The 72,089-nt window shown below is 35.6% G+C and overlaps 5 protein-coding genes across 5 annotated transcripts; 3 read left to right on the top strand and 2 right to left on the bottom strand.

The window, feature by feature from the left end:
- The first annotated feature begins 8,671 nt into the window (after positions 1-8,671).
- Positions 8,672-9,585, top strand: LOC141668887 (mitochondrial import inner membrane translocase subunit TIM23-2-like). Its single transcript, XM_074475934.1, has one exon. The coding sequence runs from the start codon at positions 8,874-8,876 to the stop codon at positions 9,417-9,419; it is 546 nt and encodes a 181-aa protein (XP_074332035.1). The 5' UTR covers positions 8,672-8,873; the 3' UTR covers positions 9,420-9,585.
- A 696-nt stretch (positions 9,586-10,281) lies between these two features.
- Positions 10,282-17,740, bottom strand: LOC141667735 (multisubstrate pseudouridine synthase 7-like). Its single transcript, XM_074474342.1, has 11 exons — positions 17,601-17,740; positions 17,315-17,417; positions 16,522-16,595; positions 15,832-15,896; positions 15,477-15,670; positions 14,050-14,117; positions 13,884-13,944; positions 12,098-12,135; positions 11,821-11,889; positions 11,402-11,726; positions 10,282-10,650 (listed from the first exon to the last, which is right to left on the bottom strand). Exons 1-11 carry the CDS (start codon positions 17,723-17,725, stop codon positions 10,624-10,626), a joined length of 1,149 nt encoding a protein of 382 aa, XP_074330443.1. The 5' UTR covers positions 17,726-17,740; the 3' UTR covers positions 10,282-10,623.
- Positions 17,741-19,769: 2,029 nt separating this feature from the next.
- LOC141665505 (uncharacterized) lies at positions 19,770-22,137 on the top strand. Its single transcript, XM_074471491.1, has 3 exons — positions 19,770-19,773; positions 21,088-21,470; positions 21,552-22,137. The coding sequence occupies exons 1-3, from the start codon at positions 19,770-19,772 to the stop codon at positions 22,101-22,103; spliced, it is 939 nt and encodes a 312-aa protein (XP_074327592.1). The 3' UTR covers positions 22,104-22,137.
- Positions 22,138-24,391: 2,254 nt separating this feature from the next.
- Positions 24,392-47,064, bottom strand: LOC141666598 (multisubstrate pseudouridine synthase 7-like). Its single transcript, XM_074472680.1, has 20 exons — positions 46,759-47,064; positions 46,580-46,658; positions 46,057-46,254; positions 45,745-45,959; positions 45,374-45,446; positions 45,100-45,156; positions 44,217-44,296; positions 44,066-44,128; positions 43,848-43,935; positions 31,711-31,814; positions 31,425-31,527; positions 30,632-30,705; positions 29,942-30,006; positions 29,587-29,780; positions 28,160-28,227; positions 27,994-28,054; positions 26,208-26,245; positions 25,931-25,999; positions 25,512-25,836; positions 24,392-24,760 (listed from the first exon to the last, which is right to left on the bottom strand). The coding sequence occupies exons 1-20, from the start codon at positions 47,028-47,030 to the stop codon at positions 24,734-24,736; spliced, it is 2,253 nt and encodes a 750-aa protein (XP_074328781.1). The 5' UTR covers positions 47,031-47,064; the 3' UTR covers positions 24,392-24,733.
- Positions 31,936-36,247, top strand: LOC141668466 (uncharacterized). Its single transcript, XM_074475366.1, has 3 exons — positions 31,936-31,954; positions 35,198-35,580; positions 35,662-36,247. Exons 1-3 carry the CDS (start codon positions 31,936-31,938, stop codon positions 36,211-36,213), a joined length of 954 nt encoding a protein of 317 aa, XP_074331467.1. The 3' UTR covers positions 36,214-36,247.
- Positions 47,065-72,089: the final 25,025 nt, after the last annotated feature.

The raw sequence follows: 72,089 nt of genomic DNA on the forward strand, positions 1-72,089 counted from the left end.
AAATAAAAGAAAAAGAGAGGGTATTTACCTGAAGTAATGCTGGAAAAAGGGGACTGGTTTGCTAAAAGCGAAGGCTTTGAGGCTCAAAAACTCCGAACTATAGTTATTCCTCCGAGAATTTTGAGAGGAGAAGAGAGAAAGAGAATTCAGAGATGAGAAGTGAGGAGTGATTGACTCTACTCACTCCTTTATATAGGGAAGGAAGTGAAGATGAAGGGACAAAAAGCCCAGTAAGTTGGAAGCCCAAAGAAAAAATCCCAAAATCTAGAACATTCCATAATATTCTCGGGAATTCTAAATAATTCTAAAGGAAATGTATAAATATATATATATATATATCTATACAAAAATCCAATTTGAATTTGGACAAGGCCCAATTCAAGGCCCAAATCCAATTTGAATTTGGAAAAAGCCCAAATCATGACCCAATCCAATTTGAATTGGAAAAGACCTAGAAGACTAGGATCGAGGTCGAGGTTGAGGTCGTGAATTCTGTTCGAAATCCTTCGAACAAGAGCCAGAAAAACAACCACCTAGAAGACCAGGATCGAGGTTGAGGTCGCGAATTTTGTTTGAAATCCTTCGAAAAGGAGCCAGAAAAACAACCACCTAGAAGACCAGGATCGAGGTCGAGGTTAAGGTCGTGAATTCTGTTCGAAATCCTCCTAACAGGAGCCAGAAAAACAACCACCTAGAAGACCAGGATCGAGGTCGAGGTTGAGGTCGTGAATTCTGTTCGAATCCTTCGAACAGGAGCCAGAAAACAACCACCTAGTAGGCCAGAATCGAGGATGAGGTTGTGAATTCTGTTCGAAATCCTTCGAACATGAGTCAAAAGGTGGCCAAAATTTCGACCAGGATCCAGGTCATTAGTACAACTAGGATCCAGGTCGAAATCCTGGTCATGAATCCTACTCGAAGTGCCACAAACAGGAATCAAAAGACGACCTAGGATCTAGGTCGAGATCCTGGTCTCGAATCCTAGCCGAAATTCTTCGATCAGGACCCAGGAGCTGGCCCAAAATTCGACTAGGATCTAGGTCGAATATTCGCCTAGAATCCTAGTCGAATATTCGACTAGAATCCTAGTCGAAAAAGGGCTGAAAAATTCTAAAAAATCCCAGATAATTAGGGAAAATCAGAAAATAATTTTTGAGAAAATACTCTTAAAATATTAAGGAAATAATACCAGTGAGTGTAAAAATATCCTTGAAAATTAGGGAAAAAACCCCAGAAATTAAAGAAAAGTTCCTGAAAAATACCAGAAAATTCCTAAAAAAGGAATAAGGTAGGGAAAATAATAGGGAAGTTTTAAAATAAACCTGAAGCCAGGTGAAAGGCAAATCGTTGTAAATGTGTAGGTCTCTCCATACTTTACGCAAAATGACACCCTGTAAGGGAACAAATGAACTTACCTTCTGCGAAATCTCTTACGATTTCCCAGAAGTTGGGGGCAAATAATATGGGCCTAAAATTAAGCCTAGAAATATAATTAATGTTGAATTAATTAGACCTTATATGGTCAAGTAAACGAAGCCCAGCTAACGAGGCCCAAAACCCTAAATATTAATTAATTAATAAGGGATAAATCATCTATTAAGATGAGTCCTGGTGGAGATATAGATCCTTGTAGATTGGACTCCAAGGAACCTTATGGAATAAATGTAATATCCCATATTTTCAAATATTATTATTATTATTTGGAATAGTTTATGTGATTTTATGTGAATTTTAGTGAATTATGTGGTAATTGGAGTTGATGCTTTGAATATTTATATATGACATTCTTTGAGTATGTTAATTTTTATATGTGCAGAATAAAATATAGATAATTGTGATATTTTTCTGGTAATTTTTTGGATTGTTATATAATTTTATAATGATTTATAAATTTATTAATTATTTTCGGAGTAATTTTAAAACTATTTTATAAATCTGGGAATCGTCCAACTTCAACTGTTTTGCATTTTTATAACCCGAAACTCTTCCGAAAACTCCTTCCTAACCTAATCTGGTAATTCCGGACATTTTCCGTGTTTTAACATTTTCGATCCGGATTACGGTTTGACCCGTGCGCGGCCCGGCGCAAGATTTTCGATACGATAACCATTTCGATAAATCAACAAAACCCGTATTCTCGAGAGACGGGATATTTTTACATTATTTTTGTATATGGTGTTTTATGAAAAGCTCAGTTTTGATAATTATCCAAATCTGGTATTAAATTGTATCATTTTTATAGTTACTTAGCGGCTAAGTAATCTATTTTTGGATCATTTTGCAGTTACTTAGCGGTTAAGCAACTAATTTATCGATCCAAAATGATCCAGAACGAACCAATATTCCGTAAATATAAATAGTCTATTTCTTATTTCATTTATTCATTTGCAACCAGTAACCCTAAAAACCGATACATTCCTGAGAATCAAACGCACGAACGGAGGCGTTACCGAACTCCGATTCGGGCGTGCAGCATATCAAAACGAAGCTCTAGAAATCTTCTTTCTCAATCAATCATCAGTTTTTGCCCAAAAATCAAAGTATTCTTCTTATTTAATTATTTTAATTCGAATTATTTAGGGAATAAAATACGAATTTTTGCAGACGTGATTATTTGAGTGTTTTGATGATTCCATGTTGTAGAGCATGTTTTTCTGGTTAATTTCATATATTATACTTCAAAAATAGAGTTCAATATCATGTAGTAATTGAAGTTTGATTTTCTGAAAATCATTTGAAAATGTGTTCTTGGTGTTCTTAGAGAGTTCTGATAATCAAACCCAAATTTGAGGGTGATGCAGATTTCAGAATTCGAAGTATAAGTAACCAAAATGCTCAGGTTTTCATGCTCTTTCTGTTTATGCCATCAAATCATTCAAATGATTAGTAATTTGTAAATTCGTAATTTAGGGTTTATCCCCCGAATTAGGGGTTTTTTATTGACTGATTGTTGGATTGTTTTGATGGTATCAATAGCTTCAGTAGGTTTCTTAGAGTCGATTTATGTATAAAAATTTTATTGTTTGATTGCGGAATCACGTAAATCTAGTTGGCCGGAGTTGGTGTTCGTGGTTACCGGTTTTAATGGAGTTTTTGGCCGAATTTCGAGTTCCAGTAATTGTTTGCGATTGTGATTGTTATGACTGAATTCCTGAGTAAAAACCGAGTCGTTTGGAACTGAAAACCCGATCAAATCTGGCTGTTTTTGCTGCCAACGGAAGCGGCCGGCGGTGAACTCCGTTGCCGGATTCTGGGCAGGGGTCGCCGGAGTTCATCCTGACCCGGACGGGTTGGGTGACCCGGTTAAGACCCGTTTGGGTTAAATTACGACCCGGTTTTGATTCTGTGTCGCCCAAATCAGGTGCTAAAATGTGTTTCTGAATTTCTGATTTAAAAATAATTCAAAAATCTTATTTTTTTTAATTTCTAAAAAATTCATTTTTATTTTAAAAATCATTATTTTAATTCTGAAAATTATTTTTTTAATTCAAAAATAAATCCAAATTATTTAGTTAATTAATTTTAAGTTGATAATTAATTATTTAATTAGTCAATTAATTTAAATATTAATTGATTAATTAATTTAATTAGTTATTAATTAATTTTAATTGATTATTTAATTAGATTTAATTATTTATTCTTGATTTAAAAATTCCGAAAAATAGTTTCGAACTTTAAAATATTATTTTAAATTATTTTCCAGGCTCAATAATTTTTATAAAATTATTTTCAGGTATTCGAGCCCTATTATTTAATTATTAAATGATTCGGAGACCCGTTTTAATTCCAATAATGTTCAAAAATTCATATTAAATAAACCGTTCGTCCTTTTAATACGAAACGAACGCGTACAGACTCGGAAAAATGATCTGCTTTCAATAAAAATACTTTTGAGACCCAAATTCTTTTGTTTCGAAAGCTCGCTTGTTTTACAAATCATTCTGAGTCGAATTTGATCGATAAATCATATTTTTGACCCAATTTCCGTTCTAAGCGCACCGAGTCGACCCTTTTGACGAACTGAGGCATGTGTTATATGAATTATGTGATACGTAAATTACGTGTTTACATGCTATGTGAATTATGTGCATATGTGAGTCAAGAGTCCTGTGTTTGTCTGTTATAGTTATGTGTGGGCTGTCGTATGGGTAGACGATAGGGTTTTGACGCGCAATTCATCGAGTTATTATCAATTAGATGATTAAAGTGTGGTCTTTTAATTATATATGCGAACCTTTCAAGACGATCAGGACCAGATGGAATGGATGTAGGCTAGAGTTGAATTGTATGGAATAATGGGTTGCAGCACTACATGAGCAGCAGATTAGAGATTTAGCGAAGTAAAAGCGGTGATGCATTGAAATGCCAGACTGAGATAATTGCGTTTATACGAGTGTGACTAACTTCTAAAAACCCAAAGGCAAGTATTTCTATCATCACTTATTGTTCAAGTGATATTTATCTTGAATCCTATTATGCAAGTATTGATTTCCCTATTCTCAGCTCAAAATAGATAAATGTTTTACATATCGCTGAATTAAATAATTCTGTTTATGCAAGTACTCATCTGCTATTCTATGTTCAGAATAGTCAAGTGATTTTACTTATCCAATTATCGGATTTATAAATGTTTTGGATTTTGAGAAAAGTGATTTGGTTGCGAATATTCCTACCCAAGAATTAGGGGAATAAAATTATTTCGGGTGTCGAGTATTATGACCCCATTTCAATAAAAGGTTTTAAGATTGGATCATAATTGCGTAAGTGACCAGTACGGACGGTCCAGCGGAGGGTTATTTCTAAGTACCATATGGAATATTATGACACAATTTTTGCCACAGGCAGGTATATTGCCTTTTATTTGAGTACTCGTGTTTTTGGGGTCACGTTTCTACGAATCATGACCTTGTGGTATCACACGGGCTGATCAGCATGTGATAGTATGTCCGTCGGAGAATGATCCTAATCTAAATTATCATATCGTTTTTGATATTCATAGAATAAATAATTTATCAACTATTTCTGTTTTGGAATAATGGTGAAATGCAGTTTTGATTCAGATTCTAATTTATGCCGATACTTACGTTGTTGTTAAATATCAAAGGTGGTATTAGTATAGATGATTGATGTTGACTTCAGTATGAGTGTTGTGAGCATCAAAGTTCGTATTGATATCTAATTTGATATGACAACAAAATAAGTATTAATTTGAAGAGTTCGGTTTTGAGTAAAGTTTATGATTCAATCCATAATCATTGTTTCTTGGTATTATTATTTACGATATTTCCGTAAACACTGTTTTACTAGTTTTATTCTCGTCAAGATTCAAAGTATTGCTGAAGCATTTCGCTCAAAAATATCAAAATGGTTTTGAATACAATTAAAGAATCAATTATGGGATTCTTCAACTAAAATTTTATGATTCAGCAATTATAATTTTAAATGTTCTGCTCTAATGCAGATGTCGGTTTTATATCAAAACGAGCCTATATTCGCTATAATGATCTTGTTGAGCATTTCTTTCGCTCATACTTTTCTGTTTTCAAATTTAACCTCCAGTAAGGATTAGCTTGCGCTGTTTAGCTGCGAAATTCGAGGAAGCAAAGAAAAAGCTCTTGGAAGGTGGTTGGTCCAGGGTTTGCGGGCTAGTGTAAGTTTTATTGTATAAAGTTGTTTATATTATATTATATTATAGTTGCATTATTTTATAGTTGGGCCTAGTATACTTCTTTTCGAAGTTATACTAGGGGGTTTAACTTTGAGTTCGGAATTTGTTGAAAAGAGTTTTAAAAGAAAGTGAAAATTTATTTGTGGAATTTGTATTTCTTGTTTCTAGAACTGTAACCTTAAAAGATCTTGTATTAGTTTGGGGTCATAGATGATAAATATCTTCCGCTGGCATTTATTTATTGATTTAACAGGTTATTTTGGATTGAGGTTTCATAGTGACGACCAAATCCCTTGACCCCGGATTTGGAGGCGTTACAATAAAGAATCGGTCTCCTACTTCTCATGACTCCAAAGCCCATCCTAATTCAGAGACTTGTCCACCAAGTCTCCTAACCCTGGTCCTATTCAAGGACTCCCAACATCTATATAAGAGAGCTCACCCCACAGATTAGAACTATATTTTTTGGCTTGATTCTCTAATTACAGATATACGTAGGCATCTCGTAAAGGCGGAGTTAAGATACGAAACACGATAGCAGCCATTAAAGGCCTTGAACTCCCGAACCTTAGTAATATATACAGCAATTAATATATCCTAATTTTTAATTCATAACAAGTATCATAAAATAATTATTTGAATGTGAGGTTTTTCATGTATTCACACTTAATTTATATTTTTTAACTATCTCACGAGATCATAATTTTATTTTCAATTTTAAGAATATTTGTATTTAATATGTTAAAGTGATCCAGAAATAAAATAACTAATTATTATTTTGAGAATTGTATATGTTATAAAATTTTAAATAATATATCTCGATAAATTAATAAATTATTAATATATTCATAAATTAATAAATTATTAATATTTTCATAAATTAATAAATTATTAATTTATTAATATATTATTATTTCAATTAATTAATAATTTTTAATAATTTCAAAAATAAAAAATATTAATTTATCGAGGTTTTAGTGGACCTGATAATAATAAACTTCGGCACCAATCATAACTCATAAGCAAACTCCGGGACCGAGCCACGTATACCAATTCTGCACTGCTGCTAAAAGTACTACAGCCAAATGTAGAGCCAGTTTGTTTAACCCACTGTACCGCATATAATTTATAGGGAAATTCTCGACCGTACTTTCTTATAATTGGTTTTTTTAAATGGTATATAAAATAGTTTTGATTTCCGGATGATATCATTCTATTATTATATCATTCTATATTATACCTCTATTGTTAACTTCCTCTAGTCAGATGTTATAGTTTTGGTATTATTAGAAGAGTCAATATTAGAAGAGTACCATTGAAATTTTTTTCGATTTAAATCGAAAGCCGAATTAAATAACCTTTTAGAAAAAAAATATATTAAAAACTAGTCCATGAGTATCTGTATTTAAATGAGGACCAATCTTAAAATAAGAAACGAGGCTCACTTCTAATATTTTATTTTTTTGAAAATTTGAACTGTTCATTTAGATAATACATAAATAAATAATTATGTGTATGCCTGAAATAGAGAAATAAGAAGATGTACTCGGATGGAAACAAATTGAAACAAATAAGATCTTTATTTACTTCGTCAAAGATAATACTCGATTTTGGAATCATAATTACAGTCAATTTGTTTCTCCCCGATTTTTTTTATCAGTTATCATTCATTTTAACCTAACCCCGACTTTAACAACATTTGATTTAATTTAATTTGTATGTTTAAATTTTCAGAATAATATAATTAAAAAAATTATAATGATATATTTAAGAGAAATTATTAATAGTACCATTTTATAATTGATTTTTTTCCAAATAATACCCAAATATAACATTTGATTAACGGAGATTAACGATAGAGGTACCGTACAAAATGACATAATACTCGAATGATACTATCTGGAAATCAAAATTATTTTGTGCACCATTTAAAAAAGTCAATTCTACGAGGGTACCATACAGAATTTTCCTAATTTATATTTGGGCCGGAAGTGGCACATTTTGTCAGCCGACCGAGTCATTGATTTACTGTCTTGCCGATTTGAGGTGAAAAAAAACATAATATAAAAGGGCACGAATATATTCCAAGATGTTTTTTTGGTGCGTTTTATGAAATCAATTAAAGTAAAAGTATGCTAAAAATTCAAAAAGAGAAAGCAGGTGATCAGGAATCAGTGCTGATATGTTTTTATGACGATAATACTACTTATATTTTATTTATTTCTTAATTATCAGAAAATATTTTTTAAATTAATAATTACGGTCATCGATGAATCTGTAAAATAGGTTAGCAACTTATCAATTTATCACAGAAGAAATTAATGGTGAAGAAAAATCGATATATGCTGGCTAGGAACGAAAATGAGTCAAATTGTTCGTAAACTACTCAAATTCGGCTCATAAAAAAATTAAATTTAACTCAAAAATAATTGTCGAGCTCGAACTCGAGCTTGGCGAATTTTTAACCGATCTGAGCTCGAATTTCAAATTATTCGGCTCGTAAATTTCGCGAGCCTTGTCAAACCTCTATTATCTTTAAATTTTTTATCATAAATATAATTTTATATAAATATTTAATATTTTATATATATTATTTATTTATTATCGAATTCGAGCCGATTTGAGTCGAACCGAACATATTTTGAGTTTTTGTTGATATTTAGTGAAATTAATTCGATTTTTCGAACTGAACTCGAGCATACTAAACTTTTTATGAACCGAGTTTCAGACTTAAAATTAAAGACTCGGTCGAGTTCGAATACGAGCCCAAATTATTTTAATAGAGTTTCAGCCGAGTCTGACAGTGACATTGTTCGACTCGACTCGGCTCAATTACACCAAGCAAGTTAAAATACCAAGCAAGCAAGTTAAAATACAAACCATTGCAATAAATTTTATAGCAATTACCTTTATCAAATTAATACCATACTCTATTATTTTTACAAAGAAATCTATTATATTTCAACTCAATATATTTTATTAATTTTTAGATTTTACAATAATCCAGCCCTCGAGGAGTTGGATTAAAGAACAAGTCAACTAAAACCCTCCTTAAACCCTAACAACCGCCATTGTTAGGGTGTAAGTTCTCCAAGTCAATTCTCTCTCCCTCTACAATCTTTCTCCAATCAAATCAAAACCCATCTCTATAATCCCAAACCAAAACACCCCATCTTCTCAGATCTCACAAAACCCTAGCAAATCAATGGCAAATTCAACGGAACAAAAGCCCTCAACTCGTCACTACCACCCTTATCAAAGCCTCAACACCCCAATTCACAAGCTTTACGAGCTACCCACTTCGCCTGAGTATCTTTTCCACGAAGAAGCCGCGGCTCAGCGACGCTCTTGGAGCGAGAATCTGCAGTATTATACCGGGTCGGGTTATTTAACCGGAGCTATATTGGGGGGTTTGAAAGGGACAGTTGAGGGGATCAATTCTGCGGAGAGAGGAGAGTCTTTGAAGCTTAGGATTAATCGGGTTTTGAATTCGGGTGGGCATACGGGTCGGAAATTTGGGAATACTCTTGGTGTTATTGGGCTGCTTTTTTCGGGGTTGGAGAGTACTGCTTTGCATTACAGGGGGACTGATGATTTGTTTAATAGTGTGGTGGCTGGGTTAGGGACTGGAGCGATTTTCCGCGCTACGAGAGGAGCTAAGTCTGCTGTGCTTGCGGGTGCTATTGGTGGATTGGCTGCTGGTGCTGCTGGGATTGGTAAGCAGGCACTTAAGCGTTATGTTCCGATTTAATTTTAGTAATGTGGATTCAGTCTTTATTGTTGGTTTAGGGAGGTTTGATCATGGTTTTTGTTTTTGTTATGGTGACTGAATTTGTTTACTTGTGTCAACACTTGTCATGGATTTTTAATGGAAATACTTAGCATAAGTTAATGGAAATTTTAAATTGTTGGTAGTATTTGAAAGTGTATTGATATTATATATAACTTTGATTAAATCATGTGTTACTGCTAATGAAGTTTCAACTAAGTTAAAATTTTGCACCTTATATTTGTTGGATTGTCTTTGTTCTTGAAATTTGATGATCTGGATGTGATTTTGTATTGGTGTTTGTGATTAAAGATTGATTTTTGCTTTATGGTTTTGGCCCGGAGTTTACAAAAATGTTAATATTTCCGGGATTTATGTCATTCTTTAAGCCAGTTTAAATTTTGGATGGACATTAAAACGTTCATTTTCAAAATTTCGCATCTAATTTGTAATTTTGCATGGTCATGCAATTATAAAGTTGAACAGAACAGAGATTAACCATTGTAAATTTGTAACTACGAACTACAATAGCTAAGTTGAAAATTTGCAAATCTCTTGCCACAATTTTTGACACAATCAGTCGAAATTTTACTCATTGGATTGAATGCCAAGTAGAGTTATCATATAGATAATGAGTCACCGGCCTTCTGATAAATTATGGTTTGCTGCTTCGCTAAGAACTGATGACAATATAGTATGTCTGCTTTGCTAAGAACTGATGACAATATAGTATGTCATGATCATGTCCTCCCTGTTTTCAAGCACAATTTGAAGGTCAAATATGTATAAAAAAAATGTCTGAATTAATAACTGGTTGAATGTTTCAGATACAATACAACATTACAGAAAGATAGAATAGTGCTTTGAGGGCACTTTTCTCTTTTCTTTTTGCTGATAAATTTAACTAACATAAATAGAACAAGAATATATCTATAGAAGTTGCATTTTATTTTTGTTTTTTTGTACTAATCTTTCTAGTGTATAGAAATATATCTCACTTATAACAAGACTAATACATATGGCGCTATACTCTCTCTCTCTCTTATAAATCAGCAAGCTCAACCATTTAGAAAAAAACTTCAATCAAATAAACTACCACCTGGACCAGACTTCTCTTCTACCAAAACTGAGTTCCAGGTCAAGTAAACTGCAAATGCAACTCCGCGATATACCAAAACTGAGTTTTCTAGTTTAGAGATTTGTGAAATGCAACCTGCATAGGTTCAAAACACTATGTTATAAAGTGCTCTTAAAGAGGGAGATTATCTATAATACAGATGCATGTATACGACAATGCAAGGTAAACATATTATCTAAAAATATCTGTTAATTTTTAATCCAAACACGCTGGTTAGATGAGCAGGTTACATAAATAAGGACATACAAATTCAAAAGGAAAGAAATGAACTCGACGGTGGTTGGATAAGCCAACTAGTTTCCGGTGATCAATTGGGTATATATATATATATATACATGCGAGTACATAAAAATTCTGAAGGAAAGAAATGAACTAGATGTTGAATGATGGTGATGCCTGTGCCAATGCAGTTTTATAAGTTATAACTGCAATTATTTAAGTTATAATCCCTTGAGATAAATTGTGTCTACTGACCCGCATTCATATATGAGACTTTTTTATATATGTGTCCACGTCTGAAAAACTTATAACAGTGGAACCAAAACTTGAATGTTTCACTGCTCTACACGTACACATACATAACATAGATTGTGATAGGCTAATAGGTCAAAATGGCAAGGTCAAGGAAATGAGAGATAACACGTTCACAACTGTTTATGGGATCATTTAAACATAATTCCATAAATAACCACCACCAGTGTGGTTACTGTTCTTATTTCCTAGTTGTGTGAGCAAGTATGCAGAAACCCCCAAGTAAGATGTCGAATCTAGTGGATCTTCTATATATGCAATAAATGCTTAAAGTAATAAGCTTCTAAATACATACCGAAGTCGAAGTTTTAAGCAATTCCCTGATGGCCATGGTTGCATAGCAAGAAGAAGGAAGAGTAAAGCTCATTTTAATAGCCTTCTGTTCTTCATGAGAACTAGGAAGAGACTCTTGGTTATGCAATTTTGCTTTCATGTTATTTTCTGGTTCATCTGTATCTGTTGGTACTATGACATCATTTCTAACACTCTGTATATTGCAGTTGTTTTGATGTTTCACCACCTCCTTTGCGTGGTCCATATCTTCTTTGACCAAGTTTCTGTTAACATCCAAGTCTGTCTCTGCTAGTGGTATATTTTCATCTATATACGAGAGCATTTCCCTATTCAAGAGAAATTAAAGGTGGTGACACCCTAGTAAGAACAGCACAGAAAGGAAATCCAATAAAAAGGAGCATTAGAGAAAACCAGGCATACCATTTGAAGTCCTGTGGTTTCTGAAATACTGTTCTATAAGCTCCAGTCATGCTCGTGATTGAGAACTCCCTAGCAAAACATTAGCATATGTTTATCCTCCCAAAAACGAAGGGCATATACTTGGTCGAACAAGTATATGGGGATAATTTTAAAAACCCCTTCCGAAAAAAATAAAGGGATGTGCAATTGTGCATTAAAAGCCGTGGCCAATAATGTCCGTGAATAGTGGAGCCAAAACAGAAACAATATGAACAAGTAAAATGTTTCAGTGACCTACTTGATACCATGTGAGCTTTCTTGCAAGTTGACATCATCCTGAAACAATGAAAACAAACAAAATCCGAACATGCATCTTTACCAGCTAGAACACTTAATATTTCAAAAACAAATAAAAAAAATTTACAAAGACAGTAGGAAACAAACTTGATTGCATTTAACCAACCATTTTACTGGGGGGTTGTTAGAACATGTATTGGAAGGGTGTGCAATGGTGTAATATGTACATACAATAAGAAAGGAATAAATAATCAAATATTGAACTGGCCGGTGGCCTAATGGGGGGCCACCACCCTGAAAATGAGATTATCAATTCAAGGATTCGTGGCTTAATTTGCCAAGATGAGCCTTCTCTAGTACAGTAATAGTTTAGATGACCATGTGCATTATATTGGTGGTATTCAAAAAAATATAATATATGATTTCATCCAATTTGTTTTCTTTTTTTAGTCATTGGACGTTAATTTACTCAAAATAATGACATTATTTACAAAACCAAAAACTGAACTGAACACAAAGGAACCGTCTTTTTCCCCCCTAAATAACTATACCTTTTTTTCCTATTGTTTATTATCCCGAGTTATCTCTCTTTACCTTTATACTTTGTAAGGAATTATTTAAGACATTTTATATATGTTTTTAATTTTACATTTTGGGTTCGATTAAAGTCAAAATGTTCCACTACCAATAAATCTTATTCTCTCTCTCTTTAATCAAAAATGTTTATCCAAATTAAAAATTTAATAGATAAATAGCTCAAATAAAATTTCCGAAATTTTACAAATTAAAATATTAAGGTCTCGTTTGGTACAGTGTAACCCAACTAACCTGAAGTACCTGGGAAGATAATTGGATTACAGATTTTGGTTGGTTCTGCAACTTTTGAAATGGATAATGTTACTTGTACTTCCCAGGTATTTAAGGTTATTACCTAGTCTACCCACCCATTGTCACTGACTCGCTATGAGTTAAGTTGTGTTGTTAGACATCTTTTATATTTTTATATTCTGTGATGTGGATTTTCATTCTCTTCTTTAGTTGATAATGACAACTTTAATATTTTTCCCATTATTAAAGAAGATGTATATGTTCTAATAATACACTCAAATATTTGTGTTTTTAATTTTGATTTCTATCTTTTTTTATTCTTTTTTCTATCAATATGGTTGGTTAAAATGAATCAACTTTACACATTTTTCTATGTAACAATTTGTAATTGTTCGTAATAAATTTTGTATATATCTTTACAATAGTTCTTTATTATTTTTATCTATCTTTATGATAATTGATAATGCACATATTATCTTTAATTAGCACATATAAATATAGTTTTTATGTAGTATATCTATAATAGTTTGTAGATTAACTTTTCACTTAATTTCTGTATTTATTTTTATTAAAAATAAATTATATTGGAAATTGGTAATTAATTATAACCATATGTAATATGTTGGTGGAAGTTACATAATGATAACCAAACACGTATTTTGATAAACCTGGGAAGTTGTAATTTGGTTCCAACTTCCAAGGAACTTTAATATACAATTTTTTTTGTATTGAATATTGTTGTTTAGTTTATATATTACTCAACTTTATTTAAATATTTTAGAGAAATAGCAATTATAGTATACATATATTAATGTATATACAAAAAATTATTATAAAAAAGCCTAAATTTCAATAATTTTACAAATAATCTTCTAATCATACGATATACATTTATATTTATTATATAAGATAATAATATTCTTAGAGCAGAGTAATTTTAGGAGAAAGAAATGGTCTACCTTCTTTGTTAAATCATGATAAACTTCGCCGATATCATTCAGTGGATACATTACCCTTGACCTGTCATTTTAAAGCTTTAAGAACACTGGAGTCTCACTAGCTGTTCATAACTGATCAGTCAAAATAAAAGTGGTAAGAAACAAGTTAATGTCCTTTTTTCCTCACCCAGGCAGCGGAAGTACAACATCCTCAACTGTATAATTACCAGCAAGTAAATCTTCCTCAGTTATAGCCTGCAAAGAGGAAGACAAATATATTGGAATATACAAGAGAGAATAACGTGGTCCAACACATAAGAGAGATGCATAAATCAAGAGATATGTTATTGGCGCACTGAAATCATATACTTCTGCAGATTGAAGTATGAAATATGATCTTATCTTACCTTAAATGGATCATAGACAATCTGCTGCTGCGTAAGTCTATATGCCATACTGGTGTATTTTCCGAAAATTAATAATTACACATTGTCTGGACTCACCTTCCAACCTTCTTTTGAATGACACAGACCAAAAGCTCAATACAGATGGGTCAAGCATAATTCAAAAATACTAAGACCATCTCCAACCCAACTTCAAATTTGTACTTTAACACCATTTAAGTGTAAAAATTTTCTTCAACCCAACTCTAAATCTTACACCATTTTGGTGTTGCACTAAAAGTTACACCAAATTTGGCGTCACACCAAATTTTTAGAGTTTTTATTAATGCAAACATTACCCTTGTTCTCCTTACCAAAAACAAAATTATTCCTTTTGTATCCTACTAACTTTATTACGTTTATACTTTATTTTGTACTCTAGTAATAAAATAACATATATAGTACAAGAATGATGTAAGATTTAGTGTATGTGGGTTGGAGATGAAGATGAAAATAGTGTAACTTTTACACCATTTTGGTGTAGATTTCACACCAAAATAGTGTGATGCATTGGAGATGCTCTAAGAGTATATTGTCTGGACATGCCAAAGCCAAAGCCAAAACATGAAACGTTAAATTTATGTTTCTTTCTTCTTTTCAAGGAAAAATCTTTTTTGTGTTTTCAAATATTGAGGTATACAAGACTCGGATGAAAAGTTTCGAGTTTTAAACTCGATTTACAACAACATATGGATCTAAAATGGAATTACGTGTAATAAATATTAAATTTACGTTAAGAAACATGCAGATTCATCTTACTCCAAATCTCTTGAACTAGATATAGATGGAAGTATGCACAACCCATCAGCTGCTTGATATATTTTGTTTTATCTTATCTATATTTCTAAAGATATGCCAACAAAATCTTGTAAACATGAAAACTCTTTTATCTTCCTAACTAATAACCTAGTGGACCTATTTTATATTATTTTGACAATAACCCAGTGGACCTAATTTATTCATTTATTTTACATAAACCCAGTGGGCCTAACAATTTTTCTTCTTCACAAGTGATCAGATCCTATCTACACACTTAAAACTGAAAGACTCAAATGATAATTTTCGAAATTAAACCCGAAGCATAAGTTCATTTCTTCTACATCACTACATGTAAAAGATATAGTTGTAAATTTGTTGGAAGGGGTATGCAGCTCAGGTACAGAATGCTAACCTTCACTAGGGTACTTTTAACTTCTGCTGGAGTTGTAATGGGTATGTCATCCAGATGGCTACAATCGTATGTATCGTTGCAAATATCATCTTCAAAATCAGTATTGAAGAGTGCATTTACTTTTTCTTCTGTTTCTTTCCCACTATGCTCTTCTTTGCAATGTACTAGATCTCCCAACACAACTTGGTCACTTCCTGCAGAAGGTGAAACGGTCAACAGATATACTTAAATAATAACCGATTACTGCTGTCAAAAGTACCAAATCCTGAAGAAGACAGAGTGCATGCAACCACTTTGATAGATGAAGTAGTAACAGGTACTTTCTTAATAAGAAAGACAATAAAAGAGGGCGTACCATATTTTTGCACTCTTCTGCTAGCTGCATGATTCCATAAATAGCTTTGATAACTATGTACATACCTGAAGAGTAAATAATTCCTTACATATTTACGATGTAACTACCAAATAAGCACAATAGATCATCTGATAATTGTCCATCTCTTTTACACATTGGATAGCCTTATTTTGAATGTAAATCTTCAATCATATAGGCATTGGTAGAGATTAGCAAGTAAATCCTTATGTCGATGATGTAATCACCTAATTAGGGCAATAAATCAACTGATACTGAATTTCAGGTGATAGTCTGCTAAAAACTACTTACTGGATCATGGTCAGAAACAGTAATGAGTAGCTCACTTTCACTTGTCACAATTCAGATTGCGGGAAAAACTACTTTTAACGTAGGTGTCAGGTCATGTATGAATGATTACATTGCGAAGAGATACCTGTTTGTTGATTTATTAAGCTAGAATAGCATATGCTTTATAATTATATACAATTTATTGCTTTCGAAAACCAGTAGCTTAAATATCTCAAATAATGTCATGTTAACAAATATAACATGTGATATGAAAATCATAAAACTACGACCATTTAGTTTGAACTACGACTTTGTGCAAGGTGATTTACAATTAGTAATAGGAAAAGAACAACATATAAGTAACATAGTAAACATAATTTTTCTGTAAATGAGAGTACTTACATCATTCTCAAAGTCCTAGGTATAGCCTTCAAAGCGAGTAAGTAGTTCCTGGGGCTTTTCTTTAAACACTGTAGCTGTAACAATCCAAACATGATTGAGTCATGCACTATACCAAAATCTACAAGCAGTAAATTTAACCAAATGTGACAATAATCGCAACGCCCCCCAGTTGTCTTTATAGTGAGATTAAAAAAGAGGTGGGGTGGAGAACTCAAAACCCACTGTATGCCAGTGGATTAAAAATTGTGCCACACTGATTCTGTCCAAATTTAATTTGGGAAGGACCAGGGTTCATGACTAACTTCTAAAGCTATGAGATCGTAAATTGTCTTCCTAACCCTAACAACTTATTTAGGGCGCATAACCTTCAGCATTTCTATACTTCCAAGTTTTACCAGAAGATCCACCAAAAGTGCAAGTGATATGAACTGAAAATGTACATCTGAGATTAGGGTGAAGGACTGAGAGAGAAGAGATATCAAAAAATAAAATGGTCTGGCCAAGTTATGAGGGTTGAAGAAGTAGGCGGTACATTTTGAAGTGTGGAGAAATTACAACTCTGATAACCTGTCGAGTGTTGAGTTGTAAGATAGGTATTCATAGAGTTTAGGGGATGTCCTAGCATGCCTAAAAACATACTATAAATACATGAATTTATTAGGTTGTGAAGAAGGTAGCTATAAACCCGACAATAGATGGTAAATGAAAAAAATATGCACTTTAATACAGATTCAATACTGTATTAACAATGAAATATACCAACAGAAGAAGAATGCGTGAAAATTTAGCTTACTATAGCTCTCTCTGCGACTAGATAGCGAGGTAATTGCCGCAAGGTCCCTTCAATATCATCACTTTCTTTGTAATATTCTCGCACTTCCCTTATGTTTTCCCTTTGTAATATAACTTTGTAGTTAAGAAAATATACGTACCTCCCGAAAATTATAAGAAGAACAGCCGGCTACAAAATATTCTGTTTGGAAAGATTGCTATACATAGCTAAACATTTCATAATAGGTTAAAAAAACTAGAATCTACTTTATTCTTTATAAATCAAACAAGCTACTAGTAAAAGGATATCCCCTTCTCGTGGATCAAGGATCATGTTTACTGCAGCTTTCCACTCCCCACGAAATAAGGCGGCTCCAATAACGTGAGTTGGCACTGAACCACTTCCAAACCGCTGAACAAAATGCATTAACATTTCAGTAGAGATTTGTTACTGTATAATGTATATAAACTTATATTTGTGTGGAGAACTGGAATATTGTACTCACTAGCTAAAAAACCATGTACATTTCACGATGAAGGCCATATTATGTGGTATCACACAACTGATAATTGGATATATTGTATTTCATAATTATGTCCTATATATAATTGGTGTAAGGGGGTTAAAGTGTGTTATGGATAAAAAACTAATATATATATAATTGCTGTATTTAGTACTAAGGAACGTGAGCTTCAAGGCTCGATTTGACTGCTCTTGTGTTTCGTGACTCAATCTGCCTTAACAAGATGCCTACGTACCTTGCTGATTGCCAGGATCAAGTCAAAAAACGTAGTTCTGATTTGTGGGGTGAGACCCCTTATATAGATGTTGGGAGTCCTTGAATTGGATTTGGTATAGGAGACCTGGTGGGCAAGTCTCATAATTAGAATGGACTTTGGAGTCCTAGATAGTAGTAAAACTGATTCCTTATCCTTTTAGGTCCCCTTGAGGATAATCTATAAGGATTTATATCCTTATCAGGACTCTTCTCAATAGCTGATTTTTCCCTTATTAATTAATTACGAAATTAATTAATAATCAGGGCTTTTGGGCCTCTTTTATTCCATCAGACCTGATCTGGTCCATCAGGCTTAACCTTTCTGGTCTGAATATCATACATCTTCTTATTGGGCCTATCAGCCCATTAATTATAAAATCAGGACTTATTTATCCCTATCATTTGCCCCCCAACTTTTGGGAAACATTGATTAGGTTTCGCAGAAGTTAAATCTATTCGTTCCATTTCAGGGTTTCGTTTTTGCGTAAAGTGTGGAGCGACCTACACATTTACAATGAATCTTCCTTTTATTCAGAAATTATCTTAATTTCCAGGAATTTTTCCCTAATTTTCTGGGATTTTCCCTAATTTCTGGATTTTTCCCTTAATTTCTGGGATTTATCCTAATTTTCTGGGATTTTTCCCTAATTTTCTGGGATTTTTCCCTAATTTCTGGATTTTTCCCTAATTTTCTGGGATTTATCCTTAATTTCTGGATTTTTTCCCTAATTTCTGGGATTTTTCCCTAATTTTCTGGGATTTATCCTTAATTTCTGGATTTTTTCCTAATTTCTGGGATTTTTCCCTAATTTTCTGGGATTTATCCTTAATTTCTGGATTTTTCCCTAATTTTCTGGATTTTTCCCCTAATTTTTGGGATTTATCCTTAATTTCTGGATTTTTTCCCTAATTTCTGGGATTTATCCTTTAATTTTCTGGATTTATTCCTTATTTCTGAAAATATTAACATTTTTCAGAAATTATTTTAAGGAATTTCCTTATTTTTTTGTAATTTTCCAGGATTTTTTCTTCCTTTTTTTTTTAACCTGGTCGAATTAGCCCCTGCTGTGCCTTGGTCGAAGGATTTTCGAGGAGGATGCTTTCGGTCAGGATTCCTGGTCGAATTTCGGCCAGGATTTTTCCTTCTTTCCTTTTTTTTTTTACAATTTTCGACCAGGATTTTTTTTTCGACTAGGATTTTCGTCCCTTTCGGTCAGGATTCTTGCTTTTTGACCGAATTAAGCTTCTCTTGCTGCCCAGGTCGACAGCTTTTCGAGCAGGAGTGTTTCGAGCAGAAGTCCTGGTCAAATTTCGGCCAGGATTTTTCCTACCCCCTTGTTCTTTTTCGAGCAGGAAATTTTCGGTCAGGATGTTGGGTCAGAATTCTTTGTTTTGACCGAATTAGCCACCTTTCTTGCCTTGGTCGAAGCAATTTCGAGCAGGATTGTTTCGACCAGGGTTTTCATTTGATTTCTAGTCGAATGAGTTTAAATTCTGGTCGATTTATGCTTAATTTTTAGCCTTAATCGACAGAACTTTGATCTCAGGTTATTCGAGCAAGATTTCCTCACTTTTTCTGGTCGAATGGGTCAGGAATGATTATTTTCATATCCTTTTACCTTGAAGTTGGGCCATATGTTTGGGCTGGACTTTTTTGGGTCCTTGATTTGGGCCTGGGTTTCTTGGGCCACCCTCTTAATGGGTCTTCATCCAGGGCCCATTTCTTAAATCTGGGCCTTATTTGTCAACTAATTGGGCCCTCTTTCTGGGCTTTCTTGGACTGGGCCTTTATCATGCTTTAATATCCAAAGCCCATTCAAACTTGGGTTGGGCTTGAACTCTTAAGCCTGACTTCCAGAATATTCTGGAATTTTCCATATCATTCCAGATTTTTCCATACTTTTCTAAGACTTTTCTAAAATATTCTGGAACATTCCAGATCCTTCCATTTTTGGGCCCATATGGGCTTTTTTAGGCCCAAATCCCCTTCTTCTTGGCTATAAAGAGGTGGGATGAGAGTGTGATTCCTCACACCTCTCATTTCATTTCTTCAATCATCCTACAAATTTCTCCCTCTTTCAACTTTCCTCCCTTAGCTCCCAGCCTTCTTTTCCAGTCTTTACTAAATGGCTGACAAGAGTTCCGAGAGAGCGGCCAAGATAGCCTCGGCTTCAAAACGAGGTAAGGATATCGAGATCCGCTCTTCATATATGTTTTTAATTGATATGATTAACACTAGGGGGGATGAATATCCCTCCACTGCACATCTCGACTCTTTTAATCATTATAATACTTGGCACAACATAGATTTCAATAAACTAAATGCTCGTTATAACGTCCTTCCTCCTTTTAGATTAGTTCCAGTCTCTGGTGGTGACCGTACTTGCCACTGGAGACCCGACACTCTCTTCATTTACACAGATGCCCTTAATGCTGGGCTTAGGTTTCCTTTCCATCCTTTTATTCCTCATCTTTTGGCTGATCTACAAATTAATCCGTGTCAGCTTCCTCCAAACGCCTGGAGGAATATTCTATGTTTTATGGTTTGTTGTCTTAGGGAGGGCTTTCCTCTTTCTGTAGCCGTTTTTAGGAAGGTCTTTCAGTGTTATAATAGTTCTTCCAATATCTGTGGCTGGGTCTATGTCAAGCAAAGGCCCAAAAGCAAACATATCTTTAACAGCGCCTCTATTCCTGATAATAATCAAAATTGGAGGAATAGTTTCGTTGGGTTACGTTGGGAGAATGGTGACTGGGGCACACTTTTTCGATCTTCCTTCGGGAAGGTCAGTGATGGTAGCCTCAAATCCATTCACTTAACTCCTGAAGAAACTATTATTTATAATGGGCTTACTCAGGATGATGGCACCACCACCAGCTGGACTCTCTTAGAGGAGTTTTCCCTGATTCATGTGGGACTATCCTCTGTTTCTCAACAGGGTATTTTTCTTCCCTTCTCAATTTTACTTCATTTCATGCATTATTAACATCACTTATTTTGTCCTTTGCTTTGTTTCAGCTGCTAAGGAGATTAACGAGGACAATGTTCCTTTGGTTGAGGAAACAGCTAGGATGAAGAAAGCTCGGCTCGCAGGCCTAGACACCCGGGGAAAGGCCACGGAGCCTATCTTTTTGAAGAAGCACAAAGAGCCTATAGGGGAGGCTTCAACTGAAGGAGCTGGAGGCCATGGTGCTCCTATCACTGCTGCTGCCCCTACTGCTGCTGCCACAGGCGCCTTTCAGCCTCTCTGGGGATTCCGCCGAGGGGACACCGTAGTTGGTTCCACGAAACATGCTTGGGATTGGTCCTACCATAGCGTGACTCCCAAGGATTTTACTGATGTGGTGGCCACCCCTGATCTTGAGAGGATTAAGCTCATGGGAGCTCAGTCTCTGGCTTCGGTATGCCTTCTCTTTTTTGAACTTATTTTTCATTCTTGTAGCATTTTCTTGCCTTATACTTTGTTAATTGCTTTGTTCCAGTCTAACGCCTACTTTCAAGGCGCTGTGAGGCAAGCCGAATCGTGGAAGCGGGCTTCTGATAAGGCCGATAATGCCCTCAGGAGGCAACAGAAGAAGTATGCTACCCTGGAGAAGAAGCTCAAGCGCAAGGAGGAAGAACTCGGAGAGTCTAACGCCGAGCTGGTGGTACTTCGGGCGGAGAAGGATAAAGCTATAGACAACTATCTGGACTCGGAGGAGTTTGCCCAATCCATGAGGATTAGGGATGATTCAGTCTTTCCCGGGTTTTTTAGGACTGGTTGGGACACGGCCCTTGGGACCGTGAACGAGGCTTGTCCTGATATTAACCCGGCGGACTACATCTGCCCTGATGACGAGGCTTTGCTACAGAGGTTTCGTACCCGAGTAGTTGTCTCGGACCATGTTCCTCAGGATCCACTCCTTCCTCCTCCCGAGTCTTCTTCTAGACCTGCTGAGGACGACAGCTCTTCCTCCTCCTCCGAGACGACAGAGACATCCAGCGAGAGTGGAGAGGATGATAATATGGATGCTGAGGGCACCTCAGCTTCTTAGAGCTTTTTCAGCCCTGCGTGGCTTGTTTTATTTTCGAGACCTTTTTTTTATCAAATTTCTTGTAATATTTATCTGATCTTATTTTATCACCTTTTATGCTTGCATCCATGCATTTGGTTTTTATTCGTTAGGCCACAAACATACTTTGAAGAATTCATGGATTTCATAAAATTGTCTGGGATTCGTCCCTTACACAAGTCTTAATAAACTTTGTAATAAAACTAAAACATATAAATCCTAAGCAAGCAAAGCTTCAAGGTGCTTTTCAACCTACTCGCCATCATGACGAGTGAGAATCGTATCCGGCAGCCCTACACATAGTAAACCTTCAGGTTTTGTGCATGCCAAGTTCTCGGGACTTCAAAACCATCCATAGTCTCTAGCTTGTAGGTTCCTCTACCTTGAACACTCTTGACTCTGTACGGCCCTTCCCAATTCGGGGCAAGCTTCCCTTTTTGTCCTACACCAGATGCTTCTATCTTCCTCAAGACTAGATCGCCTTGTTTAAAAAACCTTTCTTTAACCCTTAGGTTATAGTAGAATGAAGCCTTTTTCTGATATTCTACTATCTTTGCATGTGCCCTATCTCGCACTTCATCGATCAGATCCAGGGCTAACCTTTGCCCTTCCTCATTTTCTTCTGCATTGAAAGCCTGAATCCTTGGAGAGGAATGTGATATCTCTACTGGAACTACTGCTTCTGCCCCATATGCCAACATGAAGGGAGTTGCTCCTGTCGAGACTCTACAGGTAGTCCTGTAGGCCCATAATATTGGAAGTATCTCATCTACCCAGTTATTTTTTGACTTCTCAATCCTCTTCTTTAGTCCATCCAGGATTATCCGATTTGCTACCTCTGCTTGGCCATTGGCTTGCGGGTGAGCCACAGAGGTGAATCGTAACTCAATTTCATTTTCTTCACAATACTTCTTGAATTCCTCATTGTTGAATTGTGTTCCATTGTCAGTGACGAGGATACGGGGAATTCCATATCGGCACATAATGTTTTCCCACAAGAATTGTGCAACCTGCTTAGTAGTGATTTTGGCCAAGGGTTTGGCTTCGATCCACTTGGTGAAATAATCAATGGCTACAATCAGAAATTTCCTTTGTGCCGTGGCCATAGGAAAAGGCCCTAGAATATCCATCCCCCACATGGCAAAGGGAATAGGCGAGTTGATAGAGGTCAGCATCTCGGGGGGTTATCTAACAACTGATGCATGCTTTTGACAGCGATCACACTTCTTCACATATTCTTTGGCATCAGCCATCATTTCTGGCCAATAGAAGCCTAAACGGGTTATCTTATGAGCCAAGGCCCTGCCCCCCAAGTGCTGCCCACAAATACCTTCATGCACTTCCTCAAGAGCCAAGCGTGCCTCGTCAGGCCTGAGACACCTCAAGTAAGGAACCACGAAAGATCTCTTATAAAGAATTCCATCTATCAAGGAGTACCTTAGTGCTCGAATAGTTAACTTCCGTGCCTCAGTTGTATCACTTGGCAACCAACCGGTCTGAATGTGAGCCTTGATGGGATCAATCCATGACGTCCCCAAGCCTATGGGAGCCACAAGCTTAACATCTATGCTCCGTGTCTTCAAAACACGGAAGTACACACTTCCTGAACTTTCTTCAATCTCAGACGAAGCGAATTTTGATAGCGCATCTGCTTTAGCATTTTCTTCCCTTGGAATGTGTTCAACATGGCATTCATTAAATTGGGTCATCACAGCCCTTACTAGGCGAACATACTTAGCCATCGTATCATCCCTTGCCTCAAATTCTCCCTTTACCTGGGATATGATCAGCTTCGAGTCTCCACGGACCTTTAAGCCAGTTTAAATTTTGGATGGACATTAAAACGTTCATTTTCAAAATTTCGCATCTAATTTGTAATTTTGCATGGTCATGCAATTATAAAGTTGAACAGAACAGAGATTAACCATTGTAAATTTGTAACTACGAACTACAATAGCTAAGTTGAAAATTTGCAAATCTCTTGCCACAATTTTTGACACAATCAGTCGAAATTTTACTCATTGGATTGAATGCCAAGTAGAGTTATCATATAGATAATGAGTCACCGGCCTTCTGATAAATTATGGTTTGCTGCTTCGCTAAGAACTGATGACAATATAGTATGTCTGCTTTGCTAAGAACTGATGACAATATAGTATGTCATGATCATGTCCTCCCTGTTTTCAAGCACAATTTGAAGGTCAAATATGTATAAAAAAAATGTCTGAATTAATAACTGGTTGAATGTTTCAGATACAATACAACATTACAGAAAGATAGAATAGTGCTTTGAGGGCACTTTTCTCTTTTCTTTTTGCTGATAAATTTAACTAACATAAATAGAACAAGAATATATCTATAGAAGTTGCATTTTATTTTTGTTTTTTTGTACTAATCTTTCTAGTGTATAGAAATATATCTCACTTATAACAAGACTAATACATATGGCGCTATACTCTCTCTCTCTCTTATAAATCAGCAAGCTCAACCATTTAGAAAAAAACTTCAATCAAATAAACTACCACCTGGACCAGACTTCTCTTCTACCAAAACTGAGTTCCAGGTCAAGTAAACTGCAAATGCAACTCCGCGATATACCAAAACTGAGTTTTCTAGTTTAGAGATTTGTGAAATGCAACCTGCATAGGTTCAAAACACTATGTTATAAAGTGCTCTTAAAGAGGGAGATTATCTATAATACAGATGCATGTATACGACAATGCAAGGTAAACATATTATCTAAAAATATCTGTTAATTTTTAATCCAAACACGCTGGTTAGATGAGCAGGTTACATAAATAAGGACATACAAATTCAAAAGGAAAGAAATGAACTCGACGGTGGTTGGATAAGCCAACTAGTTTCCGGTGATCAATTGGGTATATATATATATATATACATGCGAGTACATAAAAATTCTGAAGGAAAGAAATGAACTAGATGTTGAATGATGGTGATGCCTGTGCCAATGCAGTTTTATAAGTTATAACTGCAATTATTTAAGTTATAATCCCTTGAGATAAATTGTGTCTACTGACCCGCATTCATATATGAGACTTTTTTATATATGTGTCCACGTCTGAAAAACTTATAACAGTGGAACCAAAACTTGAATGTTTCACTGCTCTACACGTACACATACATAACATAGATTGTGATAGGCTAATAGGTCAAAATGGCAAGGTCAAGGAAATGAGAGATAACACGTTCACAACTGTTTATGGGATCATTTAAACATAATTCCATAAATAACCACCACCAGTGTGGTTACTGTTCTTATTTCCTAGTTGTGTGAGCAAGTATGCAGAAACCCCCAAGTAAGATGTCGAATCTAGTGGATCTTCTATATATGCAATAAATGCTTAAAGTAATAAGCTTCTAAATACATACCGAAGTCGAAGTTTTAAGCAATTCCCTGATGGCCATGGTTGCATAGCAAGAAGAAGGAAGAGTAAAGCTCATTTTAATAGCCTTCTGTTCTTCATGAGAACTAGGAAGAGACTCTTGGTTATGCAATTTTGCTTTCATGTTATTTTCTGGTTCATCTGTATCTGTTGGTACTATGACATCATTTCTAACACTCTGTATATTGCAGTTGTTTTGATGTTTCACCACCTCCTTTGCGTGGTCCATATCTTCTTTGACCAAGTTTCTGTTAACATCCAAGTCTGTCTCTGCTAGTGGTATATTTTCATCTATATACGAGAGCATTTCCCTATTCAAGAGAAATTAAAGGTGGTGACACCCTAGTAAGAACAGCACAGAAAGGAAATCCAATAAAAAGGAGCATTAGAGAAAACCAGGCATACCATTTGAAGTCCTGTGGTTTCTGAAATACTGTTCTATAAGCTCCAGTCATGCTCGTGATTGAGAACTCCCTAGCAAAACATTAGCATATGTTTATCCTCCCAAAAACGAAGGGCATATACTTGGTCGAACAAGTATATGGGGATAATTTTAAAAACCCCTTCCGAAAAAAATAAAGGGATGTGCAATTGTGCATTAAAAGCCGTGGCCAATAATGTCCGTGAATAGTGGAGCCAAAACAGAAACAATATGAACAAGTAAAATGTTTCAGTGACCTACTTGATACCATGTGAGCTTTCTTGCAAGTTGACATCATCCTGAAACAATGAAAACAAACAAAATCCGAACATGCATCTTTACCAGCTAGAACACTTAATATTTCAAAAACAAATAAAAAAAATTTACAAAGACAGTAGGAAACAAACTTGATTGCATTTAACCAACCATTTTACTGGGGGGTTGTTAGAACATGTATTGGAAGGGTGTGCAATGGTGTAATATGTACATACAATAAGAAAGGAATAAATAATCAAATATTGAACTGGCCGGTGGCCTAATGGGGGGCCACCACCCTGAAAATGAGATTATCAATTCAAGGATTCGTGGCTTAATTTGCCAAGATGAGCCTTCTCTAGTACAGTAATAGTTTAGATGACCATGTGCATTATATTGGTGGTATTCAAAAAAATATAATATATGATTTCATCCAATTTGTTTTCTTTTTTTAGTCATTGGACGTTAATTTACTCAAAATAATGACATTATTTACAAAACCAAAAACTGAACTGAACACAAAGGAACCGTCTTTTTCCCCCCTAAATAACTATACCTTTTTTTCCTATTGTTTATTATCCCGAGTTATCTCTCTTTACCTTTATACTTTGTAAGGAATTATTTAAGACATTTTATATATGTTTTTAATTTTACATTTTGGGTTCGATTAACTTCAAAATGTTCCACTACCAATAAATCTTATTCTCTCTCTCTTTAATCAAAAATGTTTATCCAAATTAAAAATTTAATAGATAAATAGCTCAAATAAAATTTCCGAAATTTTACAAATTAAAATATTAAGGTCTCGTTTGGTACAGTGTAACCCAACTAACCTGAAGTACCTGGGAAGATAATTGGATTACAGATTTTGGTTGGTTCTGCAACTTTTGAAATGGATAATGTTACTTGTACTTCCCAGGTATTTAAGGTTATTACCTAGTCTACCCACCCATTGTCACTGACTCGCTATGAGTTAAGTTGTGTTGTTAGACATCTTTTATATTTTTATATTCTGTGATGTGGATTTTCATTCTCTTCTTTAGTTGATAATGACAACTTTAATATTTTTCCCATTATTAAAGAAGATGTATATGTTCTAATAATACACTCAAATATTTGTGTTTTTAATTTTGATTTCTATCTTTTTTTATTCTTTTTTCTATCAATATGGTTGGTTAAAATGAATCAACTTTACACATTTTTCTATGTAACAATTTGTAATTGTTCGTAATAAATTTTGTATATATCTTTACAATAGTTCTTTATTATTTTTATCTATCTTTATGATAATTGATAATGCACATATTATCTTTAATTAGCACATATAAATATAGTTTTTATGTAGTATATCTATAATAGTTTGTAGATTAACTTTTCACTTAATTTCTGTATTTATTTTTATTAAAAATAAATTATATTGGAAATTGGTAATTAATTATAACCATATGTAATATGTTGGTGGAAGTTACATAATGATAACCAAACACGTATTTTGATAAACCTGGGAAGTTGTAATTTGGTTCCAACTTCCAAGGAACTTTAATATACAATTTTTTTTGTATTGAATATTGTTGTTTAGTTTATATATTACTCAACTTTATTTAAATATTTTAGAGAAATAGCAATTATAGTATACATATATTAATGTATATACAAAAAATTATTATAAAAAAGCCTAAATTTCAATAATTTTACAAATAATCTTCTAATCATACGATATACATTTATATTTATTATATAAGATAATAATATTCTTAGAGCAGAGTAATTTTAGGAGAAAGAAATGGTCTACCTTCTTTGTTAAATCATGATAAACTTCGCCGATATCATTCAGTGGATACATTACCCTTGACCTGTCATTTTAAAGCTTTAAGAACACTGGAGTCTCACTAGCTGTTCATAACTGATCAGTCAAAATAAAAGTGGTAAGAAACAAGTTAATGTCCTTTTTTCCTCACCCAGGCAGCGGAAGTACAACATCCTCAACTGTATAATTACCAGCAAGTAAATCTTCCTCAGTTATAGCCTGCAAAGAGGAAGACAAATATATTGGAATATACAAGAGAGAATAACGTGGTCCAACACATAAGAGAGATGCATAAATCAAGAGATATGTTATTGGCGCACTGAAATCATATACTTCTGCAGATTGAAGTATGAAATATGATCTTATCTTACCTTAAATGGATCATAGACAATCTGCTGCTGCGTAAGTCTATATGCCATACTGGTGTATTTTCCGAAAATTAATAATTACACATTGTCTGGACTCACCTTCCAACCTTCTTTTGAATGACACAGACCAAAAGCTCAATACAGATGGGTCAAGCATAATTCAAAAATACTAAGACCATCTCCAACCCAACTTCAAATTTGTACTTTAACACCATTTAAGTGTAAAAATTTTCTTCAACCCAACTCTAAATCTTACACCATTTTGGTGTTGCACTAAAAGTTACACCAAATTTGGCGTCACACCAAATTTTTAGAGTTTTTATTAATGCAAACATTACCCTTGTTCTCCTTACCAAAAACAAAATTATTCCTTTTGTATCCTACTAACTTTATTACGTTTATACTTTATTTTGTACTCTAGTAATAAAATAACATATATAGTACAAGAATGATGTAAGATTTAGTGTATGTGGGTTGGAGATGAAGATGAAAATAGTGTAACTTTTACACCATTTTGGTGTAGATTTCACACCAAAATAGTGTGATGCATTGGAGATGCTCTAAGAGTATATTGTCTGGACATGCCAAAGCCAAAGCCAAAACATGAAACGTTAAATTTATGTTTCTTTCTTCTTTTCAAGGAAAAATCTTTTTTGTGTTTTCAAATATTGAGGTATACAAGACTCGGATGAAAAGTTTCGAGTTTTAAACTCGATTTACAACAACATATGGATCTAAAATGGAATTACGTGTAATAAATATTAAATTTACGTTAAGAAACATGCAGATTCATCTTACTCCAAATCTCTTGAACTAGATATAGATGGAAGTATGCACAACCCATCAGCTGCTTGATATATTTTGTTTTATCTTATCTATATTTCTAAAGATATGCCAACAAAATCTTGTAAACATGAAAACTCTTTTATCTTCCTAACTAATAACCTAGTGGACCTATTTTATATTATTTTGACAATAACCCAGTGGACCTAATTTATTCATTTATTTTACATAAACCCAGTGGGCCTAACAATTTTTCTTCTTCACAAGTGATCAGATCCTATCTACACACTTAAAACTGAAAGACTCAAATGATAATTTTCGAAATTAAACCCGAAGCATAAGTTCATTTCTTCTACATCACTACATGTAAAAGATATAGTTGTAAATTTGTTGGAAGGGGTATGCAGCTCAGGTACAGAATGCTAACCTTCACTAGGGTACTTTTAACTTCTGCTGGAGTTGTAATGGGTATGTCATCCAGATGGCTACAATCGTATGTATCGTTGCAAATATCATCTTCAAAATCAGTATTGAAGAGTGCATTTACTTTTTCTTCTGTTTCTTTCCCACTATGCTCTTCTTTGCAATGTACTAGATCTCCCAACACAACTTGGTCACTTCCTGCAGAAGGTGAAACGGTCAACAGATATACTTAAATAATAACCGATTACTGCTGTCAAAAGTACCAAATCCTGAAGAAGACAGAGTGCATGCAACCACTTTGATAGATGAAGTAGTAACAGGTACTTTCTTAATAAGAAAGACAATAAAAGAGGGCGTACCATATTTTTGCACTCTTCTGCTAGCTGCATGATTCCATAAATAGCTTTGATAACTATGTACATACCTGAAGAGTAAATAATTCCTTACATATTTACGATGTAACTACCAAATAAGCACAATAGATCATCTGATAATTGTCCATCTCTTTTACACATTGGATAGCCTTATTTTGAATGTAAATCTTCAATCATATAGGCATTGGTAGAGATTAGCAAGTAAATCCTTATGTCGATGATGTAATCACCTAATTAGGGCAATAAATCAACTGATACTGAATTTCAGGTGATAGTCTGCTAAAAACTACTTACTGGATCATGGTCAGAAACAGTAATGAGTAGCTCACTTTCACTTGTCACAATTCAGATTGCGGGAAAAACTACTTTTAACGTAGGTGTCAGGTCATGTATGAATGATTACATTGCGAAGAGATACCTGTTTGTTGATTTATTAAGCTAGAATAGCATATGCTTTATAATTATATACAATTTATTGCTTTCGAAAACCAGTAGCTTAAATATCTCAAATAATGTCATGTTAACAAATATAACATGTGATATGAAAATCATAAAACTACGACCATTTAGTTTGAACTACGACTTTGTGCAAGGTGATTTACAATTAGTAATAGGAAAAGAACAACATATAAGTAACATAGTAAACATAATTTTTCTGTAAATGAGAGTACTTACATCATTCTCAAAGTCCTAGGTATAGCCTTCAAAGCGAGTAAGTAGTTCCTGGGGCTTTTCTTTAAACACTGTAGCTGTAACAATCCAAACATGATTGAGTCATGCACTATACCAAAATCTACAAGCAGTAAATTTAACCAAATGTGACAATAATCGCAACGCCCCCCAGTTGTCTTTATAGTGAGATTAAAAAAGAGGTGGGGTGGAGAACTCAAAACCCACTGTATGCCAGTGGATTAAAAATTGTGCCACATTGATTCTGTCCAAATTTAATTTGGGAAGGACCAGGGTTCATGACTAACTTCTAAAGCTATGAGATCGTAAATTGTCTTCCTAACCCTAACAACTTATTTAGGGCGCATAACCTTCAGCATTTCTATACTTCCAAGTTTTACCAGAAGATCCACCAAAAGTGCAAGTGATATGAACTGAAAATGTACATCTGAGATTAGGGTGAAGGACTGAGAGAGAAGAGATATCAAAAAATAAAATGGTCTGGCCAAGTTATGAGGGTTGAAGAAGTAGGCGGTACATTTTGAAGTGTGGAGAAATTACAACTCTGATAACCTGTCGAGTGTTGAGTTGTAAGATAGGTATTCATAGAGTTTAGGGGATGTCCTAGCATGCCTAAAAACATACTATAAATACATGAATTTATTAGGTTGTGAAGAAGGTAGCTATAAACCCGACAATAGATGGTAAATGAAAAAAATATGCACTTTAATACAGATTCAATACTGTATTAACAATGAAATATACCAACAGAAGAAGAATGCGTGAAAATTTAGCTTACTATAGCTCTCTCTGCGACTAGATAGCGAGGTAATTGCCGCAAGGTCCCTTCAATATCATCACTTTCTTTGTAATATTCTCGCACTTCCCTTATGTTTTCCCTTTGTAATATAACTTTGTAGTTAAGAAAATATACGTACCTCCCGAAAATTATAAGAAGAACAGCCGGCTACAAAATATTCTGTTTGGAAAGATTGCTATACATAGCTAAACATTTCATAATAGGTTAAAAAAACTAGAATCTACTTTATTCTTTATAAATCAAACAAGCTACTAGTAAAAGGATATCCCCTTCTCGTGGATCAAGGATCATGTTTACTGCAGCTTTCCACTCCCCACGAAATAAGGCGGCTCCAATAACGTGAGTTGGCACTGAACCACTTCCAAACCGCTGAACAAAATGCATTAACATTTCAGTAGAGATTTGTTACTGTATAATGTATATAAACTTATATTTGTGTGGAGAACTGGAATATTGTACTCACTAGCTAAAAAACCATGTACATTTCACGATGAAGGCCATATTATGTGGTATCACACAACTGATAATTGGATATATTGTATTTCATAATTATGTCCTATATATAATTGGTGTAAGGGGGTTAAAGTGTGTTATGGATAAAAAACTAATATATATATAATTGCTGTATTTAGTACTAAGGAACGTGAGCTTCAAGGCTCGATTTGACTGCTCTTGTGTTTCGTGACTCAATCTGCCTTAACAAGATGCCTACGTACCTTGCTGATTGCCAGGATCAAGTCAAAAAACGTAGTTCTGATTTGTGGGGTGAGACCCCTTATATAGATGTTGGGAGTCCTTGAATTGGATTTGGTATAGGAGACCTGGTGGGCAAGTCTCATAATTAGAATGGACTTTGGAGTCCTAGATAGTAGTAAAACTGATTCCTTATCCTTTTAGGTCCCCTTGAGGATAATCTATAAGGATTTATATCCTTATCAGGACTCTTCTCAATAGCTGATTTTTCCCTTATTAATTAATTACGAAATTAATTAATAATCAGGGCTTTTGGGCCTCTTTTATTCCATCAGACCTGATCTGGTCCATCAGGCTTAACCTTTCTGGTCTGAATATCATACATCTTCTTATTGGGCCTATCAGCCCATTAATTATAAAATCAGGACTTATTTATCCCTATCATTTGCCCCCCAACTTTTGGGAAACATTGATTAGGTTTCGCAGAAGTTAAATCTATTCGTTCCATTTCAGGGTTTCGTTTTTGCGTAAAGTGTGGAGCGACCTACACATTTACAATGAATCTTCCTTTTATTCAGAAATTATCTTAATTTCCAGGAATTTTTCCCTAATTTTCTGGGATTTTCCCTAATTTCTGGATTTTTCCCTTAATTTCTGGGATTTATCCTAATTTTCTGGGATTTTTCCCTAATTTTCTGGGATTTTTCCCTAATTTCTGGATTTTTCCCTAATTTTCTGGGATTTATCCTTAATTTCTGGATTTTTTCCCTAATTTCTGGGATTTTTCCCTAATTTTCTGGGATTTATCCTTAATTTCTGGATTTTTTCCTAATTTCTGGGATTTTTCCCTAATTTTCTGGGATTTATCCTTAATTTCTGGATTTTTCCCTAATTTTCTGGATTTTTCCCCTAATTTTTGGGATTTATCCTTAATTTCTGGATTTTTTCCCTAATTTCTGGGATTTATCCTTTAATTTTCTGGATTTATTCCTTATTTCTGAAAATATTAACATTTTTCAGAAATTATTTTAAGGAATTTCCTTATTTTTTTGTAATTTTCCAGGATTTTTTCTTCCTTTTTTTTTTAACCTGGTCGAATTAGCCCCTGCTGTGCCTTGGTCGAAGGATTTTCGAGGAGGATGCTTTCGGTCAGGATTCCTGGTCGAATTTCGGCCAGGATTTTTCCTTCTTTCCTTTTTTTTTTTACAATTTTCGACCAGGAATTTTTTTTCGACTAGGATTTTCGTCCCTTTCGGTCAGGATTCTTGCTTTTTGACCGAATTAAGCTTCTCTTGCTGCCCAGGTCGACAGCTTTTCGAGCAGGAGTGTTTCGAGCAGAAGTCCTGGTCAAATTTCGGCCAGGATTTTTCCTACCCCCTTGTTCTTTTTCGAGCAGGAAATTTTCGGTCAGGATGTTGGGTCAGAATTCTTTGTTTTGACCGAATTAGCCACCTTTCTTGCCTTGGTCGAAGCAATTTCGAGCAGGATTGTTTCGACCAGGGTTTTCATTTGATTTCTAGTCGAATGAGTTTAAATTCTGGTCGATTTATGCTTAATTTTTAGCCTTAATCGACAGAACTTTGATCTCAGGTTATTCGAGCAAGATTTCCTCACTTTTTCTGGTCGAATGGGTCAGGAATGATTATTTTCATATCCTTTTACCTTGAAGTTGGGCCATATGTTTGGGCTGGACTTTTTTGGGTCCTTGATTTGGGCCTGGGTTTCTTGGGCCACCCTCTTAATGGGTCTTCATCCAGGGCCCATTTCTTAAATCTGGGCCTTATTTGTCAACTAATTGGGCCCTCTTTCTGGGCTTTCTTGGACTGGGCCTTTATCATGCTTTAATATCCAAAGCCCATTCAAACTTGGGTTGGGCTTGAACTCTTAAGCCTGACTTCCAGAATATTCTGGAATTTTCCATATCATTCCAGATTTTTCCATACTTTTCTAAGACTTTTCTAAAATATTCTGGAACATTCCAGATCCTTCCATTTTTGGGCCCATATGGGCTTTTTTAGGCCCAAATCCCCTTCTTCTTGGCTATAAAGAGGTGGGATGAGAGTGTGATTCCTCACACCTCTCATTTCATTTCTTCAATCATCCTACAAATTTCTCCCTCTTTCAACTTTCCTCCCTTAGCTCCCAGCCTTCTTTTCCAGTCTTTACTAAATGGCTGACAAGAGTTCCGAGAGAGCGGCCAAGATAGCCTCGGCTTCAAAACGAGGTAAGGATATCGAGATCCGCTCTTCATATATGTTTTTAATTGATATGATTAACACTAGGGGGGATGAATATCCCTCCACTGCACATCTCGACTCTTTTAATCATTATAATACTTGGCACAACATAGATTTCAATAAACTAAATGCTCGTTATAACGTCCTTCCTCCTTTTAGATTAGTTCCAGTCTCTGGTGGTGACCGTACTTGCCACTGGAGACCCGACACTCTCTTCATTTACACAGATGCCCTTAATGCTGGGCTTAGGTTTCCTTTCCATCCTTTTATTCCTCATCTTTTGGCTGATCTACAAATTAATCCGTGTCAGCTTCCTCCAAACGCCTGGAGGAATATTCTATGTTTTATGGTTTGTTGTCTTAGGGAGGGCTTTCCTCTTTCTGTAGCCGTTTTTAGGAAGGTCTTTCAGTGTTATAATAGTTCTTCCAATATCTGTGGCTGGGTCTATGTCAAGCAAAGGCCCAAAAGCAAACATATCTTTAACAGCGCCTCTATTCCTGATAATAATCAAAATTGGAGGAATAGTTTCGTTGGGTTACGTTGGGAGAATGGTGACTGGGGCACACTTTTTCGATCTTCCTTCGGGAAGGTCAGTGATGGTAGCCTCAAATCCATTCACTTAACTCCTGAAGAAACTATTATTTATAATGGGCTTACTCAGGATGATGGCACCACCACCAGCTGGACTCTCTTAGAGGAGTTTTCCCTGATTCATGTGGGACTATCCTCTGTTTCTCAACAGGGTATTTTTCTTCCCTTCTCAATTTTACTTCATTTCATGCATTATTAACATCACTTATTTTGTCCTTTGCTTTGTTTCAGCTGCTAAGGAGATTAACGAGGACAATGTTCCTTTGGTTGAGGAAACAGCTAGGATGAAGAAAGCTCGGCTCGCAGGCCTAGACACCCGGGGAAAGGCCACGGAGCCTATCTTTTTGAAGAAGCACAAAGAGCCTATAGGGGAGGCTTCAACTGAAGGAGCTGGAGGCCATGGTGCTCCTATCACTGCTGCTGCCCCTACTGCTGCTGCCACAGGCGCCTTTCAGCCTCTCTGGGGATTCCGCCGAGGGGACACCGTAGTTGGTTCCACGAAACATGCTTGGGATTGGTCCTACCATAGCGTGACTCCCAAGGATTTTACTGATGTGGTGGCCACCCCTGATCTTGAGAGGATTAAGCTCATGGGAGCTCAGTCTCTGGCTTCGGTATGCCTTCTCTTTTTTGAACTTATTTTTCATTCTTGTAGCATTTTCTTGCCTTATACTTTGTTAATTGCTTTGTTCCAGTCTAACGCCTACTTTCAAGGCGCTGTGAGGCAAGCCGAATCGTGGAAGCGGGCTTCTGATAAGGCCGATAATGCCCTCAGGAGGCAACAGAAGAAGTATGCTACCCTGGAGAAGAAGCTCAAGCGCAAGGAGGAAGAACTCGGAGAGTCTAACGCCGAGCTGGTGGTACTTCGGGCGGAGAAGGATAAAGCTATAGACAACTATCTGGACTCGGAGGAGTTTGCCCAATCCATGAGGATTAGGGATGATTCAGTCTTTCCCGGGTTTTTTAGGACTGGTTGGGACACGGCCCTTGGGACCGTGAACGAGGCTTGTCCTGATATTAACCCGGCGGACTACATCTGCCCTGATGACGAGGCTTTGCTACAGAGGTTTCGTACCCGAGTAGTTGTCTCGGACCATGTTCCTCAGGATCCACTCCTTCCTCCTCCCGAGTCTTCTTCTAGACCTGCTGAGGACGACAGCTCTTCCTCCTCCTCCGAGACGACAGAGACATCCAGCGAGAGTGGAGAGGATGATAATATGGATGCTGAGGGCACCTCAGCTTCTTAGAGCTTTTTCAGCCCTGCGTGGCTTGTTTTATTTTCGAGACCTTTTTTTTATCAAATTTCTTGTAATATTTATCTGATCTTATTTTATCACCTTTTATGCTTGCATCCATGCATTTGGTTTTTATTCGTTAGGCCACAAACATACTTTGAAGAATTCATGGATTTCATAAAATTGTCTGGGATTCGTCCCTTACACAAGTCTTAATAAACTTTGTAATAAAACTAAAACATATAAATCCTAAGCAAGCAAAGCTTCAAGGTGCTTTTCAACCTACTCGCCATCATGACGAGTGAGAATCGTATCCGGCAGCCCTACACATAGTAAACCTTCAGGTTTTGTGCATGCCAAGTTCTCGGGACTTCAAAACCATCCATAGTCTCTAGCTTGTAGGTTCCTCTACCTTGAACACTCTTGACTCTGTACGGCCCTTCCCAATTCGGGGCAAGCTTCCCTTTTTGTCCTACACCAGATGCTTCTATCTTCCTCAAGACTAGATCGCCTTGTTTAAAAAACCTTTCTTTAACCCTTAGGTTATAGTAGAATGAAGCCTTTTTCTGATATTCTACTATCTTTGCATGTGCCCTATCTCGCACTTCATCGATCAGATCCAGGGCTAACCTTTGCCCTTCCTCATTTTCTTCTGCATTGAAAGCCTGAATCCTTGGAGAGGAATGTGATATCTCTACTGGAACTACTGCTTCTGCCCCATATGCCAACATGAAGGGAGTTGCTCCTGTCGAGACTCTACAGGTAGTCCTGTAGGCCCATAATATTGGAAGTATCTCATCTACCCAGTTATTTTTTGACTTCTCAATCCTCTTCTTTAGTCCATCCAGGATTATCCGATTTGCTACCTCTGCTTGGCCATTGGCTTGCGGGTGAGCCACAGAGGTGAATCGTAACTCAATTTCATTTTCTTCACAATACTTCTTGAATTCCTCATTGTTGAATTGTGTTCCATTGTCAGTGACGAGGATACGGGGAATTCCATATCGGCACATAATGTTTTCCCACAAGAATTGTGCAACCTGCTTAGTAGTGATTTTGGCCAAGGGTTTGGCTTCGATCCACTTGGTGAAATAATCAATGGCTACAATCAGAAATTTCCTTTGTGCCGTGGCCATAGGAAAAGGCCCTAGAATATCCATCCCCCGCATGGCAAAGGGAATAGGCGAGTTGATAGAGGTCAGCATCTCGGGGGGTTATCTAACAACTGGTGCATGCTTTTGACAGCGATCACACTTCTTCACATATTCTTTGGCATCAGCCATCATTTCTGGCCAATAGAAGCCTAAACGGGTTATCTTATGAGCCAAGGCCCTGCCCCCCAAGTGCTGCCCACAAATACCTTCATGCACTTCCTCAAGAGCCAAGCGTGCCTCGTCGGGCCTGAGACACCTCAAGTAAGGAACCACGAAAGATCTCTTATAAAGAATTCCATCTATCAAGGAGTACCTTAGTGCTCGAATAGTTAACTTCCGTGCCTCAGTTGTATCACTTGGCAACCAACCGGTCTGAATGTGAGCCTTGATGGGATCAATCCATGACGTCCCCAAGCCTATGGGAGCCACAAGCTTAACATCTATGCTCCGTGTCTTCAAAACACGGAAGTACACACTTCCTGAACTTTCTTCAATCTCAGACGAAGCGAATTTTGATAGCGCATCTGCTTTAGCATTTTCTTCCCTTGGAATGTGTTCAACATGGCATTCATTAAATTGGGTCATCACAGCCCTTACTAGGCGAACATACTTAGCCATCGTATCATCCCTTGCCTCAAATTCTCCCTTTACCTGGGATATGATCAGCTTCGAGTCTCCACGGACCTTTAAGTTTTTGACTCTAAGTGTCCCAGCTAGACCAAGGCCAGCAATCAGGGCTTCATACTCTGCTTCATTGTTTGTGGTTGGGAAGTCTAGCTTCATAGCATACTCAATTAGGAATCCATCAGGGCTTTGCAAAACCAACCCTGCTCCACTGGAATTTGTTTTTGATGCTCCATCAAAATAGAGAACCCAATATTCTTTCTCCTTGTCCCCATTGTCGATTCCCTTGTCTTGAGGTATGGTATCTTCCTGCCCCCCGACTTCTTGGTTGGGTATGGTACATTCCACCACGAAGTCAGCTAGTGCCTGGGCTTTTATGGCCGTACGTGGCTTATACTTGAGATCGAACTCTCCCAACTCTATTGCCCACTTAATCAGTCTCCCACTTGCCTTGGGACTGTGAATGATGTTTCTCAGCGGCTGATTTGTTAGCACTTCAATCTGGTGAGCTTGAAAATAAGGACGCAGCTTTCTTGAAACCATTACCAAGGCTAAAGCGAATTTCTCAATAGTTGAATAATTCAACTCTGCACCATGCAAGATTTTGCTGACATAGTATACGGGTTTCTGGACTTTCAGTTCCTCCTTAACCAACACCGCGCTCAAGGCGCTTTCTGAAACAGCCAAGTACAAGAATTAAACTTCACTCAGAACTGGCTTGGCCAACAACGGGGCCTGGCCCATATACTTCTTTAACTCTTCAAATGCCTTCTGATTTTCCTCACTCCATACAAAGTCTTTAATGTTCTTTAATGACTTGAAGAATGACAAGCACTTGTCTCCTGACTTGGAGATGAATCGTCCTAGCGCAGCAACCCTTCCTGTGAGTTTCTGAACATCCTTGACAGTTTTTGGGGGTTCCATGTCCAGGATTGCCTTTATTTTATCGGGGTTAGCCTCAATTCACCTCTTTGAGACCATCAATCCCAAGAATTTTCCAGATCCTACTCCGAAAGCACACTTCGTAGGATTCAACATCATCTTGTGGTACCTCAGGACCTCAAAAGCTTCCCTCAAATGGGTTATATGATCAGTCTTTACTAGACTCTTGACTAGCATGTCATCAACATAGACTTCCATAGTCTTCCCAATAAGATCCTTAAAAATTTTATTCACCAACCTCTGATAGGTGGCTCCTGCATTCTTGAGACCAAACGCCATAACAAGATAACATTAAACACCAAAGTCAGTGATAAATGATACCTTTGGAATGTCATTCTTATGCATTTTGATCTGATTGTATCCGCTAACTCCATCCATGAAACTCAGCATCTCATGCCCAGCAGTGGCATCAATCAAAGTATCAATTCTCGGCAACGGAAAACAGTCTTTGGGGCATGCATCATTCAGATCAGTGAAGTCTATACACATCCTCCACTTTCCATTAGCCTTCTTCACCATTACAGGGTTGGCTAGCCACTCCGGAAATTGGATCTCCTCAATGAAACCAGCTTCTAAGAGCTTTTCTACTTCCTGTTTTATAGCCTCTTGTCTTTCCGGGGCAAAATTTCTTTTCTTTTGTTTCACTGTCTTCCGGCTTGGATCCACGTTTAGCTTGTGAGTAATTAACTCCGGGTCTATGCCTGGCATATCAGCTGCTGACCATGCAAACACATCACTATTTTCTTGCAAAAATTTCACTAACTTCCCTCTAAGGGGCTCCTCTAATGTGGCTCCAATGAAAGTCATCCTCTCAGGATTCTTGGGGTCTAAAGGAACCGAAACCAATTCTTCTGCTGGCCTTCCTCTATTCTCATCATTTTCTCGAACATCCATATCTTCAATAGGAAGAACCTGCCCCCCGACTCCATCTGCCCTCAAAGAGGCCACATAACAGCTTCTAGCCATTTTTTGATCTCCTCTCTCTTCTCCAATCCCGTTTCGGGTGGGAAACTTCATGACTGAATGGTAGGAAGAGGGGACTGCCTTGAAGGCATGTATCCCTGTTCTCCCCATGATAGCATTATAAGTTGAACTAGCCTTTACCACCACGAAATCCAGCATCTGCGTTGCTTGCCTTGGCTCCGTACCTATGGTGGTTGGCAATTTAATTATCCCTTCCACAGGACATTCTACTCCAGCAAATCCATATATCGGCATGTCGGTTGGTGTCAACTGGGAGTCGTTATATCCCATCCTTAGAAAGGTGTCGTGGAGCAAGATATCCACAGAAGCACCATTATCCACAAGGACCCTCTTAACCGGGCTATTTCCTATTATCGGTGTTATGACCAGCGGGTCGTCATGGGGAAACTTCACACCCTCTAGGTCGTAATCATCAAAAGCCAATGTTACTTCTGTCCTGGCCCTCTTCGGGGCTTCTCCAACAATATGCATAACCTCCCTAGTATATGCCTTTCTGGAATTTTTGGACAATCCAGCAGCAGTTGGACCTCCAAAGATCGTGTTTATCACTGGCCCTCGAGGGCGTCGCGGTCCTCCAAAAATTGCATTTATAACCGGCCCTCTAGGTTGGGGATTCCGCCCCTGATCGTCTTGGTCTCTCCTACGATCTTCAAAGTTCTTCCTTCCATTATTATTTCTGTCCCCTCCATCTCCAGTATACTTGTTCAATCTTCCTTTTCGAATCAAAAACTCAATTTCATCTTTCAATTGCCTACACTCATCAGTGTCATGGCCAACATCTTTGTAAAACCTGCAGTACTTGCTCTTATCTAGCTTGGCAGGATCAGCCTTCAAGGGCTTAGGCCAGCGAATATCTCTGTCTTTCTCAATCTCCATCAAAATCTGACTTCTAGGAGCATTCAGCTTAGCGTATTCAGTGAACTTTTGCCCAGGTCCTCCCTTCTTGGGGGTTGAATCAGGATTTTGTTCGGTTCTAGGATACTTGTCCTTAGCGATATACTCCAGATCAGTTTTTCGCTTCTTGCCTCCAGTGGGATCATTACTTACTGCAGTCTTCCTCATGCTTTCTTCAACCTTGATATACTTCCCTGCCCTCTCCTGGAGCTGCAACATATTTTCAGGGGGACGTTTGGCCAAGGACATCTTGAAAAACTCATCCCTAATTCCTTGTTGCAGTGCTATCATGGCTACCTTATCATCAAGGTCTGGGACTTTTAAAGCCTCCTTTGTAAAACGATTCAGGTAGTCTCTCAAAGATTCCTTTGCTCCTTGCACAATACTCATGAGAGATGCTGAACTTTTCTCATGGACTCTCCCACTGATGAACTGCTTAATGAAAGCCTGACTTAACTCCCGGAACGATCCTATAGAGTTTGGGGGCAAGCGACTATACCATCTTTGAGCCATACCCGACAGGGTTTGAGGGAAGGCCTGACACTTTATAGCATCATTCACGGGTTGCAGCAGCAGTGCATTAGAGAATGTCCTAACATGATTTGCGGGGTCTCCCGTGCCATCATAGGTTTTGATAGTTGGCATCTTGAATTTTCTTGAGATATGGGCATTCATTATCTCTTCTGTGAAGGGCGGAGTTGGATCATCAGGATCTCCAAGGGAAAGGAGATTGCTTGGATCAGTTCTTGGGACAGCAGCCCTTCTTCTTACCGGACCATCCAGGTCTATGATAGGAGGAGGATTTCTCCCCCTAGGAGGTATGTGGGGTCTGGTGGCCTGGTGAGCCTCCAAATCACGCCTCAGCCTCTGGATTTCAGCCTCATGAGCCCTGATCCTTTCCTGCACTACTTGGGGATTCACCCCTGGGGTGCTTTGGGGGCGTTGCCTTCCATCGGCCATTGGCTCTTTTCCAGGACGCCTCCTTCTCGGGGCCACTTCATCATCCGAAGATTCGGAGTCCCTCTCAGTGTATGGACCAGAAAATTCCCGATCCTCAGGGATAGGACCCAAACCTCGTATATAGGGGGGCGACCGCCCTCGTGTTTCGTTTCGCCCAGCATATCCGCTTCCTCCAACCTCAGGGTGAAGGGGCATCCCATAAGGGGGGTTAGTAGTAACAATAGTTGAATATTCATACCCAACGGGTCGAGAATTCACAGGTATATGTATTTGTTGAACTTGAGGATTCGTACCTTGAATCGGGGGAGTTGTCTCTTGTAGCTGGGGTTGAGTTGCCCCTGTCTGGGCTTCCTCCTGAGTAGATGCATAAGTTGAATGGGGAGGAACCTCCACGGTTGATGAAATCACCTGGGTTGTCTCTGATGGTGTTCCTTCCTCTATAGCTCCAATTGTTCTCCGTGTTCTCGCCATGGTTGTTGTTGTCTTCCCACAGACGGCGCCAAATGTTATGGATAAAAAACTAATATATATATATATAATTGTTGTATTTAGTACTAAGGAACGTGAGCTTCAAGGCTCGATTTGACTGCTCTTTTGTTTCGTGACTCAATCTGCCTTAACAAGATGCCTACGTACCTTGCTGATTGCCAAGGATCAAGTCAAAAAACGTAGTTCTGATTTGTGGGGTGAGACCCCTTATATAGATGTTGGGAGTCCTTGAATTGGACTTGGTATAGGAGACCTGGTGGGCAAGTCTCATAATTAGAATGGACTTTGGAGTCCTAGATAGTAGGAAACTGATTCCTTATCCTTTTAGGTCCCCTTGAGGATAATCTATAAGGATTTATATCCTTATCAGGACTCTTCTCAATAGCTGATTTTTCCCTTATTAATTAATTACGAAATTAATTAATAATCAGGGCTTTTGGGCCTCTTTTATTCCATCAGACCTGATCTGGTCCATCAGGCTTAACCTTTCTGGTCTGAATATCATACATCTTCTTATTGGGCCTATCAGCCCATTAATTATAAAATCAGGACTTATTTATCCCTATCAAAGTGGTTTGGTCGTCAGGGGCTTATCCGTCATTTTAGAATTACTATTAATAATTAATAACTTTAAAGAGGATAAATAAAAATTAAAAATACTGTTAATTGTACATTTCATGTAAAAAAATTGAGTAAGGTTTGAAGATATAATATAATAAAATTAGAGTTAAAAGATATATGAAATATAAAGTTTAATGATTTTAAAATTAGAAAAATATGAAATTTCATTAAAAATTAAAAAATTAAAAAATTAAAATGACAAAGGTTTATAGTAATATAATAAAATAAGTACCATCATTAGGTTGACAAATAAAATAAAAATTTATAAATATATAAAACATCCCTTACATCGCACGGGTATAAAACTAGTTACTATAAATTAGTGTATCATGTGTCTGAAAATGTATTAGAGCAACTCCAACGATCACCTAAGGTTTTCTTCAAAAATAATATAAATAAATGAGCTCCTAACAATTTAAGATACAAAAATATTTATTTACTCCAACAATCATCTTCAAACACACTCTCCATCTACTATTTTATTACTTAAATATTAAATGCCCATAATTATACAAAAGAAGGAGAACTAGAGCAAGCACTTGAGAACCATTTTTTCTATTATTAAATGAAAAGAGGAGAGAAAGTATGCTCCTCATGTTTGAGGAAAGCTTTGAAGATTTTAAGTTTTTGAGGAAGAGTTAGGAGTCTCTTGGAGACCATTTTAGCTTTGAATTCTTCAAAATATGACTAAGGAGTGTGTATAAAGAGGGTGTTGGAGTTGCTCTTAGACACTATGCTAATGTGAGCCTCTAGTTTTCATAATTTTGGAGATTAGAAGTTCGGATGAAAGTAAATAAATAAAAAACAAAAGGATGGGCATCCATGCCCTTCTAAGGACGAAGCACGTGCATGTCATTATCAACTTAAAACCAAATAAGGACTGTATTTCCGCGCAGGTATAGAATTCATAACATTTACGATGTAAGATACTCATAAAGCTACACTTGAACAGTGAAGTAGCGGTTGATCAAAAATTACTTGCAAACCGAAGTAGTTGATAAATCCTTGTCTCCCTAAGGCATCTGCTGAAGCTTTGATGGTATCATCAGAGTCTGCAGTCACCCCTCTTTAAGAGTTGCAAAAACAATTAGTACATTAGATAAGATGCTTAGATAAGATGCTGAACATTAGGCACCACACAAGCTACAAGCAACATTGTGCATGAACTAGAAAGTTTAAAATGAAATCAATAACACCTTAATGTTATTGTAAATTTATTTCCATACAGCTGTCCAAGAACAAGACCATCATCAACATGGCTGCCAAACAATCATGGTTATAAGTTCTAACTGCACTGATTTTTAACTGATAAACGAAAGACATAAAGTGGAAGTACGCAAAACTTACCAGAAATCGCCAATTTTAATGCCAATCAATCGTGCATTTAAAGCAGCTAACCTACTTGCCCGCACCTTGTAAAGAGTAACCTTCAAAAAGAATTTAAAAGGAAACAAAGTAAAGTTTAAAAAAATCATTGATAGTCAGAAATTTATAATTTAATGAACAAAAATTGTCAGTGTAAAAATGCCAATAGGAAGACTGAAAATCCAGCGCAAACATTCAGACAAAGAAAGTGGAGCTTGCTTAATTAAAACACACCTTGTCCAGTTTGTCATCCAAAAATTACAAGGGTGTGGTTAGTTACCACTACAACTGATTGCAATAAGCAAAAGTCATTTTTTAAGTAATTCTAACTGTATTGGCAAATAAAATAGTTTATGTCAGTATGTCACTTCATTACTGATTCAAAACATAGTTTACACCATCTCAGTTTTAACTAACCTCCAGCTCAAGTACAGGGTTTAAAACCAGTGGCCTTGGGGTTAATCCTTATGTCGCCGTCATTTCTGTCATCCTTATCAATCATACTTCCAATGTAGAGTTTTAAAGAATTTTAGAGCATAATGTTCACCAACTGTCAAATAGAATTTAAATCCAAACACACCCAATTCCCTTATGCCTCTCCATCTCTGTCACATTTGCAGCTATTTTCCATATCTCGTGTCCATGATTAGGATAACAAAGACTAGATTCTGTTTTCATAATCTATACTTTAGCAGCAGATTATGGTCATACTAAGCATCAACCAAGCAACTTCTGTACTGTCACATACAACATATATAACAAGGGACTAGTGGTGCATGTTGGGTTTTACAAGCTTTGCCTAAATAGAAGATCAGATATCACTAATTCAACATTATCTGCGAGCAGCAAAAAAGAAATAGCATACCCTTTGAGTTGTTATAGCACGTTTATCTTTCGTACCAGCAAAACCAAATGACCTTGGCTGTAAAAGACAACATAAATTGTCAATACATGCCTAGCAATGCTTCAGATATCTACATTAAATTATATAAGCTGTATACAAACATATATCTAGAGAAACACATAAATAATATTGAACTACTGTCATTACTCATGACTCATGAGTAAGACCCCATACATTCTCAATATTGAGTTAAATTCATTGAGATGTTAGAGGGTGGTCTCCTCTTATACATTACCTGGATACCAAGCATCTTTCCTATTACTCCCAACGCCTCTTGTGTATCCTTGTTCTCCTTGTACAGATGAAATCTACGATATGGCATAGATAACTTTAACGTGTTATTTAGCAAAAAAAAAAAACTTTAACGTGCTGCCAAAGAAATACCTCCATTTTGAAGAGAAACCCTCTTGGGTCTATAAAGAATCAGTAATGTTTTTTAACAGTTGCACTTGCAGCATACCAAAATTTTATGACTATCTTTTCCGTATATATATAATCTATAAATTGGTAATTTTAATTTCAGTTATGTAATTACATGGCTTCATAGTTCATAGACATTTTCCTGCTATAATCAATGAAGCAAGGTTTTAGCTGCAAAATACATACTTGATGAACTTGCCGAGATGCTCTGGCCAATTCTTTGAACCCCTACTATCATAAGACTTTTCATTTCTCTCTTTTCTTTTTTTGGAGTTTTTACCCCTGCCAGTATTACCACCTGAATTCAATCTTACACGGATGCATTTTGACGCGGCATCTGGTCCGTCCACAGTGTCGGTAACAAGGAACTTCACATTCTCCTTGAAAAAATTATGCATTGCCTGACAAATTTATTAGCAGATAGCCATATGAACCATTGTACAACAACACAAGCTCAATTTAAAAAATTAATGTCCAAAAATAAAATAGAACACAAACTGTTCGATGAGATTTATCAGAACTAGGAGAAAGAGTTATGTGGGCAACAGCCTCTTCAGCCCCAGAATTAATTTGATCAATAAAAGCTTTCAAAGAGTCGGCATCAGCATCACCAGCTAAAGCTCTAAATGATTCAATCTCGGCATCATAACTTTTATTCGGTTCGTCTGTCATCTTTACTACTATTTCTTCTGCAATCTACCATACCACAAATCAGAACAAAACAATTAATTCAATATGTGTGTGTATAGATGAGAAACATATTCCACCACGGACCAATTCAGCTTTGCAAATTAAACAATCTTTCGGCTTCACTAAGTATATATACACGATTCACTGTTTAAACAAATAAGATCTTTATATAATTTATAATTCACAAAAATTATGTAGGCAAAAATTCACTGAAAATATACACAATTAACTATAAAGCACAAACGTATAGGTATAGATTCATTTCAAGTTTATAAAACACAAAAACAATGAATACACAATTACATGGACTAATATCGAAAAATAAGAGTACCTCAGGTGGTGCCACTAAAGAGGTTAAATGAACAGCATTGCCATCCAAATCAACTTCATTCACTATAAAATCAGCATACCTACAAATTTCACACACATACATACACACAATTATAAATATAAATTCATATAAATACACACGCACAGAAGTATTTACATAATCATACAACATTACAAGACCTTTGTTTGAGGATGCCTCGGAAACCAGGAAGCTGTGATATGAAGCAGGTGATTCCGACATCAGATTCATCCACACAATTCATGGTTTCAGTTATGTAATCCCGACCGATTTCAACGTTAAATCTACAGCAAATGCTACTTGTAGTAGTTGTGATTTTAAGGGGTTGTTTGTAGGGTTTATGCGCCCAATTTGTGTAGGGTTTTAGTTTAACTATGAGTTTTTTAGCTCCCAATTGAAATGGGCAACCCACCAAACAGCCCCTTAAAGCCATTGTTTAATGGGTCGGTTTATCCATTTATCGTTGCCTTCACTTTTTTGGTTATAGAGACAATATTAATCTCATTTAACTCCATTTTAAGACTTTCGCTATCAGCATGTGAATAACTTAATTATGGGTTAATTATCTTGTTACCCGAATTAAGTTTATATCAAGATCGACATTGTTAATAAAATCAGCAACAAGAACATTTTGTTAATTGTACTCAATATTTAATATTTAATAAAATTAATAGATCTTAGGTCATCATTTTCAAAACACTACTTATAACTGTTAATATTTTTAAATTTTTCTCTAGTCAATTACTCCTTAAATTTTAACACATCAGTTTTTTCGATCATTAGATATTAGTATTTTTCATCGTTAAATATGAGAAAAAGTTAACAAAATATACTCATCGCGGACTTTAACAATTATTTTAATATCATTTTCAGTTCAGTTATCAACTGGGTACATTAAGCTGATTATCAACAAGAAAATAAATCCAATTAATTAGATCAGATACATCAGTTAGAAATATTTGGAATTGGTGAAATTTAAGTGTTAATTAATATAGGACTTTGTGTTGAGAGGAAAATTTTGTCATAAATTAGACACAACTTCGTATAATTATATGATGGTATCCATTTTCATGCTAACTATAATACAATGGGATATAATTTTTTTTGCGTAATACACAAAATACTAAATTTGTATAATATATATAGTGTTTTAAAAATCCCTGATAAATTTTTCATTCAACCGATTAATGCCTTACAAAGTATCCGACCGATTCAATATTTGAAATTCGATTAATTCTTACGAATTTTCCTTTATTGGAGTATTTATATTATTTATTAAAATTAAAATACTATGTTAATTTAAATATGAATAAGTATAGAGATTATAATATAATAAATATATATATGTTAATAAATAAATAATATAATAAAAATAATAATATATTAAATATAATTTAATATTATAATATATCCGATTTTTACTCCGATTAATCATTCTGATTAATCCCTAATTTTCAATTAATTCTAAAGCGGTAACTCGACCAATTTTCCCCGATTCCCGATTTTTACAACAATGGATATATAGCTTTTACGAAAAAAATTGCAACTTTCATAGTAAATTTCGTGAAAGTATGAAAATATGAATTCAAACAAAATTAGTAGTTAGATTAGCTAATTATGTTTAAAATATAAATATTTTTTGCTAATTAGTTGTGCATGCCCCAACGCGTGGTTGGCTTAAACTATAATCTGGTCAGGCTTCTTACAACAAATTTTAATTCATATCCAAATATAAGGAGTTAATATGTAAATTGTCTTTGTAATTCTTTGACTGATTCACAATATTGGGGCATGAATAAGATCCAGTTTACTATTGGTATAAACTAAGGTCTGAAAAATGTGTTGACAAAACCTAACATGAGATGTTGGGAGTCAGTACACTACAAATACAAAAAGACAAAAAACAACAGCAATAAATAAAATGAAAAAGAGAAGATGATAAAAAATAAGGCTAGTTAATAGGTCGGTCCGTGGGGGAGCAACAAGGAGACCAACGGAAGATGGGATGTGAGTGCACGTAGTTGGTCCTCCTTTCGTTCTTATCACCGATTACTGATACATACACTTGAAAATTATATACTTACTATAAATCATCGTTAATGGATAATTAACTTTACCGGTCGATGCAGATCCTGCCAATAAAAATTCTTGTGTTATATTCCACTTTGACTTTGTATGTTTACTCACATATTTCGCTATCTCATTATTCACAAATCTAATATCATAAAATTATTTTATTTATTAGTCAATAATTAATATACTACATTTTCTATTTAATAATATAAAATTTTGAGAAAATAACAAAGTTAGATTGAAATGATACAAGAGGTGTCATGAGATGAGACGACCCGATTTCGGACTATTAACTTTAAATCAAAATTATAAATATAACAATTTTTTTATTCAATAAGATCAAATATTACACGAAAGTCAAAATAGCGATCAAACACAATCATCAAAATCATAAACATAAGAGACGCCGCTTCATAATTCAATAATTAATATTTTTCATGTAATTATTGTAACATCACGATAATTCTTAAACAATAAATTATGTCAAATCACATAGTGTAAAATTCACAAATTCACTTCCACATTCTTCATAAACTTTTACAATGAATGAACCTGAAATATTAAATGAGGGAGTTAGACAATTAAGCAAGTAAAAGATTGACTTACAAATATTCTCAAAGTTGATAAACGTTTTATAACACATTTTTTTCAAAAACAATATTATCAAATTTGAAAATCTTTGTGAAAAATAGTCCAACCCAAAGTTTTATAATTTTAACCATGTACAAAATTTAAAATGGAAACAAAATTTTTATAAATATCACAGTGTTATACTTTACTAGTAATCAGCGACATCTTATTCTTATTTACGCCACCCTTCACTAGAGACCAGCATCTAAAATTCAATAATTACGTTTTCTTAATAGGTATCTAAAGTTGCACACTCAGTGTGCCTACTAAGAATATTTAAGACTAATTCCAGAATTATAATATAAATTACGTAAGAATTCGAAACGTAGAGTTTGAGATTCCAAAGATTCTCGTATCTTATATCTTATACTGCATAAAATGATTTTTATATCTTAAACAAAAATTTAAAAATAACAACATCAAATATCTTTCGAAAATAAAATTAAGTTAAGGAGTATTTACCTTGAAATCGACTCAAAATCGAAAATTAACTCACAAACAAATCCTAAAATTTAAAATTAATAAAACATAACACAATTATATAAATTAATAATCTTAAATTGTCAAAAAGAATAACAGTCATTAATAATTTTCACAAATTAATCATGTCAAATTATACAAATTTATCATGTCAAATTATACGGTGATTGAACACTTAAACATGCAACTTTATACATCACAATTGTGTGCAAATATGACGGTCATACAAATTAAATTAAGTAAGACCACTTACATGGTTGTACCTGGTTGAGCAAACTTCTGTACGACTTTGTATTGTTAGAGGTTCTTTGTTAGAGGTTCTTAAATAGGCATACAAGCCCTAATTTGATTAGGTAATCTTAAAACTTATTATTAAAGTATCTACAACCTCTTCAAGTTATATCTAATATAATGGTAAGTTGTAATGATAAGTATTTTTCAAAAATTTTAATAAAAGATTTTGTAGAAATTTTAGGAAGGTAATTATAATTTTTGATATTTATTAATTCAAAAAAATGGAAAAACTAGAAAAATAGAATGAGACGATTTGAGAGCCGTCACCTAAACACCCCCGTTTTCTCCTTTATATAAGTATTTTTATTGATTGATTGATTGATGTCAGTTCATAACTGGTTTCTGGTTTCTCCGAGAAATGTATAATGACAGCGGGCAACAAACACACAATTAGTTTTTAAAATGTGTCATATTTTCTTTTCAAATTAATTATGCGGTTTTTTAAATTTTAAGAAATCATATTCAATTAGGTTTTAACAAGGAAGGTAAGATGTACATATACGATGTTTATACTCTGAATAGTATAGATATTGTTTTCGTGAATACCCTCGTTTTGGAGTGATATATATGTGTGCGCGCGCACAAGCGAGAGAACTTAAAAAGATAATTGACAGTACTAATAAAAAAAACAATGTAAATTATGTGAGATAATACTTGAGTTCATGGTTGCATTTGAATGGTCTCGATGCATAAAACGCAACAAAGCTGTAATTAAAAACGTGAACAATCAGAATTTTCGAAACCTTACATGTGATCATTACGAAAAACGGATATTTTATTCATAAATCAAATTGTTTACCTTAAGGAAACTTTATGAATTGCTTGATTAATAAATATCTAAAACTTGTTCAATCACCACATGCATCCCGCTTTCGCGATATACGCTCTATCGATATCCACACGAATGCTTGAACTCAAACATCAGATGTGTACTAGCACAAATTCGTTTCTTCTTACTCTCTTCATCTTCTCTATTTTTGGCTAGGATTTTTTTCAACAAAGGTCTTTTTTTACATAAAATCAGTCACAAGAGAGATAATATAAAGAGTATAAAATTGAGTTATAACTCTTAAATAATTAGAAGTTATTATTAATTCAAAATTTCTATTATAATATAATTAATGCTCACTTAATTATTTAACAACTGAATTTCAAAATTAATATTAATAAATTCGAATATCATTATTTATCTATTTAATTAAACCATGCTTTATTAATATTATAAATAATTTGAATTACTTTAGTTTAATTTAAATCAAATTTAAATTAAATAATCATTCAAGCATTATTTCTGTGTGGCCCTAACGGTTAGTATTATGTTTGCAACGAGTTTTAAATCTAATTTAAAATCGTAAACAATGAGCTGCATATAGTAATACATCATTGTTACCTAAGTAATAATAATTAAATCGTTGATTGATTAAACATTTCATGAATAATGTACAATGTAATATTATCTCTTTAACCACATATTATAAAAACTAGAGGCATGTAATGTGTTCTCCTCATTATTATTTAATCCAAATTTCCTTGATCAATGAGTAGAATATCATATCAAATCAAAATTTGAGCGCGGTCACGCATTTCATAATCTAGCTCACTCAAGAAGCCAATAATATCACTCTTAAACTTAGGAGGGTTAAAATCTAATCTAGATCATTCACATTTCTCATACGATTCATAATATACCTGAAATACACTTTTATCATTTTCCGGTCAAATGTAACTTTCAATGTAATCAAAGTATATTAATTCTCGTATAGAAATATAATAATTTCAAGTCTAAGGATCATTACATCATTATCACTGTGAGAATTACTTATGACACAACAGACATGTAGAATCTCACATTGGGTCTATCCAGCACCATGTACATTTACATGTGCTTGGGTTTCCGACTTTAGTATCACTGTACCTATGATCAATGAGATGTGATTATCAGTCAACAAACAGACCAGTCTTAATGCATTATTATTATTTCTTAATAATAATAATACTCGACTAGGACCCTTTAAGAATATTACTATTCTCATAATTTCATTTATAAGTCATGTACTTAGAGATATAAAATGCATATCATATTTCAAGAGACTAAATTGATTAACCAAGATATCAACAATTCTTCGAATTCTGAACTCAATAACACGCTCCAAGAGTTTCAGTGTATGACTAAGTAACTTAATACCACGGTAGTTACTACAATTTTGAGCATCCCATTTACTTTTGTATAGAGGTATCATAACACTTGACCGCCACTCATTTGACATCTTAGCCATCCGAAGCATATTATTAAATAGACTTGTCAACCTTTGTATAACAGGTTTTCCCAAATAATACCACACTTCAGTCGGTATCTCATCCAGACCTATTGCATTGCCCTTACCCATAATGCACGATGCTGCTCCAATTTTATCTTTACTAATATTTTGACCCAAACCAACTGTAACCTCCATAATGTAAAAGACTTCTTGATCCCAAACAACCCTTCCCTCTAGTTGCGTTAAATAACTCATAAAAATATATACCCCACCTTGCTTTAATATAATATTCATGCAATAAAACATGGTCATCCTCGTCCTTAATATACTTTATCGAACTAATATCTATGCGTTGTCTATTACGTATTTTTTCAAGTTTAAATATGACATTTACTCCCTCCTTGGTATTGAGATGTCTATACATATTCGTGTATGCCTTATCTTTACCTTCTACAACTACCTTTTTTAGCTAGTCTTTGTGTAACTTTAAACATTGATTTTTTTTCGTCTCTATCTGCGCCGTCAGAATATGACATGAAGTCCATAAAAAAATATCGCTTTAACTGCACTCGCACTTATACTTTTTCATTCCACCGTCACAACTCTTTCTGAGAAATTACTCTTCCTGAAATCAACCCCAACGTTATTTTTGGTATATTTCGAACAGAGTTGCCATTGTATTTCATATTTTTTTAGCATATCCTTCTTTCTAGAGACAATTTTAAGGCATTGCCTTTAAACTCTTTGGCTTTCAAAATTTTCGAATTCCGTAAGATTATTTTTAGCGTATTAACTCACATCCCTTCTATCAACTGACTACTGATAGATAAATTCATGGCTAAGAAATGATGTTGTGAGGCACACGCTTTTACTGGGAAAACCGGATAATCCTTACAGAATCTGAGATCCCTATTTCGAAGAAGATGATCATCATTTTGCGTGTCATGACCCCCACTCCAAAGATTAATGAGAGTATCGCCACGCTTCCAGAAGTAAAAATTCATTAACTAATGCATGGGCTCTCACAAATTCCAAAAGTGTTAATCCACTCTCATTTCGTACATCATACCCAAAACCACCATGAATGCCTTGATAATAATCCACTTGTGTACCAATATGACCATTAAAGTCACCATCAACAAACAGAAACTGGTCCATTGAAATACTTCTAATCAAATCATCCAAAAAACTGTTGTCTCGCTATCCCCAACCCAATTTGAGGGGCATAAATACATATCAGTGTTCCAATTGTTGTCCCAAACTAATAAAATGTACATAATTCTATCACCCATATATTTTGACATCCACTACTTTTTTATTAAGATATGTCGACAACAGGATACCTACACCATTGCGAAAATTAACTAATCCTAAATATCACAATTTAAACTCATTAGCCTTGTTAGGTCACACACACTGTAGAAGGGGGTTGAATACAGTGTTTATCACAATCAAATCGAATTAAAGAACTCAAGTAACAGAAAACATATTTTATTCAACAAAATAAACTCTATTACAATATGGAACTGTCCTCTCTCAGTGATGAACAAATTATCACGAGAGTTGCTAGGGTTACAATAAATAATAACTTCGATTATGATAACACATATAGTGTAAACCCTATGTCTGTGTTTATATACTATACAGTTACAAAATAATCTCTAATTGATATTGAATATGATTATGTATCCTTAAATATATCAATTAGATATCTTCTTTTCCAAGTCTTCTATCTTCTATAGAAATCTTCTTCATGCATATCTCTTCTTTATTTAGTCTTGATCTTCTTTCCTTTCAATCAGCCTTTCCTTAACTGTTCGTCCTTCCGCACTTAAGTTCTGATATCCATCTTCTGATAATTATCTCCTGATAATTTAAGTACTGATATCCTTAAGTTCTGACTTCCAGTAAGTGCTGATTTCAGTAAGTACTGATATTTCCTGTTTGTTAAGATCTGAAAACTAAACATGAAACACATTAGACATGGCATCTCAAATATATCTAACAATCTCCCCCAACTTGTAAATTAGCATAATATACAAGTTCAATATATATTTGATGATGTCAAAAACATTAAGTACAAATGCACATAAGAATTTGACTAAGAAACTACAACTTATAGTACTTGTAGCTTTTACCATCCTTAAAGTCTGATATCAGCTTTAGCCTGTATGTTCTTCAGAATTTAGCAGTTGCAGTCCCTAACTTGGCGTCATTATGTGATCTCTTTAATATCAGGAGTTGTCCTGAGATAATTCTTCAAAAGACATCTCTCAGCATATGCAAGTTCATTCAACATCCTCATTTTGGCTTCTTTTAGCTCAGCTGTATCTTCACTTATCTGAAAGATAGCAGCTCTGAGATCATTGATCTTTGCCTTTCTTATATCATCATTAAGTCTGATATAACAGGCTTTGTCTGATTCTATGTTGAATTCAACAGCCCTATAACCCAGAAAGGTAGTAACAATCTTTGCAGTGTTAGGCTTCATTTCAACAATTTTTCCATCATGAGCTCTGTACTTAGGATAGTATGGGCTGTCAGACTTTATCCTGTAAAGTTTCTTCTATCTCTCAATATTAGACCTTAAAAATTTGGCAGCATCATCTGTAGACTTGTTCTTTACTTGAAGCAAATATAGTACATGTTCCAATTCTTCATAGTACTTCAAGTTAATAGCATCCTGCCTAATCTGGAATACCCTCCCATCTGTCATGAAATATAACATAACATGTTCTTTCAGTGGAGAGTGGTAAACCATCTGTACAGACTCCAATTGATCTAATCTTTCAGGAGTTGTGCCTATTCCTGGTTCAGACAGAGATGTAGGATCTAGAGTTGTGTTACTTACTCTTCTTTCATCAGCATTTCCCAAACCAGTTTTATCTCTTGCCTCCTTTCCTAGAAGCAATCTACTCTGAAAACCTCTTGATGTAATCTTCAGAGTTTGAGCAGATTGTTTAGCTTGGGTGAATCCTGGTAGAGTAGTTGAAGGTTTAACATGAGCAATGTAAGAGGTTATTCCCTTATCTCCTGATGTCAAGCTAACTTAAGCTGTGTCAGAGGTTGCTTGCTTCCTTGTAGCATCTGAATTTACTAACTCCCGACTTTGAACAACTTGAGCTCTGTCAGAGGTTATTTGAGAATCTTTCTTGTTCTTCAAAATTAGATTAGTATCTTCATCAACATCTATTTGTTCATCCATAGTTGGCATGTAAACCCTTACAGGTTCATCAACTTTACCTTTGCCCTTAAATTTTGGATCATACTCCACTTGTGATTTGGCTTTAGATGCCTCAACACTTGTTCTTTCTTTAATCACAATGCCTTTAGCCTGTTGAGGTTTTTTTGCTGTTGCAGAAGCTTTAGACTTAGATTGTGACTTATCAATTGCAGCTTTCAGTCTAGCTTCTTCTTCTTCCAATATTTCAAGATCCATCCCTGGATTTTCTTTAAGAAACAGCTTCTTTGAGATCTCTTCATCAAGATCTTCAGGATTGACTAGAACTTGTTTACCTGAGCTTGATTTCTTGCCAGCATCAGAACTTAGCCTTTGACTTGTAAATCTGTTTTTCTGTAATGAAGAGCCTTTGCTTTTTCTTTGACCTCCATCCGTTTTAGAGTTTCCCTGATCTTCATTTTCATCATCATTTTCTTTCTGTTATTTAGTAGACTTGCATTTGGACTTAATTACTTTCTCCCCCTTTTTGGCATCATCAGGAAGAAGCAGGGAGACAAGCAATTCCATAGAATTTTGAAGTTCATTAAGCTGAACTTGTTGAGCAGCTTGATTTTGTAAAAGATTAGAAATTTGAGCTTGCTGCTTGTCTTGAGACTTTTCAATATTTGCTAAACGGTCAAAGTTAGGCTTGAAAAACCTCTGCTTTTCTACTTTGATCTTCTCCGCATCGTCTTGCAATTTATTTCGAATTTTGTCCAGCTGGGCATGAGTTGTTGAGTGTTGACCTTGAAGGTGCCTTGTACTCAGTGCTGTAACTCTAAGATGTGTCTTGAAATCATCATTGGCAAACATCTCACCATCCTTTGTCAGATGTTCAGAAAGAACAGCTGCATTAGGGACAAATTCAACATTATTCCAGTCTTTGATCCACCCTTGCCCTCTTTGAGTCTCACTCCAAGGAACTGGAGGAGCCCTTTCTACAAACTTCTCGATAAAAGCAACCTTAGCAGCTGGTGGTAGAGGAGCATGTCCGGAAGGACCAGCTGCATCAGCATCTACAATCAGCTTCATCAGAGTTTGCAGCAGGCAGTGCAACAGAAGTGGCAGAATCTTCACTATCATCATCTTCTGATAAAATGACTGTATGAGAAGCAATTGGAGATCCATCTCCAAGATCATCAGAATTTAGCACTGGAGTGGCTGGAGGAGTGTGCTGAGAAAGTTGTGTAGTTGGTGGAGCTTCCAGATACAAAACCTGAGGCACTGCCAAGTTATGGATGTCAATTTCATCACTTGGCCCCTGGTTATCAGCATGTACGGGAGATACTGGAGGTGTGGGAATATGAGTTGTTTTTGGCTCATGAAGTGGAGAGTGATGAGTTGCATGAAGGTCTGGATCAGCACTTGGAGAATTGTGAGCTTCAACAGGGTATTGTGAGATCAGAGATTCCTGGCCCTCTTCCTTAGCTGCTGCTTCCATTCCTTTACCAGAATCTGCAGGCCTTTTTGCTAATATTTTAAATCTTTTTGCTTTTGAAGAGACTGTAGGAGCTGCATCATCAGAATTAATTGTTCCAGGCCTTTTCAGGGACCTAGAACTCCCAGTCTCTGTATCTTTCTGAGAAGAGACTTTCTCAGCTGCAGGAACAACATGTTATGTAGTTTGAACCTGTGCCTATCATCTGATTCATCTCTCAAGATGATCCTCCTTCTTTTCTGCTGTGAAACTTTCTTAGATCTTGATGTTGTTGCTCTAGCAGAAGAAGGCTGCACTGTAGTATATGCTGATGGGTAATGATCATATTCTGATGTTTGTGTTTGAGGATGGATAGGAGTAGGTGCTGATGGTTGTGGTTGAAGTTGTGGTTGTGGTTGAGGTTGTGGTACATCAGGATAAATTATAGAGTATTTGGCAGCATCAGCACTTACCAGGGTTTGTTTGACAACTAAGGAAATTCTAAGAGGTCTCAAAATTTCCTTTTTGTTATCAACATTTAGTAAATCAGTAAAAGCCCTTTTGGCTAGCTTAAAGGATTCTAACAGGTCACTGGCTAAGATAGATTCTTCTGTACAGTGACTATAAATTAATTGACAGAATCTAGCAAAATAGACAATATTCCTATCCTCTTTCATTCTGTCACCAATACATCATAGCACAATTCTAGCAAATCAAAATGAGACTGATGGAGAAGAGCATACCCAATTTGTTGAGACAAGATTGGAATGGCATCAAAATTTGTACATTTGTTTGCAAATGTCTTTGTGATGCAGTCAAAGAAAAAGCTCCATTCTCGGCGCATGTGTTCACGTTTGAGTTGACCCATTTTTGCTAAACTTTTTTCATAGCCCAAATCATCCATCATTCCCTGAAGCAGTGGTTCCTCAACAGCAGCACTAAATTGAACATTTTCTGGTAAATGGAGTGATGGATTTTTAAGCGCAGCGGGGCATGGCAAAACACTTTTACACACATAAAATCCAAATAAAAGCATATAAATCGGGGTAAAAATATAGGGATCGTTTACTAACCTTTAATATGCGATCCAAAAGCAACGATCGGAGATCCTTAGCAGTTATTCCTCAAGTGTGAAGCACTCCACCGGTATCCACCAAGAAAACGATGTTAAGGAGGAGGAAGGAGGTGGAGAGAATTGGGTTTTCCAAACTTTTTGGGTTTTGGGGTTCTTATAAAAATAGGGTTTATAATAGTGTATTTATAGGCAAAATTTTCAGCTGAAATTTTCCCATAATTATTATTATAATTATCCCATTTATTATTCTCATTAATAATTAAAACACCTTTTAATTATTAATCCTTTTTCTAAACACTTTAGAAATAATTCTCTCTCTTGATTTAATTTCCAAAAATTAAATTCTTAATTAATAATATTAAGAACTTTTCTTAATTAATTTATAATCAATTAAATCTCATTTAATCAATTATTAAATTTGCCAATTAATTATTTATTTCATAAATAAATAATTATTAGCCATTATTAATTATTTCCTCCACCATTAAATCATTCTCTTTTTATGGTGTGACCCTATAGGTTCAATATTAAGCCGGTAGTAGAAATAAATAATAATAAAACTATTTTATCATTATTTATATAAATTCTCTAATTTATTAAATATGATTAATTAATTAATCACATTTATTCTACATCGTGAGGGATACTTCTCAGCATATCGCGACTATCCGGATAATATGAATTCACTGCTTAGAATACCAAGAACCTATTCAGTGAATATTTACCGTACAATAAACTCCTTCTACCCTACAATGTCCCGATTAAATACAAGGCATGGATCTCGTGTCAAGCCTATCTAATTTAATCACTTGCTTACCATTTACTATGCGTAGTTCTATGCAAATTAGAAACTCCTTTCTAATTTCATTCACTCTGGCCAGAGATTCCTGAACTAGCATAAGTGGATCAGCCTTGAACATTCGCTTCCTTCACTGGAAGGGGTAGATCCTATATTGATCATACACTATCTTCGTGTACAAATTCCTATACCCAGTAGAGCCCTAATAATTGTCCCTGGAGACTAAGAACTAAACCAAAGCATAGTTCAGTGTACACAAGATGACTATGATGACCTCAATTCTAAGGATACTTGTACAACTATCACTATGTGAACAACTGCTGACACGTGAGTGAACTCCATCAGTTGTTCAGCTGTGCGAGTCATGTTCAGTGAACTTATTCTATAATAAGCACCTACATACTAGCTATAGTGTCACCACACAAATGTCTATGAGAACAGACATCCTTCATAATGAAGCAAGCATAGTATGTACCGATCTTTGCGGATTATTAATTATCAGTTAGTAATCCTACGACCAGGAACTATTTAAGTTTAGAGTTATCATCTTTTAGGTCTCACTATTATGATCTCATCATAATCCATAAAAAGCTTTACTCTAAACTATGGTATATCTTATTTAAACACTTAAATAGATAGAGCCCGTAATAAAAACAAAACAAGTCTTTTATTAATATCAATGAAATCAAAATATATTACATAAAAAGTTATTCCTAAATCCTAATACATGATTGGACTTAGGACATATTCCTTTCAATCTCCCACTTGTACTAAAGCCAATCACTCTGGTATCTAATACCCATCTAGTCTTTATGACGATCAAAGTGACTTTCAGAAAGTAGCTTTGTGAGTGGGTCTGCTATGTTGTTATGTGTGTCAACTCTATTTCAATACAATACAAGAAATGTTACCGCGCTCCCACTAACCCTTTTGTAGAAGCATGGTTCATCTTCGTTTTTGATAAAATCAAACTCTTTGATTGTCTCATCAAAACGAATGTTCCATCTTTCGAGAAGCTTGCTTTAAACCACATATGGTTCGCAGCAGCTTACACACTAGGTTTTCATTTTTCTTGGAAAGAAAACCATCTGGCTATTTGCCAGATCTCATAGTCGTAGTAAGCAGCAATCGCAAGCAAAATCCGAACTGATTATAACAGGGCTACAGGTAAAAGGTTTCATCAAAGTCAATCCATTGCCTTTGTTTGAATTCTTTTGCCACAAGCATGGCCTTAAAGGTCTCCACCTGGCCATCTGCTCTAATCATTCTTTTGTATCCCGTATACATAGATTCCATTTCGGATTTCATGGCACTTTGTCATTTCTCTGAGTCAACACTACTCATGGCCTCATTATAGGTCACAGGGTCGTCATCATCAATGATCGACACCTCATTGTCATTCTCAATGACAAGGCCATATTACCTCTCAGGTTGGCGAGACACTCTCCCTGACCTATGAATGGGCTGTTCCACAAAAGGTTGTTCAGTCAGAACAGGTGTTTCCACTTGATCTGTAGTAGTTTGTGCTTCTTGAACTTCATCAAGTTCAATTTTGCTCCCACTGTTTCCTTCAAGGATAAACTCCTTTTCCAAGAAGGTAGCATGTCTGGAGACAAACACCCGATGATCGGTGTAAAAGTAATACCCTAAAGTCTCTTTAGGATATCCCACAAAACTACATTTTACGGATCGATATTCCAGCTTATCTGGGTCAACTTACTTGACATAAGCTGGACATCCCCAAATCTTAACGTGTTTAAGACTCGGTTTCCTTTCTTTCCATATCTCATACGGAGTTTGAGGAACAGATTTGGAAGGCACCTTATTCAGTAAATATGCTCAGGTTTCCAATGCATAACCCCATAGGAATACTGGAAGATTTGCATAGCTCATCATTGACCGAACTATGTCTAACAAAGTTCGATTTCTCCTTTTAGATACCAATCTGGAGGAGTCCACTGGGAGACTATACCATTTACTTTGAGATAATCTAGAAACACTCCATTAAAGTATTCACCACCTCGATCTGATCGAAGAGTTATAATACTATGTTTGGTTGTTTCTCCACTTCATACTTATATTCTTTGAACTTTTCAAAGGCCTCAGACTTGTGTTTCATCAAACACATATCCGAATCCAGATCTATCATCTATGAAAGTAATGAAGTATGAAAATCCACCCATGGCTTGCGTAGACATTGGTCCACATACATCTGTGTGTACCATTCCTAGCAAATTTGCAGCCCTCTCTCCATGTCTACTAAATGGAGACTGCAGTGCCACAATGAAGTGAGATTTTCATCATCCCTTTTCTTTTATTAGTTTGTTCAATCTGAAGTAAATTATGTCACATTTATATAGACCATTATTTAAAGTACCACGTCCATAAAGAATATTATCTCTAAGAATAGAACATTCATTATTCTCAATAATAAATGAAAATCCAGCCAAGTCTAACATGGGAATAATATTCCTCACAATCGAGGGAACAAAATAATAATTATTTAAAATAATAGTCTTGGCCATAGGCATATGTAAATGAAATGATTCTACATCTTCAACAGCAACTCTTGCTCCATTTCCCATCAGTAGAATCACCTCCTCTTCCTCAAGAGTCCTACTTCTCCTTGGTCCCTGCAATAAATTACAGATTTGAGAACCACAGGCGGTATCTAATACCCAAGTAGAAATTTGATTTAATGACATATTCACTTCTATCATGAACATACCTGAATCAGAAGCGGTAGTCTCACTACCCTTCTTCTTCTTCAATTCTGCAACGTAAACCTTGCAGTTCCTCTTCCAGTGCCCCGCCTTGTTTGAGTGAAAGCAAACAACTTTGCTCTTGGGGTCTTTAGCTTTTGGTGGAACCGGCGTTTTCTCACCTACTTTCTTCTTCTTGGAAGAGTTCCTCTTCCTTTTCTTAGGATTGGAACCTTCACCAATTAGAAGAACAGAACTCTTCTTAGGGGAAAAATTCGATTCCGCAGTCTTCAACATGTTGTGGAGTTCAGGCAGACTGACATCCAACTTATTCATGTGAAAGTTCACAACAAACTGCGAGAACGAACTCGAAAGCGATTGCAAGACCAAGTCTTGGCTCAGCTCCCCATCCATGGCAAAACCAAGTTGTCCAAGACGTTCAATCAAATTGATCATCTTAAGTACATGGTCATTCATAGATGATCCCTCAGACATCCTACAACCGAACAGCTCCTTCGATATCTCATATCGAGCTGTCCTCCCTGCCACATCATACAACTCTTGTAGATGCATTAGGATAGTGTGAACATCCATATGCTCATGTTGCTTCTGTAGCTCAATGTTCATGGAAGCTAGCATGATGCATTGAGCAACATTTGCATCATCTATCCACTTACGATACACAACATGTTCATCATTATGTGCATCACTAGCAGGTTCAGTAGGCTTAGGTGAGTCAATCACGTATTCCAGCTTCTCAATCCTGAGAACAATTCTCAAGTTTCGAAGCCAGTCAGCATAATTAGGACCAGTCAATTTGTGAGCATCCAGTATGCTCCTGAGTGATAGTGCAGAAGACATAATGTATATTGTAAATTTGTAAATGATAAACACATAATAACACTTAGCAAATATTCGATTTCATTTTAAAACACTATATGAATCGGGTCTTTATTCATAAGTGGCTCCCACTAGTTTATCTAATTTATTCAACCCCCTACGTGAAAAATTAAGCATTCATAATGCTAGTGGGAATAGGGATCCTACATTCCATTACACAACCCCGGCTGTGGCACTAAACGCCATGTAATGTTCAATAGGCAGACAACTCTTGTCAATTACATCTAATGTTATTCCCTAATCAAACTTTAGCCTCTTGAATAATTGAGTCACGGATGTGGCATGACAAACTCAATATTCTAAGTCAAGTCTAACCCATAATTCCGTACAATTGAATCAGTCCCCAAAGGCCCACGGCTGTGGCACGTAACGACCTTTAGATTCTTATTCAATGTACACATCTCTATGTAATAGACAAGTATTTCTTACTTCGAAATCAAAACCCTCGGCTGTGGCACAAAACGACAATGATTTAAAAATAAGAACTACTTTTCTATCATGTTGGAAGGCTATGACCGACACAAGCCCGTTGTGTCATTGGCCAATTACTACTTCATATTATTTAATTTTAGAGGGATTATATTACGTTGCAATCATAATCATATTATAAAGAGATTCTTCCTTTTAAATTAAATATTTCAAATCAATAATCAATAATCAGATGATTCCCAGATCGGGTGGAGCATTGTCAAAAGGCGTCACTTAATAACCCTTTCTTACAGATAGAAATTTGTTGTTGATAGAATCATCCTTTCTCTCATATTGAAAATTCATATTCAATTACGTGTTTCACAAACACAAGAATCTCATGATTGTATTCATAATATTGTTATTAAGGTTATGAAACAATTTCACTATACTAGGTTGTCTAACAAACGCCTTATGTTCATTTAAGTTCACCTAAATCTATCATCGCATGATAAACTAAGCATATATCACATATATAAACATGAATAAACATCAAGGTAGGCATGTTACATCATCTAGCATATTGTCTAAGCATTATACATCTCTATGTATCACATGAAGCATTTAAAAGCAATTAAAACAGTCAAAAACAGCTTTAAAACACTTCATGGAAATATAAACAGTTCAAAACTTTTATATAAACTAAAATTGATCACTCCATTAGATCCGTATCGGAAAAACGAATCCAACGGTATATTGCACGCCTAAAACGGAGTTACGAAACTCCCAGAAAATCAATTTTAATGTAAACAGTCGGGCTGTAACGCATTACAGGAACGCGTTACAAGCCCTGTAACGCATTCCGGTGATGCGTTACAACCCTTTTAACCAATTAAAAGGTGTAACGCATTCCGTGAATGCGCCACAGGGTGTAACGCATCCCCGGAATGCGCCACACCCCTTTTTTTTTCTTGCAGCAACCGCCTTTTCTCGATTAGCATGCCGCCGTACCTTCTCTGTCTTCTTCCGTGCCATCAACAAAAGTACAGCAGTCCACACCAGTGCAGTACAACAGCAGATGATACAAATATTTATATATACTATATATACATATATTTACTTATTAAATTACGAATTTAATTGTAAGAACTTCAAAAATTCATAATAAAAAATATATACATCATAAAATTTTGAAAAAAATACCCATACGATCTACAACACTTGTAGAACCCAGATCAACATTCAAAATTATTCTGAGAAACGATTTCTCATCAGACAAAATTAGTCCATGATATAACTTGTAAAAATCATAATTAATTCATACAAGCACATAAAATTCTAAAATTTTTACCACAGATCTATATGCATACAACCTATGCTCTGATACCATCAATGGATTTTTAAGCGCAGTGGGGCATGGTAAAACACTTTTACACACATAAAATCCAAATAAAAGCATATAAATCGGGGTAAAAACATAGGGATCGTTTACTAACCTTTAATATGCGATCCGAAAGCAACGATCGGAGATCCTTAGCAGTTGCTCCTCAAGTGTAAAGCACTCCACCGGTATCCACCAAGAAAACGATGTTAAGGAGGAGGAAGGAGGTGGAGAGAATTGGGTTTTCCAAACTTTTTGGGTTTTGGGGTTCTTATAAAAATAGAGTTTATAATAGTGTATTTATAGGCAAAATTTTTAGCTGAAATTTTCCCATAAATATTATTATTATTATCCCATTTATTGTTCTCATTAATAATTAAAACACCTTTTAATTATTAATCCTTTTTCTAAACAATTTAGAAATAATTCTCTCTCTTGATTTAATTTCCAAAAATTAAATTCTTAATTAATAATATTAAGAACTTTTCTTAATTAATTTATAATCAATTAAATCTCATTTAATCAATTATTAAATTTACCAATTAATTATTTATTTCATAAATAAATAATTATTAGCCATTATTAATTATTTCCTCCACCATTAAATCATTCTCTTTTTATGGTGTGACCCTGTAGGTTCAATATTAAGCCGGTAGTAGAAATAAATAATAATAAAACTATTTTATCATTATTTATATAAATTCTCTAATTTATTAAATATGATTAATTAATTAATCACATTTATTCAACATCGTGAGGGATACTTCTCAGCATATCGCGACTATCCGGATAATATGAATTCACTGCTTAGAATACCAAGAACCTATTCAGTGAATAGTTACCGTACAATAAACTCCTTCTACCCTACAATGTCCCGATTAAATACAAGGCATGGATCTCGTGTCAAGCCTATCTAATTTAATCACTTGCTTACCATTTACTATGCGTAGTTCTATGCAAATTAGAAACTCCTTTCTAATTTCATTCACTCTGGCCAGAGATTCCTGAACTAGCATAAGTGGATCAGCCTTGAACATTCGCTTCCTTCACTGGAAGGGGTAGATCCTATATTGATCATACACTATCTTCGTGTACAAATTCCTATACCCAGTAGAGCCCTAATAATTGTCCCTGGAGACTAAGAACTAAACCAAAGCATAGTTCAGTGTACACAAGATGACTATGATGACCTCAAGTCTAAGGATACTTGTACAACTATCACTATGTGAACAACTGCTGACACGTGAGTGAACTCCATCAGTTGTTCAGCTGTGTGAGTCATGTTCAGTGAACTTATTCTATAATAAGCACCTACATACTAGCTATAGTGTCACCACACAAATGTCTATGAGAACAGACATCCTTCATAATGAAGCAAGCATAGTATGTACCGATCTTTGCGGATTATTAATTACCAGTTAGTAATCCTACGACCATGAACTATTTAAGTTTAGAGTTATCATCTTTTAGGTCTCACTATTATGATCTCATCATAATCCATAAAAAGCTTTACTCTAAACTATGGTATATCTTATTTAAATACTTAAATAGATAGAGCCCGTAATAAAAACAAAACAAGTCTTTTATTAATATCAATGAAATCAAAACAGATTACATAAAAAGTTATTCTTAAATCCTAATACATGATTGGACTTAGGACATATTCCTTTCATGGAGAGCCTTGCAAACCACTGTTAGAGTAACAACATAATCCTCCTCATTTGCTGTAAAAACAATACTAGGAGATCCACGCCTACCACCATCATCATAAACCCTTGTTCTCCAGAATGTCAGCACTTGTGATCCAGAAAAACGATGGTTGAGTCAAAGCGTATCTGATTTCACTATTAGCTAAAAAGTCCTGAATAAAGTGAAGTTCGGACGGAGCTTCTTGCGTGGAAATAATGGCAGCATAGTTATTAGAAACAAACTTTGCTCCATTGAAGATAATATCTTTAGGTGCCATTGAGAAATCAGTGAAAAATTTGAGTGTCTGAAAGGTGTTCGAGAAAACGTCTGTGTGATAAATTGTCAGAAAATAGTGAGAGTATAAGAGTAAAAAGAGAGAGATAGAGTATAAAAGTGAATAAAAGATTTTATAATCTTTTCTCTCTTTTACTTATACATGGTAAAAGATAACCGTTGAGACGAATATGAACTGTCTTTGGACACCTGTCAGGCATGCAGCAGTAAAAAATAATTAATGGGCACGGGTATTCAGTAATCATTACTTATCACATGCAGTTTTTCAAGGAGAAAAACCGTCCCACTAACCAAGTAATCCCATTAATCAAGTAATCCCATTTAAACAATTATTCTGATAAAATAATCCCATTTAAGAATAACACAAAATAAACCAAGCAAATAAACACTACCACGTGAGCAACACAACTTGATTATTATCAGAATGTAAAGGGTCATCAGAATATGAAACGACTCAGAGACAAAATCTTGCAATAAAGTAAAATTTCATTAATATATCAAACGAATACATTTCATGAAACTTAAATTACATGCAGAAAATTACAAGATTGCCCTAGTCTAGAATCCCTAACATCAACAGCCTTAGTCCTAGTCTAAAAGACTGAAAAGGCTGACAGTGAAGAGAAACATGAGGATAACAATTAATTCTTCTTCCTATCTTCAATAAAAAGAATAGCAAGACGAATGATTCTCTCCTGCTGACGAAGAAAACGGAGATGAAGATCTCTTTGAACAGTCAACAAATCATTTTTAATGATTTCTGGAAATTGAATCCAGAGATTAGAAGGAATGTTGTTGATAGGATAACGAGTTTGAACTCCATTTTTCAAATAGTCACCTTGTCCGAGCCATAGCAGTAAAACCACCCAAACTGAGTCATTGTTTGAGAGAAGAAAGAATTGGTTTTTACTGAAGGATTATCAGTCAATTATATAGACAAGGGAAGACCAAGGGATGCAGGAAATGTGAAACGAAAAGAAGTAAAGCCTCGTCTCCCTAGACCGATGAGTAATTATGACAGCCATTAGAAGCTTAAAATAGGAGTTAATGAGCACACGAAACAAGTAAAAATTATTGTGCATATACGAGTACCACTAACCCAAATTATTTTGACTGTTTATAACTCACCCAAACATATTCTGATTTTAAATATAACTGTTTCAGATTTAACCACGAATAAGTCAAGTAAAGAATCAGGATTTAATATCAGAACTTAGACTTATATCAGAACTTAACAGTCATCAGAACATGGCTCCTTAACTCGAAAAGTGAATGTTTTATTCCTGTAATTCTTCACACAAGTATTGATATGGTTTCATCAGAACTTAATCATCAGAACTTCCATCCGAACTTGTCCTCAGAATTTATGCAACTGACACTTAAACTGTTCATCTAAAATAGCATTTATCACCACAGTAATTGTCATCATTCATATGGAGTGTATGTGTGTGCAGTAAGCTAAATATTAGATAAAGATTAAAGTCTGATTCACTTCAGTACATCTTAGAAATAAGGCATAACTAAGAACTTTGCTCAAAATCTGTCATTATTCTGAAGTCTACTATAGAATGAGTTCATGCATGAGTCCACCTCAACTGTTTTGTGCTCATTTTATGCATCTTTTGAAATTTCATTTTACAGTGGCTTCTCAGTGTAAGTGAGTCACGACTGCTTATCAGAATTTATGCTATTATCAGAGTATTTCTCCAGTAATTAGAGAATGTGAAAAGTCACCAAGAAAATTTCATTTTGCTTTTCTAATGCATATAACTTAATACCAACAATGCACTTGGGTCTTCCCTTCCACATTTTTACTCTAGATCTCAAAGGAGTACCTGATGTTTTATTTTATTTTCTTTTATTTTTCTTTTGATAAGTGAGGCTTATCAGCACTTAGTACATCCATCTGATTTACCAACATCAGAACTTAACAGATAAGAAGCACTATTCCAGTTTTTGACTTAGTAACAAGATACACAAAGTAAACTTTAACTAAGCTCAATATCAGAATTTGCTTGTGTTAAAAGATTTCCACATAAACAATTACTTCATACATGGGATCTTTAGTATATTAAAGATTACCAGGTTAGCATCTAGCACAATTATCCTCATTGGATTGAATAGTCACATAAATAGTCATATCACTATCAGAGTTTAGAAATTCATATCAGACAACAATCAGCACTTAGAAAATTTCTAATTAAGCACAGAATACACAAAGTTAGTAATATCTGTAAATACTGATCCTAAAGTCTGATGTATCAGAACATAAACTAAGCAGATTTAGAGAAAGAACCTGAAACCATTCCAAGTTCATTTACCAATCTTGTAAAAGTAGCTTCACACAGTGGTTTTGTGAAGATATTTGCTAGTTGTTGATCTGTTGGAACAAAATGCAATTCCACTGTACCTTCATCCACATGTTCCCTTATGAAGTGGTACCTAATGCTGATGTGCTTTGTCATTGAGTGTTGAACTAGATTACCTGTCATAGCAATAGCACTTTGATTATCACAGTAAATAGGAATTTTAGAAAATTCTAACCCATAATCCAGTAACTAATTCTTCATCCAAAGAATTTGTGCACAACAGCTTCTTGCAGCAATGTATTCTGCTTCTGCAGTTGATGTGGAAATTGACTTATGTTTCTTGCTAAACCAAGAAACTAATCTGCCTCCAAGAAATTGGCAGCTTCCACTTGTGTTTTTCCTGTCAATTTTGCATCCTGCAAAATCTGCATCTGAGTAACCTATTAGCTTAAAGTCTGATTCTCTAGGATACCACAATCCCAGGTCAGTTGTACCCTTAAGGTACTTGAAAATTCTTTTCACAGCTGTTAAGTGAGGTTCTCTTGGATCTGCTTGAAATCTTGCACAGAGACAGGTAGCATACCTAATATCAGGTCTACTTGCAGTTAGATAGAGTAATAAGCCAATCATACCTCTGTAATCATTAATATCTACTGATGTACCAGTATCCTTATCCAATTTTGTTGCAGTGGCCATAGGAGTGGATGCACTTGAACAATCTTGCATTCCAAATTTCTTCAACAAATTTCTGGTGTACTTAGATTGACAAATAAAAGTTCCTTCTTCATTCTGCTTGACTTGAAGGCCCAGAAAATAGCTGAGTTCTCCCATCATACTCATTTGATATCATGACTACATCAGCTTGGCAAACTTTTTATAAAGTCTGTCATTTGTAGAACCAAAAATGATATCATCAACATATATCTGCACCAAAAGTAAGTCCTTTCCATGGTTGAGATAAAACAATGTTTTGTCAATAGTTCCTCTGTTAAATCCACTTTCCAGAAGAAACTGAGCTAGTGTAGCTCAACAGAGCTGAGCGGGCGCTCAGACCCCTTCTGGAAAAAACTCTGTTTTTGCTCTCGTTCTTTGCTGCATTCTTCTCCTATCTTCCCACTTGCAATGCCAAACACATGCCAAGGCTTATTCTTGATAAAATCTCTCCACAAACGCCAGTAATACCCTGAAATGCACACAGACTAGAAAAACGCATCAAATACACAAAATACTTGATTTCAAGACATCAATTCAAGCCATTATAAGACGTTCTAAGTGGTATAAAATGCCACTTATCACACCCCCAAACTTAAATCGATGCTTGTCCTCAAGCGTCACAGACTCAAAAATAAAACAAAAACATGCATGAATGCAATCTATATGAAATGCAGCGATCCCCCTTACTACGACCAAACCAACCAACTTACGACATCACAACAAATGCAATTAGGCGAATAAAGATCAATCAAATCATGCAAACTAACATACAGCCGGAAACGTGGTGTGTGCGGATGCTTAACAGATATGCTTCGAAATTAGATTAATTATCATAACTCGACTATCCTCAAGGTAATCACATGATTATATGAAGAAAAAAATTCTAGGCACAAAATGACTTATAACACTTCAAGATTACTGGAGCTTATTACGGAATCATGCTTTTTATTTAACACAACAAACAAATGCTTATTTGACCGTGCAATGAGTGAGGTCCACAAAAGACTTATACAATGACATCCATGTAGCGAACGTTAGGTTAGCGAATCCCAGACTATAAAAGCCTTAGGTCACTAGGCACAAAGTCCCCTAAGAACTTAATAACTCGAATACCAAAGAGCCCACTCGTGATCAATTATGCATTAACTCTCTATTTTTTTCTTTTCTTCTTTTTTTCTATTTATTTTTTTCTTTTTTTTCTTTTTTTCTTCAAAATTTCTGAGCAAGTGCGTTTCGCTCCATCTTGCTCAACCCTAGACTACTCGCATAAAATTACGAGCCGGCTACTAGCCATTTGATGCCTAGCCACAATTAGCAATGAATTCCACTTTTTACTCCAATTTTTCTTTTCATGCCTTTTATCACTAAGAACCTATTATAAATTCTAAGCATAATAGATTAACCTTGAAAACCATCAAACCATGACATCAATCTAGTCCTTAAGCATTCTCTAAGACTTAGTGAAATTACAAGTGTTTCTAGCATGCACGTCAACCTACAAGACTCAACATCCTTTAACGCTATCACTACACTCGCATCAACATCACAAATCAATTGGTAAAGCAACGCAAAAGGGATCACGGTATATGCATGAGCTACATGACATGATAAATAAAGCTATAAAATAAAATAAAAAAAAAACTAAATGACAAAAATATGCAATTATATGAACTTAAAAATCATGAATATACAACTATATGACACACACGCAAAATATTCCTTAACTACCACCCCCAAACTTAAAATCTTCACTGTCTCCAGTGAAGGTAGTAGAAAGGAACACAGGGTATACCTACTCGGAGAGATCATCATCATCATCACCCTCAGAGGGTGGAATATCAGGAGGCGGATACGCAGAGTCCTCACCAAAAACGGGCCACTGGATGTCAGCTCCAAGGCCTCTAAAAGCAGTCCCAAGCGCAAGGGTGAGCTCCTGAGCAAACCTGATCTGCGTCTCGTACATAGCATCCATCCTCCTCGACAACCTCCTATACTGGACATCAGCCATCCCAGCACCCTCCTGAGCTCTAGAAGAACCTGCCTCATCATGCCCTGGTCTAACCATGGTAGCACCGCGTGCTGGACGCCCTCCTGGAAGATGATAACCCAGCCCATGCTCCTCGGGCTCTCCATCAGTCCACTCCTGCATCGCATTCAGAGTCCTGGAATTAATAGGAGCGGCCGACAACTGCAACTGCTCATGAGAAGGCCACTGAACTCCCACTGCTCGGCAAAGCTTTGTAACAGTAGATGCATAAGGGATGTTCATGTGCTTCGCTCCCCTCAAAAACTTCAGAATTCCTTGGTAGATGAACTCACCAAGGTCCACATAGTACTCCTCATTCAAAATACCCCATAACAACTGTGCTCGCTCAACTGTAACCTCATGTGCATGTGAAGTAGGCAGAATATTAGCACAAATAAAGGCATTCCAGGCACGGGCATACCTATTCATCGCAATCGCCGGAAAATGACGATACTCGTTAGTCCCAGTCTTGAATGTCCAAACCGTGCCCGGCCTACAGAGAGTAGTACAAATCAAATTTAAGTCAAAATCTTCAGCAGTCTTCTCGTTCCAATTCTCCTCCGTGGGCTTCCTCTGTCGCTACCTAATCACACGGCGAATCACCTCAGGGTGATAATCCACCGTCATCCCCCGCAGAACAGAAAACCCATTATTTTCAGCCTTCGCATTCGCATAGAACTCGCGAACCACGCTCATCGGAACTGCCTCTGGTGACTCACCAAAAGTAATCCAACCCTTCTCAAGAATCATTGACAACAACTCGCCATCCCTCCCTGATGGTAAGAATCCCCTCTCCTTCAAAATCGGCTTACCCAGAAGCCTA

Source organism: Apium graveolens, chromosome 6, assembly GCF_009905375.1.
Source record: "Apium graveolens cultivar Ventura chromosome 6, ASM990537v1, whole genome shotgun sequence".
Classification (NCBI taxonomy): Eukaryota; Viridiplantae; Streptophyta; class Magnoliopsida; order Apiales; family Apiaceae; genus Apium; species Apium graveolens.

Coding starts and splice junctions, on each gene's coding strand:
- LOC141665505 (XM_074471491.1), top strand. Junction 21,471..21,551: donor GAGCTCAGTCTCTGGCTTCG/GTATGCCTTCTC, acceptor GCTTTGTTCCAG/TCTAACGCCTACTTTCAAGG.
- LOC141667735 (XM_074474342.1), bottom strand. CDS start 17,725: ATGTTAATGCATTTTGTTCAGCGGTTTGGAAGTGGTTCAGTGCCAACT. Junction 14,118..15,476: donor TTAAAAGTACCCTAGTGAAG/GTTAGCATTCTG, acceptor TCCTCTTTGCAG/GCTATAACTGAGGAAGATTT. Junction 11,727..11,820: donor AAACCACAGGACTTCAAATG/GTATGCCTGGTT, acceptor TCTCTTGAATAG/GGAAATGCTCTCGTATATAG.
- LOC141666598 (XM_074472680.1), bottom strand. CDS start 47,030: ATGGCTTTAAGGGGCTGTTTGGTGGGTTGCCCATTTCAATTGGGAGCT. Junction 30,706..31,424: donor TAGTCGCAGAGAGAGCTATA/GTAAGCTAAATT, acceptor GGATTGTTACAG/CTACAGTGTTTAAAGAAAAG. Junction 26,246..27,993: donor ATCATGATTTAACAAAGAAG/GTAGACCATTTC, acceptor TCATTGTTTCAG/GATGATGTCAACTTGCAAGA.
- LOC141668466 (XM_074475366.1), top strand. Junction 35,581..35,661: donor GAGCTCAGTCTCTGGCTTCG/GTATGCCTTCTC, acceptor GCTTTGTTCCAG/TCTAACGCCTACTTTCAAGG.
- LOC141668887 (XM_074475934.1), top strand. CDS start 8,874: ATGGCAAATTCAACGGAACAAAAGCCCTCAACTCGTCACTACCACCCT.